The 72,089-nt window shown below is 36.8% G+C and overlaps 3 protein-coding genes and 1 long non-coding RNA gene across 10 annotated transcripts in view; 1 reads left to right on the forward strand and 3 right to left on the reverse strand.

Moving 5' to 3' along the window:
- Positions 1-2,863: 2,863 nt before the first annotated feature.
- Positions 2,864-36,042, reverse strand: LOC139137727 (zinc finger protein castor homolog 1-like). 7 transcript variants are annotated; one of them, XM_070705981.1, is made up of 11 exons: positions 35,927-36,042; positions 20,610-21,684; positions 19,003-19,149; positions 17,835-18,324; positions 16,775-16,862; positions 15,173-15,337; positions 12,554-12,844; positions 10,250-10,890; positions 8,864-8,986; positions 8,494-8,617; positions 2,864-7,780 (listed from the first exon to the last, which is right to left on the reverse strand). In XM_070705981.1, the coding sequence occupies exons 2-11, from the start codon at positions 21,640-21,642 to the stop codon at positions 5,843-5,845; spliced, it is 5,040 nt and encodes a 1,679-aa protein (XP_070562082.1). In that variant the 5' UTR covers positions 21,643-21,684; positions 35,927-36,042; the 3' UTR covers positions 2,864-5,842. The 7 variants fall into 7 exon arrangements, with proteins under 7 accessions (XP_070562082.1, XP_070562080.1, XP_070562085.1 ...); XM_070705979.1 differs by having other exon boundaries at positions 16,772-16,862; XM_070705984.1 differs by lacking the exon at positions 35,927-36,042 and adding an exon at positions 35,752-35,854 and having other exon boundaries at positions 16,772-16,862; positions 17,835-18,132.
- Positions 36,042-45,360, forward strand: LOC139137730 (leucine-rich repeat-containing protein 23-like). Its single transcript, XM_070705989.1, has 7 exons — positions 36,042-36,274; positions 38,966-39,078; positions 39,921-40,174; positions 40,855-40,985; positions 41,392-41,605; positions 43,342-43,496; positions 44,870-45,360. The coding sequence occupies exons 1-7, from the start codon at positions 36,137-36,139 to the stop codon at positions 44,909-44,911; spliced, it is 1,047 nt and encodes a 348-aa protein (XP_070562090.1). The 5' UTR covers positions 36,042-36,136; the 3' UTR covers positions 44,912-45,360.
- A 4,908-nt stretch (positions 45,361-50,268) lies between these two features.
- Positions 50,269-57,271, reverse strand: LOC139137732 (uncharacterized). The gene is made up of 4 exons (XR_011553444.1): positions 57,144-57,271; positions 56,210-56,244; positions 52,856-52,982; positions 50,269-52,395 (listed from the first exon to the last, which is right to left on the reverse strand). It is a non-coding gene; the product is annotated as an uncharacterized lncRNA (long non-coding RNA).
- A 2,118-nt stretch (positions 57,272-59,389) lies between these two features.
- Positions 59,390-72,089, reverse strand: part of LOC139137733 (type-1 angiotensin II receptor-associated protein-like) — a 14,904-nt gene continuing 2,204 nt past the window's right edge. Inside the window, exons 3-7 of the mRNA XM_070705992.1 lie at positions 72,085-72,089; positions 64,991-67,703; positions 64,389-64,423; positions 61,698-61,812; positions 59,390-60,589 (exon numbers count right to left, since the gene is read on the reverse strand). The exon at positions 72,085-72,089 is cut by the window's right edge and continues 122 nt beyond it. Coding sequence (XP_070562093.1) covers positions 67,461-67,703; positions 72,085-72,089 — 248 coding nt within the window. The 3' untranslated portion in view covers positions 59,390-60,589; positions 61,698-61,812; positions 64,389-64,423; positions 64,991-67,460. The remainder of the gene's footprint in view (positions 60,590-61,697; positions 61,813-64,388; positions 64,424-64,990; positions 67,704-72,084) is intronic.

The following is a 72,089-nucleotide window of genomic DNA, read 5'->3' on the forward strand; positions in this document are numbered from 1 at the left end:
AATCTCATGTCCAGCCAGATGACCAAACAGAGAAACAACAAACTGGCTATGCTCAGAGTTTATGGTTGGTTGCATGGCCATAACTAATATGACCATCAAAGTTCTTTAATGCTATCCTTTTGAGATCTGAGACAGCATCATGCTATCAGGGACTGTCGACCACTGTACAGTTTGGCTGACAGCATCAGGGACTGTCGACCACTGTACAGTTTGGCTGACAAAGCAGACATTGAGCAGTATTTGCATTGCAGTATATAAACAAGAATGCGTAGATACATATGTTGCATTGACAGGGTTTTTCTTTGAACTGCGGCTAGTTCTGCGAGGCATGGTATAAATTGCAATACATGTAATTTCTTCATGTTTGTTTGACATTTAAATTTTGAGTCTTGCAATATTACACATGGCCGTTGTATCTTTCTTTCTCAGACCAGTTGTGAAATTTCTCATATTTCACAAACAAATCAAATTTTGACAATGTCGTAAAACACTGTACTTACTGAGAACTATTACAAATATATGCATCAAAGAAACCATAACAGAAGTGCTACTGATATTTTACATGTAAATCACAAATGTACAAGCTATTTAACTTGGCCTGTCCTAACCCTACCAAGTCCCAACTTTTCAGAGGCAGGTTCCAAATGGACAATGCACAGAATGATGGGTCTGGGAAGTTTGTATGACTATACGTAGTGGTCTCACTTTGTTTAAGTATAAGGTAAATATGGTACATGGTGGGAGAGATCTATTGGTAAGTATGGTACATGGTGAGTGAGATCTACAGGTAAGTATGATACGTGGTGGGTGAGATCTATTGGTAAGTATGGTTCATGGTGGGGGAGATCTACAGGTAAGTATGGTACATGGTGGGTGAGATCCATTGGTAAGTATGGTACAAGGTTGGGTGAGATCTACAGGTAAGTATGATACATGGTGGGTGATATCTATCGGTAAGTATGGTACATGGTGGGTGAGATCTACAGGTAAGTATGGTATATGGTGAGTGAGATCTAGAGGTAAGTATGGTACATGGTGGGTGAGATCTAGAGGTAAGTATGGTATATGGTGAGTGAGATCTATTGGTAAGTATGGTACATGGTGGGCGGGATCTACAGGTAAATATGGTACATGGTGAGTGAGATCTACAGGTAAGTGTGATACATGGTGGGTGAGATCTATTGGTAAGTATGGTACATGGTGAGTGAGATCTGCAGGTAAGTATGGTATATGGTGAGTGAGATCTATTGGTAAGTATGGTACATGGTGGGGGAGATCTACAGGTAAGTATGGTACATGGTGGGTGAGATCCATTGGTAAGTATGGTACAAGGTGGGGGAGATCTACAGGTAAGTATGGTACATGGTGGGTGAGATCCATTGGTAAGTATGGTACAAGGTTGGGTGAGATCTACAGGTAAGTATGATACATGGTGGGTGATATCTATCGGTAAGTATGGTACATGGTGGGTGAGATCTACAGGTAAGTATGGTATATGGTGAGTGAGATCTACAGGTAAGTATGGTACATGGTGGGTGAGATCTAGAGGTAAGTATGGTATATGGTGAGTGAGATCTATTGGTAAGTATGGTACATGGTGGGCGGGATCTACAGGTAAGTATGGTACATGGTGAGTGAGATCTACAGGTAAGTGTGATACATGGTGGGTGAGATCTATTGGTAAGTATGGTACATGGTGAGTGAGATCTGCAGGTAAGTATGGTATATGGTGAGTGAGATCTATTGGTAAGTATGGTATATGGTGAGTGAGATCTACAGGTATGGTATATGGTGAGTGAGATCTATTGGTAAGTATGGTATATGGTGAGTGAGATCTATTGGTAAGTATGGTAAAAGGTTGGGTGAGATCTACAGGTAAGTATGGTACATGGTGAGTGAGGTCTACAGGTAAGTATGGTACATGGTGAGTGAGATCTACAGATAAGTATGATACATGGTGGGTGAGATCTATTGGTAAGTATGGTACAAGGTTGGGTGAGATCTACAGGTAAGTATGATACATGGTGGGTGAGATCTATTGGTAAGTATGGTATATGGTGGGTGAGATCTACAGGTAAGTATGGTATATGGTGAGTGAGATCTACAGGTAAGTATGGTACATGGTGAGTGAGATCTACAGGTAAGTATGGTATATGGTGAGTGAGATCTATTGGTAAGTATGGTACATGGTGGGCGGGATCTACAGGTAAGTATGGTATATGGTGAGTGAGATCTATTTGTAAGTATGGTACATGGCGGGCGAGATCTACAGGTAAGTATGGTACATGGTGAGTGAGATCTACAGGTAAGTATGGTATATGGTGAGTGAGATCTATTGGTAAGTATGGTACATGGTGGGTGAGATCTATTGGTAAGTATGGTACATGATGGATGAGATCTATTGGTAAGTATGGTACATGATGGATGAGATCTATTGGACACTGAAGGTGGGACAAAGGGAATGATGAAGATCAGTCTGGTACATGGTGCAGATTGAGTAGTGTCAGTCTGGTACATGGTAAGTGATTTTGATTGCATATCTTCAGTCTCATAGATGGTAAGTGATACAAATTTTGTATTGTCAGTGACCTACGTGGTAAATTATTCAAATTTACAAAAAAATGTACCAGGTGAGATATGGTCAGTTTGGTATATGGCAAGTAAATGTTGACTGAGTGTCACTGTTAATGTTTGGTACATGGTAAGTACTAGGCTGTACTATCACAATAGGTCCAGGAAATGGAGAGCGATATGGATCAGGTTTGATACTTTGTGAATACCAGGTCAACTGAAAACTGATGGTCACCCAAAACTCTACAATAACTCTCGTCTTGATGTAACATGACTTTGGACTTACACTACGTAAACATATAAACACACTTTATTAATAATGAAATGCGAAGTAATGCTATGTGTGTCAGTACACTGAACCATATAAATGGATATTAAAGTATGCTCAGCAAGATTCCAAGTTATACAATGTGTGTTTCGATTGAACATTTTGTCAACAGGAACTATTTGGGTGTGAAGTCACTAAACTCAGTGGTGATAAGACCATAGAAGTTTGAGAATGAGTGATTATTTCATTGATTACTGTATTGGAAACGCTGCAGATGTCAAATATGATCAACAATTTTTATGAAAACGAACACTACATGAATAGTTAATGTGTCTATGATATGGATAGGTAATGTTTGAAATCTAATCCCATACGACCTTAAATTCATTCTTGTCAATTTATTGGTAACACGATACAAATTCTTAAAACATGAGACAGTTTAATCAAAATATCAAAGCAATTATTCTGACCCTCATCCCCTGAATAAACAAAACCCGAAATATTTCATGTAATGTTGAAAACTGCATTCAATTGAAAATTACTGGAAGAGATGTCTGAATTAGTGGACAGTCCATCATACTGCATAGTTTTTAGAAAAACACTCTCAATCTGTACAAGTGATATCACAGAAATATAAAATGCTGTTGCTTCTAACCCTAAGTGTTGCATTTGATCTCATTTTGGATTATTTGTACTATCAGTCAACACAATGAAATCAACAAAAATACACTTGGCAAATAGACATGAATTCTGTACTGCAGTTGGAAAACAAAAAACTCAACATGCTAGTCCTGTTTTGATATTCCATTGGATGAATCATTGAGTACAACCATTTTGTATAATATGAAAACATTTGAGATAAATAAACTACCTATAAGCCTAAAAAATGAACCTCTTACAGACTTTATTTGGACAGAATCTTCTAAGTTTAGAAAGCTGTGAAAATTAACCAAATCATACAAATGCGCATTTCATGAATCTTAAAAAACAAATGTGCATGAGTCAATATAGCCCTTAAAATTTGCATCTGACATTGTTCATATATCATGGGCAACTTGAGGAATACTGCTCCTTTCAAAAAAATGCAAAAACTTCACCCTTCCCACCATCATGTTGGTTCAGCCTACTGGATTGCTGTGTACATGGTTGATCCAACACAGAGAATGAGAAGGGCAGGTTTGGGTTAGAGTTCAAATAAAGATGGTATGAACAATGTCGGCTATCCATTATGATATGGAAATGTCATGATTAGAGTGTCAACTGACAGTACTTCCAACTAATCTAGTTTCAATTTTCATCGATACATACTATAATATCTAATCTACGTATCATTGGGTCAAGAAGTCAATCAGAGAAAAACCAGCTTTTTTTTTGAGCACAAGAATTTGTGCATCACTCTTACGCTTAATGCAAAATATCAAACTATTCCCTTTTCAGTGAGAAATATTGAGAAATATCTCCAAATGAAAGTAAAGTGGTCACGAAAGACTCTTATCTGCAAATTATGGAACTTTCAAATTCTTTGATCTTGCTACATTCTGATGCTAACTTCTCAATATTCATTAGTTTTTCATTGTATGAATCGTATTTGTAGATTGCTATCTGGTATCTAGGAATTATTATTTTTTGGTAAATAAAGGATATCAATGCTTATTCAATGGTAAAAAACTGACTCTCCATACAACGTGTACAGTTTTAGATATTATTGGTTATTTCAGCTTCTGATCACTGGCAATGACAGACTGGCAGAGTTTCATCAATTGCCGTTTTGTCCCTCTTCAGTCACCATTTTATCAGTAGATTGCCAAAAGTTACAGATATAAGCATAGACACCACTGGTAATCCAGGTACAAATTATTTCTGCATTATCATCAAACGATAACTTTTAACCTCTGTTATCACAGTGCAGGCAATGATAACTCAAACTGGCTTTCTACACACTAGTATCCATGCGTCATTGCTCATCAAAGTACTTGAAGATAGATATTAGTAAATACAAATTCTTTTATATCTACAAATTAGTGTTGAATTCAACTGCATTTCATTGAAAGTTTCCACATTGTAAATCCTAAAATCAAAACACAGAAAATGCATAATGTAATAAAAAAACACTTCTCTTGCATAATTATTGTGATTCATCATTATCAAATCATACAAACAAACAACTAGATTAACATCAATTGGTAAAAAAATTCAAAGACACAGCAAAAGTCTCAGATTTTATGAAAAGATTGAGTTCTATCATCTCTCAATGTGAGAATTGGATAACTAGATAGGCATTATGAGGAAAGATGATACAATATCAGTGCAACTCCCTGGCTTGTCATCATTGTATCAATGTCAAGTAACAACTGTCAAGTTCACAGACAGATCTTGATTTCTGAATAAATGATTACAAAACATAGGACATGAGGTATTTCAGTGTTTGACCAATAGCTGATGATCTTCCATCATTCTGTGATAATGGATGATCTCCAATGATTTACACTGGTGATCTCCGATGACTTACACTAGTAATTCTGTAACATTATTGCTGTATGATCAAAAGGACATAACATAGTCTGTACATAGAGCAAATAGACACATCAGCATCAGGACAAGAATGACTCTTTTGCCCTTGTTTGACAAGACAGCAGGATGAGAGTTGAAGGACTGTATCAGAATTGCACTGGTAAGCTCATCTTTCCTCCAAGTTCTACCAGACATTTGTAAATAGAAATCAATTGTGGAAAGACTACAGTTTATCAAAAGAATTAAAACACAGCACCATTCAAGAAAACTACCTCTAATATTTTCCGATAGAAATAAAATATCTTGATTATTTATTTGCTTTTGCTGAGCTACCCGAATTATCTCCTATTTTTCATACACTTAGCTCGACTGAACAGAATTATTTAGAATGAAAGATCACACTATAATACAAAATTTAAATTGCATGCATATTTTTGATATTTGGATCACAAGAAAATTAGAAACTGTTCATGCTGGTCAACCTAATGTAATTTATGGTGTATGGTGATGTTTTCGACTGTGTGAATCCATCTGTGACATACCGACTACAGCATGGGTACATCCTGGATGAGTGCAATGCAGATGCGAGTATTTCTTATCATATTTGCAGTCGTTTACCTCACATGTTTCGGATGAGCTACAGTGCTTGAATCCTGCAGCAGCTAATGTCTCTAATTTGGCGTGATGTTTACGGTGTGCCGTCAGTTTGCTGCTATCAGTGCACACAAACGTACACTTCAAGCAATGGAAGTGAGTATTTCTCTGTGCATACTCACATGATTCTCTATCACAGTGGACAGAGCTTTTGTATCTTCGGAAATCATCTAAGACTAAGCTTTCAACTCTGTCATGGTGCTGTGCGTGCTTGTACATCTGTGTTCTCCCTGCAAATTTATACCCGCATTTTTCATGGATGCAATGATAGTGAGTTGAACTTAGAGAAAACTGACAACTACGATCACCGCAGTCTTCGTGTCGATCAAACCTCATGAACCTATCCTGAATAGACTTCTCATCAATATACCTATTTCTGTGTGATCTGCCTCTTTCTGGTGATACAAGTTTGGATTGCCTTGGTGTTGTTTGTGGAGACTTGGAGACAGCCTGTGTTGGAGTTTGCATCAAAACTACCTGTGCGGTGCCAGCTGACTGCACTGCCACTGGACTCACATACACCAAGGTACCTGCACCATTGTTGACATTAGCAGCTGTGGCTGGTGTGAGAACTACTGCATTACTAGGTAGTCCAGCGGCGACTATCTGATTGCCAGGTAATCCAGTGCTGACAATAGCATTACTAGGTAGTCCAGAGTTCACTATAGCATTACTAGCTAGTCCTGTGTTTACTATTGCATTACTAGGTAGTCCAGTGTTCACTACAGCAGTACTAGGGAGCCCAGTTGCTGCATTGACTACTGTAATTGTGTTACTGTTATTGGTATTAGAGTTCAATGATTTAGGAGTATTGGTTGTGGTTAGTTGGAGTGGGGTGCAATCATCATCGTCTAGAGGAGGAAGGGGAATAGTGAATGGTGGCAGTGGTTGTGAGGTAGCTGTAGAATGCAATGTAGTTGGAGTAGAAGTTAAAGGTAAAGCGGTTATAGCAGTCACTGAGGTAGATGAGACGTTACTAGGAGCAACAGCACTAGCTATATTCATCAAAGCTGGAGACAATTGATTGGCTGGTTTAGGTAGAATAGTTGGTGTTGTCTGTTTGGATCTTTGACTCTGTGGTGTGACAAAGGTGACAGACATTTTCATAGCCTCTTCTCCATTCATCTCCATGCTTGTACCCGGAGTGTCATCATCGGGGCCCACATCTCCAGGACCTATCTTCTCAACTTGGGTAGCACTGGCCAGACTAGCCATGGCTTGTGGTTGCTTCTCAAAATTCCTCCCATAGATTCGTCTCAGGTGCTTCCGTGCATGTGTCTCCATCTGGCTTTGCAGAGTGAAGGAGAATTTGCAACCTGGCCGAATGCAGTGGAAGTGTTTTTTGATCATGTTGTACTTACAACCAGCTCTTTTGCAATCAATCTTTCTGCTCAGTTGACGATAACCATCATAGGCTGCATTCTCATTCCATTTGTGTTCGTTCATCTTTGCTGCTGATGTGGTCATGTAGTGACAGTCTGTCTTGGTGCAGTGGAAGTGAGCTCGGTTTCTGAGATGACAATCTGTGATAGGACAGCGGTTGGCCTTGTACAGGACGTAACCATAATTCACCCCGTGTTTGTATCTGGCTGGAGGAGAGGAGTGGCTCTTGCTGCCACTGTAGACGTTCCTGGTTGCCAAGGTTACAGGTTTAGCTTCATCTTCATCAATGCGTGTCAGATGAGGTGAATTCTTGTGTTTCATCTGATGAATCTTCATGTAGTGAGAATTGAAAGTATTCACCATATGACCACAGTAATCAGTTGAATTTACACTCTGTATAATACAAATGTAGGGACCCATTGTGAGTATCAAATTAGATGAAACTTAAGACACACAGACACACTGAATGACACTACGTGACATGTTTATACACACTGAAAGATAATTGATACACACTTACACTACACGTAAACACACTCTGTGACTGCTGACATACACCGAAAGACACAGGAAACATTGAGAGACACTGACACACATTGATAGAACACTAAACACGGTGAAAGATGTTAAAATGCACTGAATGATTCTATGTGTCTTGCTCACATACACTGAAAGACACCGGCATACATTGAGAGACACTGACAAACATTGATACAAACTAAACACGCTGGATGACAATGAAACACTCTGAATGATTCTATGTGTCTTGCTGACATGCGCTGAAAGACACTGGCATACATTGAGAAACACTACACACATTGATTTGACGCTAAACATGCTGTAAGACATTGAAACACATTGAATGACTCTCGGTGTCATGCTGGCATACATTAAAGACTGCAAAACATTGAGAGACACTGGCACACATTGACATAAGATAAATACACACTGGAAGACATTGTAACAAACCAAATGACAGAGTAAGACATACAGATACCTAAATAGCAATGAAAAACACCTGAAAAACACAATGACAGCTGTAAGGGCATGACTAAAGCATTTGTTTATCAACTGTTTCACTGTTGGTAACACTGGTTTATACATACCCAGGCACAGTGGTAATGTTGCTGTGAACGGTTGACACAGCGTTGATAGTATTGATGACAATCCTGTCCATATTGGAAGTATCGAAATCCATATTCTGACGCCTCATCATTCAGTTGGTGGTATCTGAAAATGTATAACTAGACTGGTGAGTTGGTGAATATTTGCGGCTTGCAAATTATGAATTTTATGGATGTGAAACCAATGCACTGCTCCGTGAAGTGATTTTGTTTAATAAATTATGACAGTCTGCCGTCGTTGGTGTACTGCCCAATAAAACTTCAAGGCTCTGTGCTATTCTACTTGGATGTCTTAAAATGAAATTTGTGATGAAAAGGCAAGAGAAATACACTGATTGTACAGATGACTTACCTAGCATGTTTGTTGACACCATCCTTTGATTTAAACAACTCTTGACAATCCTTCACCTGGCAATGGTAGTGGTCTTTGTATAACATCACACATCGACTCTCACATGGATCATTGGCAGTAAATCTGAAATCAAATCAAATTTTTATGACATCATTACCAAAACACCACAAAGGATGCTAGAGGACATGGGCGTAGTGTATCACCGGACGTCAAAGCCCGTTGTTTCATGCCAATTTCCAAGTGATTCTTTGCTGTATTTTGTAAAAGCCTTTTTTTACACATCATACATTCGTGAATGGGGCATTGAATGGGCTAGGGGTGTATTGAACATTTAAATGCACGTTCAACAATTTTTCTGTGGTTCAGAGTCAAATATGGATTGCTATCTTGTATGCACTCCTGGATAACCTGTGAACTACATATATAGATCGTGAGACATTCTGACAGTCATCCAATGGGTCCTTGACCACTGTTCTACAGTGAACATGCTGATGCAGCCACAGAATGCACTGCATATAGAATCTAGTGGGAGATGCCTGTTACTGAATGTTACTGAACGGTTTTATTCATGCGTGTAAAATTCTATTACTCTCAATAATAGAAGTATAATAATGTCTGTTTTGATATGATTCAAAGATAGCAATCAATCAATCCTATCAATGCCTCAAAGGGGAAGTTCACCAAGGCTGATTTTGACATATATGCTAGCTTTGGGATCGCTTATTCCGGAAAAATCATTTTTGCCATTCATAACTTGCAACTTGCGCAATTTTTTACAAAAACAGCAAAAAATAGAGGCAGATGTTGCAGTTTAGGGTTTTATCAACTTAATGTGTTTTGAATCAAAGGGAAAAAATAATAAGCGACTGCATAAACATGTATATAACTTTCCTAGATTATATATGGAGATCACAAAAACCTTCCTTTTCCATGTCTTACATATTGATTCCTTATTATGTATTGTTCTTCATGGTTTCCAGAGTTCAAATACAACATTTAACATCCCATCAAACTCCACAATCTCATGACAGATTTCATGAGTTACATATATACCGGTAGTTTAGGTACAGATTTTGTGGCAAGAGAGTAAGTAAGAATTATTGTGGAAATCAACACCTGACTGCATTGTGATGAAAAGTTTGCCATGTCATATCTACATTGCTAAAGATTTTCGTGGTCTTACATATCATGTTCAACAGTCACTGTAATGAAGTTTCATCTAGTTTATGTCCATTTAGTCAACGCTGCTTATTTACAAGTATTTTATAACTTTGTTTTACAGAGCAAACAAATATTCAGTATTTCACAGGACAATCCTAGTTTTTGAATGGAGAAACTGTAAAGAAATGGTGCTGAAACAGGTCACATGAGGCACGTTATCCATACCTTTTGATGTACTTTTGCCAGTTTTCTTGTGTTTTGAACTTGAGAATTATGGGCGGTTTACCCGTTGAAGAGGAGGTGGTAGTTGGGACCACGGTGCACACTTGAACTGGTGGGCTAATTTCATCTGGTGCAGGCAGGTTGAGTGAATCACTCAGCCCCTCACTGTTGTCACTTTTCTCTGTACTGATAGCAGTGTTAATCTTAGCAAATGCTGCTGGTAAGTGGTCGTCATCTTCATTACCATTGGCATCATGGGAAGCACTGGAGGATTGTATGGTAGACTGCATAGATTCAGACATCTTCACTTCATTATCCTGGGAGTCCTCTAATTCAGCTGATTCCACTTTGATTTTTTTGTTTTGGTGGGAATCAATCTCATCTGGTTCCCCTTTGGATTTCTTGTTATGGTAATAATCAATCAAATCTGTCATCTCCTCTTCCACAGGATGGGCCAATAGGTCAGCTTTGTTGTGTTTTCTCTTCTTGGCTTGCTCAAACTGTATCAGCCTCTCACGACGTTCGTGTTTGCGTTTGTGTGACGACATTTGATTTGCTGCTGTAAATGTGAAGTCACAGCCTGGACGGATACAATGGAAATGGTTGGTGTTCTTGGAATATCGGCATCCTTCATACTTGCATATCTACACAGGGGAAAAACAAAAGCAATATTGTAACATCAAGCTAAAAGATTCTTTCCTTGTTTCTACATAATTCATTACCTGTCATTTGCCCTTTTACCCCTCCATATGATCTAATCCTACTATTTGCCTTGACAAATTTGGGTCTGTACACAGATCAGAGGGGTGAAAGGGTTACAAATGCTTTCAGAAACAAAGCCCATGACTTAAAATCCAATGTTGAATACAAATAGCCTTATGCCTTGCACTATATTAACAACTAGGGAAAATTATGGCACACGATTGCTAGATTTCTCCAGAATGCTTGATTAAACTTTATATCAACCTATTACCTCTACAATTAGTATTACAAAATAAACTATTTTAAGATTAAGCAGTTAAAAGTTTCAATAACTAACTACGAGTAAAGAGTTCTGGGTATCATATATACACTCAGAATTCTTGTAAAATTCAAGAAAAGATATCACTGTGGCTAATAATACAGTTTTCTCTGTGTTAATGTTTAATCTCCATAAATTCCCTATTCTCTGAAGGTTCAACTACCCTTGTTTATCAAGTTTTCAACCAGTTTTTTGCAACCATCTTTGCAAGAATAAAGAAAAATATTGCCAGCATATCATCATGGTTTGGAACAATCACATGATTTTCTATAGTTACTGTACAGTTAGACCTTGATAGAGGGCCATAGGCAGAAAGGGTTACACTACAGATAATGATGCTATCAATGATGTACTGAAATCACATTACACTATCATACTGCAGTAGACTGGCATGTATATGTTGCTTCCTGTACCCCGTACTGAGGTCCCAGGTAACATATATGTATCATCATGAGTTTACTTGTTTGTTTTAGCTGAATATTATCTCAGTATACCAGCAGAATTTAATTTAGAAATATTATCTCCATGTTGACATGAGTTTTACAAGGACATTTCTATTACATTTGATGACAATTAATGTTATGTTATATTCAAGGGATGTTACTGTTACAAGTTAAGAAAGTTTAAATTCTTACAATAAACCAATCCCTGAATAAAGAAACACAAATGGTCAAGGAAAACAATCAAACTTAGACAAATACATGTAAGGTCAGAGCAACCTCATGAAAACACTATATAAAAAATCAGTACCAGTGACTGATATGCAAATTTTACTTTTAAATCAGCATTGGATTCCATTTATGTATGCCAATATCAAAATACATGTACATAATAATATACAATAATCTATATCAATCATGACAAGCAAGTACCAACTTTTATTAACAGGTCACCTGGTGATTTTGTTTAATCGAAATTAATTCACTGTTTGGAATACAGTGAAATAATTGTTTAGTCCAATGTGTCCACAAGTTGAATATTTCATTTATTCTCAGCTTTATATCATTGGACAAAGATTTGTAATATTGATAAGTTTTCTCAAAATGTGTTAATAAGATGTGTAAATAATGCATGATTTTAGTCCAGTGAACATTACCACTGATAGTCATGTGTAAATAATGCATGATTTTAGTCTAATGAACATTACCACTGATAATCATCATAATCTGTTCATATTTGCAGAGTGAAAACACATTTTTCATCAACACATCTTGCATAAATGAAGAGACATTTTTTTAACAGCTATCATTTGATGGTGACATGCTACATGGATAGAGTTGACTTACCTCATGTTTAGAGAATTTCTTAAAGCCTTCACTGTTATACTGGTCATCTCTGACGTGATATACTTTATGTTTCTCAATATCACACTTATTCTTGAATGAGAAATCACAGCCAGCTCTCCTGCAATGAAAGTGTGTTGTCTTCTGACCATAGAAGCTACAGGTCAGAGTACCACAGTCCTCAGTGGCACGGAATCTCTGGAAGCCATCGCTGATTAAAGCTGCATTCTTTTTATGGAAATTCTCGTGTGTGATCACATCAGAAGTACTGGTATACACTTTATTGCATCCAACCTGACAACAAAGAAGCCATGCAAAATCAGTCTTTATATAATGAATGCATGAACACACTGAGTGTAAACTAGAGCAGTCCATTACGGATCACACTGGCACAAATTATTATATGGATAAGCTTATTTATATCATGGACATAGAGCCGAAATGTTTCACAACTGCTAACCTACAGACTAAAACAGAATTTCAGGTGGAAAGTTGAAGAGAGACAAGTCTGGCAAGTTGTCTATGCTTTAACCCTATCATAATCATGGTTTGACCTGAACTTACTGTTGTCAACGCTGATTGTGGATCTGTTTACAGGTAATTAGGGTGAACAGGTTAAAATGTTTTTCTTTTTTCTCGATTTAGCGTACAATGTAGCCAATAGTAGATTATGTCTATCCCTGAAACAGCTCTAAATAGACTACATCCATCATCCTTTACAGCTATGACCAATCATAGCTGTCCTTGAAGTGAATATGACTACTGATATTTGACCTTGAGATACGAATGGCCGAAGATATTTGGCCTTACACGAATGATCCAATGATCCATCACATTATATCTACAAAACATCAAAAGATAGCAGTTTTCTGCTGGTTGTACAAAGTTCTGTATGCTATGAACATACATCACTCAATGTTTAGTGGTGAACACGTATGTGATAGCATGCAACTGGATGACAAATCATATATGAATATATATGTAATTATTACATATACAATATGATTCGTCATCCAGTGTTCTCCCCAGGAAAATTTCATAGAGAATTGGCTAATTTGCATAAAATACACATAAAAAGTTTTGTATCACAATCCAGGTAAAAGCTGAGACAGCTGAGCCATATTTAGTGCTCATAGTGATTACATGAGCAATATCACATTTCATGTCATTTGGGGATTATTTGTTAAAAACATGTCAGTTTACAGCAGAGAAAACATTTAAAAGCAAGTGTAGAAGTGTGGCTTTTTGCCAATGTGTTCACGTTCAGCAAACACCTAAGCTGTTTGCACCATCTCCATTCTACTGCTAGATTTCTCTATAAATGAACGACAGTAGCCATCTGATTGTGAAGCACGCTTTGAAGAACAGTTGAAGTTCAGTGCACAGAGAAACGACACGTCGTTACAAAATAAAAATAAATCCGTTTGGAATTTATTCATATTCATCAACAAAAACAACCTCCATTATAGTACCCGTTCTAAAATTACACACACTGACGTCTCAGGGGTTGCTATGCAAGCCTGGATTATGACTCATGAGAGGAAATGTTCACAACATGTAGAGCCAAGATACTGAATGTTCATGAATAAAAACACTGATTTGAGCATTACATTTTCCAATTTGATGATACTGCCTATCTGGCAAGAAGTTGAAAATCTGACAATTTACAACAGACAAAATCTCACATCTAAGAGTCAGGTACACTTCAACTGAAGAATGCGTCTCGTTTGTACGTCCATGGTATGGTACTATGTTAGAGCACACAGAATGACGTGTGTGACGATGTGATTGAGACAAAATGAGTGACAATATTGACAAAACAAGCAAGATAGTGTTGAAAACCGTTTACTACATAGTGTTGAAAGTCATACTTAAAATAATGAGAAACTGTAAAATTCCTTTGCTCCCAACTTTATCACTTGCCTAGCCACTGGACATACGGTAGACCAGCAATGCTACACAAAAACGTTTTCAACGGTGGCTTTCCTATCCATGATCACGCAGCCATACTGTGGCTGAATTTAATGAGTAGCTGCATCGGTCAATTTTACAGGCTGTCAGCTGAAACATGAGCCTGCCGGGACAGCATTATCAGTACTTTGCACACGCAAACGTGAGTCTGGTAAATAAATGGCATCCGACATCATCTATTTTGCTTCAGCCGATCTCCCATTTACACTTTAGCAACAACATTATCTTGGTGTCAATCGCTAAAAGGCATGAATTTGGCATCTGATTCTCCTGCTTGGAAATTTACTTACTATATTACAATCTCAATGGAAAACAAAAGGCTATGAAACCTCCATACACACTCGATCCCCGGGATCAAGTTCCCTACCTTTAAAGTAGAGAAAGCTTTGACAGTGTGAACATTGACTGCACCTAGTGCAATGTTTTCTCAATTGTTTGTTTTAAAACAAAAGACACCGACTTAAGGATAAAGAAAATAAGGTGGACATGAAAAGCGTGAGTAATGGGCGGTTCACATATCAGATAGATTATTGGGCTGATTGATAGGATGTTGGTAAATATCACGATATATGGCCAAATACACTAACACCCTCTGGGAAGAACACTGATAATAAGAATTCCAATATGCTTTTCAAAGTTGTAGAAACTGACCTGCATACAATGGTAATGAGTATGTTTCTTATTCAATGTACACCCTGAGTAGTAGACATTACAATCATCAGCTGGACTGAATCTCATGAAACCATGCTGTAGTGAATTATCACGCCGTTTATGCCAATTGTAATGACGGATCACATCTTCCTTTCTTGTGAATCTCTAAAATCAAAGAAGACAGATTCAGTCAGATTTTCGCAAATCTTAATTGCCATTTCACAGCAGCATGCCATGCCATCTGACATGTTACAACTGGTTCACGAAATAGACACTGCCAATAAATACTGGGCAACAGACACTGCTGCCAGTACATACTGGGCAACAGACACTGCTGCCAGTACATACTAAGCAATAGATACTGTTGCCAGTACATACTGGGCAACAGACACTGTTGCCAGTACATACTGGACAACAGACACTGCTGCCAGTACATACTGGACAACAGACACTGTTGCCAGTACATACTGGGCAACAGACACTGCTGCCAGTACATACTGGGCAACAGACACTGCTGCCAGTACATACTGGGCAACAGACACTGCTGCCAGTACATACTGGGCAACAGACACTGCTGTTAGTACATACTGGGCAACAGACACTGCTGCCAGTACATACTGAGCAACAGACACTGTTGCCAGTACATACTAAGCAACAGACACTGCTGCCAGTACATACTGGGCAACAGACACTGCTGCCAGTACATACTGGGCAACAGACACTGCTGTTAGTACATACTGAGCAACAAATACTGCTGCCAGTACATACTGGACAACAGACACTGCTGCCAGTACATACTGGGCAACAGACACTGCTGTTAGTACATACTAAGCAACAGACACTGTTGCCAGTACATACTGAGCAACAAATACTGCTGCCAGTACATACTGGGCAACAGACACTGCTGTTAGTACATACTAAGCAACAGACACTGTTGCCAGTACATACTGAGCAACAAACACTGCTGCCAGTACATACTGGGTAATAGACACTGCTGCCAGTACACACTAAGCAATAGATACTGTTGCCACTCCCATACATAACGGATAATACTGCTGCCAGTTGATATTGGGCAACAGCCACTGCCATGCAAAAGCCACTGCTTCTAGTACAGACTGAAATTTAACATTAGGGAAATCATTAGTCGATCAATCCTTGATAAAAGTATTTTTATTTTTGACTTGTGTGAAGCTCACCACCTTCGTACTTCTACCAACAAGTTAAGAATCTCATTTGGCTCTGATGTATAACCCACAGTGACACAATATAAATATCAACAGTACTCTATACCCCACAATGACGCAATATAAATATCAATAGTAAACTATACCTCATAGTGACACAACATAAATATCAATGGTAAAGTATACCCCACAGTGACACAATACAAATATCAACAGTACAGTACAATATAAATATCAACAGTACTCTATACCCCACAATGAGGCAATATAAATATCAATGGTAAACTATACCCCACAGTGACTCAATATAAATATCAATAGTATTCTGTACCCCACAATGACACAATATAATCATCAACAGTACTCTATACCCCATGGTGACACTAAAAATATCAATAGCAAAAGAGCCTATTACCACATAATTGCACTCATCATCCAGGCAGTGATAATGTTCCTTGTATTGATAGACACAGTGCATATGACCACAGTGTACACTGGCTGAAAACCTACAGACAAAATAAAAACAATTCAATCAGTGGTTTTCACCTCATTGCTGTGGAAGGATATGTAAACACAAACACACATACACATATACATATACAGAAACAAACACATACATATGTTCATATGGTATATACAAACTAGCACAGTAATTAATACAGATATTCATTCAAACCTGCCATGCAATGATATAAGGAAATACAGTGCATATGCATACATAATCACACTAATGCTCTTGCAAGTTGCATACAAGCATACATACATACATAAACACACACGCATATTATACGCATATGCATGCATACATACACACATATACATACTAGATACACACACAATGACATACACAACTGCCATGAACTGCCATGGGATTCCCCTGATGCACAGATACAGCAAATACAAGATAACATAACACATTGCGGCCACATCTCACATTGATAAGGTTTTCATCATTACCAATAGACACTTGACATTAGTAAATGATTACCCAGTACTTCATCTGACATATTCTATTTGTCTCTTGACCTGTGATAACATGATCCATTTAGCCTGTGTCCCTACACTGACATGTCTCACATTAGTACTGAATACTAAAAAGTTCAATCAGACTTTGGTGGGAAAAAGTTCTGAATTCATGTTTTCATATGTCACACATCAAGAATCACTCAATAGTTGAAAGATATCTGTCTAATTCATAATTTGCGGTTGCAAATGTGTAAAGTTGAAGTAATGAAGGCAAGGCAGAATTACACAGCCAGTCAACTATGGTCAGTATGAGCGAAGAGACGGCAGAATCACATTGCCAGTCTACTATGATAAGTTGGTATATATCATAAAATGTATGACTTGACATCTGAAAGTGAAGATAGCCCTTGTAAAGTTGCATTCTCCGATGCTACTATCAGACCATTCTAAATGTCCCAGGTACAAATTGAGTTTACCAATTCCCAACACAAATAGCCATTTTAATGACTTACTTGGCGATATACTTTGTGTAAATATTCATTTCATTAGCCTGTAAGATTTGATTGACATCTGCCTTGTTACTGTTACTGCTACGGGAATTTGATGACGATGCCTTCTTTTCAGAGAAGCAAGCTTTGATGTAATCAGATGATGACATGTTAGCCTGTGATGCACCAGTGACCACTTTCCCAGCGGCATCATCACCATTCTCAACACTCTCCTTTCCTGATTCTAATTTGATGCGATCCTTGAGTCTGTCAATGTTAATCAGATCGTACTTGGATGGCCTGGAAGATCGTTTCATGGCACCTGCAGTGATGATACGACCAACGTCACTATTCTCTGTATTGTGTTTCTTTGCCTGCAGATTTCGATTTATTAGTTCTTTGACTGTGATGGCACCTGAATTGATAGATGCAGGACTCTGTTCTAGTTTCTTCATCAAATGATCATACTTTGAATTGCCCGTATTTGACAAAATATCACTACTTATACTTTCACCTGCAAGAGATGTAAGACGTAAGACAGGAGTTACAATTTTGCCTTATTCCGGCTATGTTCACTGGAGACAGTCTGCTGTGAATGTTAACCATTGTTGTAGAGTTCTTCAACAGATATACATACCTACATTTTAACAGTTAGTAAGCATTATACCTATGCCAGATGTCATCTCTGCATGTCCTGCCTTAGGCAAGTCAGTATTCAACTCTAGAACTACTGAACAGAAGCTGGACTATATGTACATGTATGTCTGAATACCATGACTTCAACACAGTGAATATAAACTTCTTCTATTATATCAACTGTTCTACCTAACAGACCTGACATTCTCTATCAACCAACTACTTCATCCTCAAACCAATGTATGTGCATAACCACAGTATGGATCCTTAGAAAATGGATCCTTACTTGACCTTGACCTGATATTACCTTTCAACTTGTCATGATATGGATCCCTAGAACACCAAGACTCTTTGACTTGATAGCCTTTCAACTTATTACCACAGCAGGGATTATAAAGTTTCAGAGAAACTTGCTCAAAACTTTGACCTAATTTAACCTTTGAACTCGCCACCAAAAAATGGCCCCATAGAAACTTTCAAAGACTGTATTTGACCTTTAAATTAGCCTGACCATTCAACTGAATCATGAAATGAAACGATTTCACTTTCAGCTCACCTGCTTCTAACTTCTTGATGTAATAATCATACTTGGAATAGCCAACAGGTTTGCCAGACGGATCAACGATGGAAATCATGGTGCTATTAGGCACAAGCGTCTTCCTCCCTGCAGCTACAAGATCCTTATCTAACTGTAAAATGCTTGCTGTTTGTGAAGAGAAAGTACAGAGGTCTTAGTTTTACTTTTTAATAAACTTTACGAGTAGTGAAAGTATAAGAGATTGCATACACTTCGTTCATTAGTACCAAGTATTATGTAAAGTGTTAAGCAAATATCTAATGTCTATATCACTGAATATTTTGATAATTTACGAGTGTTTATCTAAGTGCTGTATATTTGATATATGGTCACTTTGCGATTAAAAGTTGACAACATAAAAATTTCATTCTGATGACCTTGTTTAGAATGACCCCTTCACATAATTTGATGAAATCCTTGAGTACAATGAAGCCTAACCACACTTCAAAGCAAGACTTGCATGGTGTTTGTGTTATATGGCTATCATGATGAAGCTATGACATGGGAGCTATGACATCACAGTGTATGAATTCGGGAGCTATGACATCACAGTGCATGCATTGGGGCATTGTGACATCACAGTGTGTGAATTTGAGCTCTGTGACATCAAAGTGCAGTAACTAGCGTGCTGTGACATCACAGTGTGGGAATTGGGTGCTGCAACATCACAGTATAGGAATCGGGCCGCTGTGACATCACAGTGTATGAATTTGGTCACTGAGACATCACAGTGCAGGAACTGGGGTGCTGTGGCATCACAGTGTATGAATTTGGTCACTGAGACATCACAACGCAGGAATTGGGGTGCTGTGACATCACACTGTGGGAATGGGGCTGCTGTGACATCACAGTGTAGGAATTGGGGTGTTGTGACATCACATTGTGGGAATTGGGGTGCTGTGACATCACAGTGCAGGAATTTGGGTGCTGTGACATCACACTGTGGAAATTGAGGTGCTGTGACATCACACTGTGGAAATTGGGGTGCTGTGACATCACAGTGTAGGAATTGGGCCACAGTGCCATCACAGTGTAGGAATTGGGCCACTGTGATACCACAGTGCATGAATTAGGGAGCTGTGACATCTCAGTGTATGGATTGGGGAGCTGTGACATCACACCTAAATATTGTGGTACAGCTGAGCCACAGACTAGTAGAGTCCATCTTCAACCACCTAACATTTGAAAAATGTTGATTTGATATTCTTGAATATCAAATGTTTTTGCCAAATAAAGTTTAGTACCCTGTAAATTCTGTCGGTGTTTCCCAGTCATGTAAGTGGGTTCCCTTCGGAATATCAATGCAATCACCAACCATTTACTTGTCTATAGAGAACACTTATATTGGATATTATTACTAGTATTTCATTTTTCTGTCTCAATATCACAGTAAATTTGACAATTGTCTGCTGTTGGAACTTTATGCTTACGGAAGTGACTGGGTGATGGAAACCCACTTTATGAAAACAAACATGTAAGTTTTCAAACATCCCATTCTCTCCAGATCTTCTCATTCATTTCAATAGGGAATGAACATAGATAACTGCAAAGTAATACTACACAGGAAACTGAAATGATAAACTTACTGAAGCTGAACTTATCCAGAGGCAGTCTTTCTTCAATGTCCCTCACTTCAGATTCATATCCATATAGTCCCAGAAACTCTTTCACAGTATCTGCAGCATAGTCGCGTACTTCAGACGCATCATAGCACAGCCCAGGTTCAATATTTTCCTTTGTGGTTAAATCAGCAGATTCTGTGATTTGGTTTTGTGTTCTGTCCATGCTGAGGTCCTCAGCAATGGCTATGTCATCATCATCATCATCATCATCATATGCTTGTTCACTGTCTGCAGAATCATCCATCATAGCTTCACTGTCTTCTTGAGACCCATTACAGGTCATTTCAGCACTCTTATTCAAAGTCTCTTCCAGCAAATCATCATCGCACACACCACTCTCTGCATATTCTTGTATCATTTTGGGGTCATAAACTACGGGGTTATCCTGAGAATTGATGAAGTCTTTGGAAGCACTTGATGTTGGTGACATACAATCGGACTTGTCACTTTTATATGCACTCATAGACAAATCTAAAACGCTATCCTGTGTGAATAAACTGTTTTCTTGCTGATCAGTGTCTTCAGCACTTATCAGCTGACTACTCATCTCAGAATTCTCTTCTGCAAAACTCTGTTGGCTGTCCTCTGCCACATTACCATGGTAACCGTTGATGGAAGATATGGATTTGACACTGCTGCTGTCACTTCCTGAGCTTCTTGCATCGTTGCACTCACTACTTTCTGTTGATGTGTTATTTTCACTTTCTGATAGTTTCTCAGAAACCTCAGAATTAACCTTATCCAAACCATCTTCTGATGTTACCATGGCGACCTGTGGTGATGATGCAGTTGTAACCACAGAGTTATTTTCCTCTTGAAGATCTTTTTCTTGATTTGTTTTTCCTGAGACTGCAGACACTGCATCTCGGCAGGTTTTCAGTATTGCCTCTAACTCCGCTGCAGGTCCAGGAGATGAGTCTTCACTTCGACTTTTAAGTTTTTCACAGATTGCATCCAATCTGATTGATGTTCTCTTCTTGAATTCAGGACTTGCCATTCTGAACCAAACATACTATATGTCATGCATTTCTCATTTGTTCTGAAAGAAAAGAAAGTATCATATTTACATGAACAAAAATAATGATATCAAAGATCTGGGTGTGTTCACATAAAAGTATCTGATAGATTTCTGATTAAAATATTAACCCTTTTCCTGCCAGACAGTAATAACTGTATCACTTCCCTATCAGCCAAGTCAGTAAAAAGCGGTATTGAGCCAAAACATGACGTATTTTCACCCACTTGGTTTGGTATGTTATTGCATCTTTTGTCCAAAAAAAATCAACTTTACAGTATTATGTTCTCAACAGTCTTCAAATGTACACCATATGGAATATATTGTGTTTCATTAATTTTAACCATCTTGACCTGATGATGAAATATGGGCTTGACAGGAAAAGGGTTAATGACTTGGTGCGCGGAAGAGTGGTAAATGTAATCTCTGTACATACTAAGATTCAAGTAACACTGATGGCCATTTAAAGTTATCTATGTGTATCATAATTAAATCACAGTGTCTTACATAAACTGTTGAAAAGGAATTGAAAATATTAGTTTTTAGTCTGAGTTGAACTAACAAACAAGTTGAATGACCAAATAAGGATATTGAGTATACAAGTAGCATTTTGACAGCTTTGTAAAGCAGTTGAACACATCGACTGTGATGTTAAATTGGTCAGAAATAAATGTTTTGTCAGTCATAAAAATAGCCATATGTGCACATCCCTCAACAAAGTAACAAATATGCAATGAAGTACATCGCTAAGCATACGATGTAAATGTGTTTTTTAATGACAGACGTTGAAAAAATTTTGTAAAAAGCATCTGACTGTAATTTTAAAAATGCCTTCCCACAGAAAGTGAACATGACGAGAAATCACTGGACACTTAAATTAAGAATGATCTATGTGTGTATGGAAAGTCAATTCTATATCAGAACATCTGAGTGATGGTAGGTGGCAAGCTGTGCATGAGTTCATAAATCCAAATACAAAGAATGACAGGTTCATACAAAAATGTGCCATTTTGACAGAAAATAACCATCCCATTCACTCACCTAAAAACATTTGAAGAAAAGCCACCTATAGTATAATAAAATTGAAAAACCACACTTTTGTAATTCTATATGGTATGTGTTAATAAAATATAATTTGACTATAAAGTGGTGAAAACACATTGTATTTGCAATGAAACCTTGGATATGATTTGATAAATGTGCGAGCTACATACATGTAGCATCATAGCTGAGCTATCTATAGAATTGACTTCATCTTGCATGTACTATTAAGTATCTAACAAATGTATTTAAATTGGCATGATTTCCATTCAGATCAAAAGAAATGAGCATGTATGAGAAAATATGAAAAAATGACGATTTTCAGACATTATCCAGCATTCTAAATAGACATTGCTGTCTAATTCTGTCAGTTCAATTGACAACAAATCATTATTACAGCTGTGGATGTACAAACAGTCCTGGTTACATGGATTTCACTGCTAGCAATCACATTTTAACATAACTACATATTTACATGTATGTGTGTAAATATGAAAGCAAATTTATATTTTGTGGGCCATAGGTATGCAAAGTGACTTGGACAATTATGAATAATGACATTGTGAAATTGTAACCAAAAAAGTCAGGGTATTAAATTATCCCCAAAATTCAAATATATAAATTTCATCAAATTCAAATTTTCAAAAGTAAGAATTATTAGGTCATCCATATAAACATAACTGAATGCAGGTTTTTTCAATGACTTATGAGAAATCCCATGCATGCAAAATATGCAAATTTTATGGTACTTGGAACAAGTAAATTTGGTGTATCTCTAGAAACATAATAGCAAGTATCAAAGCTATTATTTCATCATCACAAAAAATCTTTGACATTAATTAATTTTAAACATAACTGTCAACCTTTTCCCAAATTATGCAAGCCATAAATGCAAGACTAACGTCAGTTCTATAATCATCTAAAAATTCAAAATACTAAAACTGGCAACATTCAATTTTTAAATTTAAGCGTTCACATAAGATTGATGCACAGACTGATGGAAACACAAACAGGCAGTGTGTACTGATGTTTGTCACTACTCAGGTTTCTGCTGATGATGGGGCAAAAAAATTATACGAGCACTCCTGCATGAAACACAGTATCCATGAAAGACGAACATTTCAAAAAATACTGTCAAGGACACTATGTGCTCACATTCGGTTTGAATTGGTCCATTCGAGAAAAATTTAAACCAGGAAAAACAAGAATGACAAAAGCAAATAAGGTCTCCAACTTAGGTACTTGAGGTCATCTTTAGGAACATGCATATCAACTTCTAAAGCAATGGGACAAGCAGATCCTAAATACATAGGCAAATGTCAACAACAAAAAACAGAGAAGGCTTGATAAAAAGAAAAGGTGGGAGTGGGCAAAAATTGCACAAGGGATCTGGTAAAAAAGTAATGCTACATCATCAATCTTCTAGACCCTACCCCCTCCCTGAATATAAAATGTTCCACCCCTTGGTATTACATAAGACCAAATGACAGGAAGTACATTTACAACCTTGAATATTTTTTAATTAATGCCATGAGTGTTATCATTCTAATGTAAGCAGCACTTAAGGTAGTAACAGATAGTGAAATGCCTTCCACTGTGGGCGGTGATTACAACATCTGGAATTATCCTGGATTCAAATTTCTCATCGGGTCTTGTACGTCTTACATAGAAAAGTTGCAAAAATTGGTCCAAAATGAAAAAAATCACCTTAGCTTTGTTTTCTGGATCAAATTTTCCTACAAAATGATACCAAACATGACAAAATTATGTTCACAGCCTTCAAAATTGTCTCACAACATATCCTGGGTTGGTGTAGGTCATTTAAGGTCACAAACTGAGAAAATTACCTTAAATATACAAATTTTGGGGTTTCCCATCACTTTGAGCAGAAAATTTATCTAATGGCATCTTTCGGGACTTTATACCAAATTACAAAGCTATCAAAGAAGGGACTTTATACTAAATTACAAAGCTATCAAACAAGTAATTTTGAGATAAAGTTTTCTTGACCAAAAATGACAATATTGTCTTAAAAATACAAATTTGTATATTTCAGGACAATTTCAACATATCTAACTATTCTCATCTCTGTACGTCTGTGTACCAAATATGAAAGCTGTCTGTCCAGGGGTTTTAAAAAGGAAATACTGTTTAAGATTTTTTGACCAAAAATGACAAAATTGCTCAAAAATAGTAACTTTCCTAATTTTGTCATAATTTCAACAAATTAGAAAAGTAACACCCTTGCAAAGAGACAACCAAAATTTGAGAGCGATTGGGCTGGCAGTTTCAGAGAAGAAGAATTTTTACTGAAAATGAGAAAAATCACCAAAAAATTCAGCAAAAATACAAAATTAAGGATATTATCACAATATTTATAGAACTGTATAAGGTTCACCTAAGGTACTTGCACACAAATTTTCAAAGCAATCAAAAGAGCGGTTCTTGAGTTATTAATGCTTAAGCATTTTCACATTTTGTAAGTTCATTTGCATAATTTTGGCAACGCAGACTTCATTTGAACAAAATCCCATCTATAGCCCAGGATGCATCCACACACTAAATACCAAGCTGAAACGTGCAGCGGTTTGCGTGTTTTTGATGTTGACGGACATACTGTACATACATACATACACACATACATACAGACGCCATCGACTTCAGCCTATACGATAAACTCACATTGGTATAACCAAATGTGAGCTAAAAACAAAGTAAAAGTTAACTAGAATGTCATTAACATATTCCTGATACAAAACTGTTGACCTTGTCAAAGTCTGTGAGATACGTCATATGAACTTACGGGAGATCGCAAACTCAAGGATACCTTTTGATATGTACATGTAGGGTATTATGGATTCCAACAGTGACCAACACCTAACAAAGCCTTCTGCGCTAATATACTATAATCTGTAATAAGTCAGCTGATCATTACACGAGAGCTATGGTACTTTTTAACTATTTGATTGACCAAACCAAACCAAACCAAACCAAAATAGACTCACCCGAGGGAAAGAAACCCAAATGAACTTACTTTACCCTAAGGCCCTCTTGCTACAAATTACTTCAACATCTGTACATCCTTCTGTGGATTTTTTTCAAATACAACAAAAATATCCTAAAAGACAACATACTGGTACTGTCACTCTCTGAACAAATTTGGATGAGATTAGCCTTAAGTAGGTATAAACAAAACAAAATGCAGTTTGAAGATTGTTTACAGCTTGTTTACTAATATGATTTTTTAAAGACGATACAGCCTCTTGATAACAATGCTTTTAAATAGCACACAGAATTGTTACTATATTCAGATAAAGTTATGTTTTTGGAACAAAACAGCATCCGGTAAATGATTTTGGAAAATATCACAAGACTCTTTACAGATACTAACCCTGTATTAACCCAGATAAAATTTCTTAATTTACTTTCCACTCAAGAACACAAAAGTGATAAACAGATCAGGAAGACAATGGAAAATCTGGTTGCAGCTGTATTTTATCATGTTTTAATAGCACCAGTACATATGATATTTATCTCAACAGCAAGAAGTCCACTTCCAAAAAGGAATTTTGACAATGCTAGGGATCTCTCTCATAAAATCAGGGGATGGTCACTTTTTTCACAAAATCATAGCATTGTTAAAGACGATTCAATGTCACCATGCTACAACTTCAGTGATTTATAATGACATAAAATCCTCACATTTGTACAACTTATGATCTAAATTAGAACACTATCTTACATCGACATGGCTGCTTCCAAACTATACATCTATGCATCAAATTACAATGAAAACACCAACTTTGGCATTTATCTTCCAGAAATTACATTTGGCAAAATATAAATAACGGATAAATCACAATCTTCAAGGCCAAATTGAGGCCACACTTTCTATACACACTACAAGTCACAAAAAATGCAGCAAAAATGCAAAATATCTGAGGCCTCATTTAGTAATTTGCTTTCTGCAAAACGGAACTTTTATGTTATTTGAATTTAATTTGTCATTAGCTTTAATACTTGATCTGCTTTTCTGGAAAGTGTAAAATAAGAAAGGTTAGATTGATTTGGGAAGGACATATTTGGTGTTCTGAAACATGACAATACATATAAAAGATAATATAATTATGAACTTTTCCAAGCTAAACCATTTAAGACTGGGGGTGGTTGATAGGAAACTTCTACAAACATTACCAACCCTCACTTTCAACTTTTGACAAAATGAGATTGTTTTTGACAAATTCTAATATTATTACTTTTCAAAAAGTGGATTTTGATTCTTGAAAAGGAAGAACTGGAAGTTTAAATCATGAAATCTCAAAAAAAATACAGAAATGCTATAATCATCCTTACAACAGCACTCTACTTAAGTTCTTATCATCAGTTACATGTATGCTGTGAGAATGTTGCATTTGGACACGTACACACAAGTTATTAACTGAGCTCTAAAACTTCGAAGCACAGTAACATGTAAAGAGTAACAACTTTCATAGTCACCTAATGTAATGCCTGCCCAGTTTTACTGATGATGGGACTCTCAAATATTTTTACCACATTTGTCTCAAAAACCCTTTGGTATAGGAAATAAAGGCTTATAATTGCAGGTCATTCTGTGAATTTCATGGCAATTTTATCTGATCTTGCAAATTCCTGTTCTTGGTGAAATTAGTAGCGATATGAATCATGGCTGGCATTTAAATACCACATTTCATTTGAAACTTCTAAATTCCCTTAACAAAATGTAATTACAAAACTTACATCAGTGACAGTACTTGTAACCTTGTACATTTGTGAAAATCTCCCATGAGTTTTTGTGTACAATCAGGATTACATGTACAAATTTCAGTTTCAAAGTTCAACTTCCAGTTTTTTAGCATTTTGGTACATCATTCATTTGTGTGAAGGTCTAAAACTTTGTGTACAATTTGTCCAGCATTTACAGTCTCAAAGGCCCATGAGTTGCAACTCTGTGAAATTTGTCTAACCCAGGGATCACTTTGGGGCGCGATAACGCAATATTTACGCTCAAAAATCAGAAAAATCGCATTCAGAAAAATCAATTGGGCAAAAAAGTCGCGCCGATAATTCAAATAGCGCGTACGTGATACCTTTACGCGATCTAAATTCATCGGTAATATTTGGCAGGTTTTCAGTACAGAACCACTCATTGTGTCGCCGTAGAGAGCGCTATAATTACGCTAGAAAAAAGCTGTTGCAGAGTTACCCGTTTCAACAGCGTTTGTGATTGGTTGCCAACAGGAAGTTATGCGTTCATTGACAAATCATTGGAGTCGATACAGCAAGTGTTCATTGATGATGTACAGTGTGTTGTCGTCGCTCAAAATGGCGCTTTCGAAGGAATATTCGTGTCCAGTACGAGTGGTAGTCCGAAGAAAAAATAAAAATGCACTATTCTGGATTACTGTACTTCCGTTACTCCCGCACTAGAAAGTATGGATTCGATCGCCTCCGATTACAACTACACTCAGTGTGACAGTTTTCGGACAGGGTAGTGAATTTCGCCCAAAGCCCTTTCATAAATGACGACCACAATGAAATCTTATTATAATACCTTTCGAAACTTTATTGTGTTTATCCTCAAACTGTTAACACCGACAGAAGTGGCCTTTAGGGGGTCAAAGTTGCCAAATTTTTGCCCCCATGTTGAGTGCGTGTAATCGGACTGCTATCGCAGTAATTGGACGTCGTATTTTGAATGTGATAAGGGGCTAAATATTGATATTTTGAAACTTCGAACCCCGATTTTCAATTTCAATGTGTTTAGAAAACTATATGGAAATATTTAGTGATAATTAGTTACGTTTAATCCATGGACGACGCAACTACTGTATATTTCAACGTGTATAGCGCTTAGATTGGACATGGGCTGTCCCTGTGTGTTGCATTCGACACCTCGTATCGTATGGCTAACTTCACCAAGTTTGTAGCCCGAAATAGCTTCTACCAAAAAAAAATCCAAAAGAGGACGGCAGCGTCACCTGACTTAATATGCTGTAGCATGACTTGTAAAACGCTATCAAAATGGAGCGAAGTGAGTATAACGAACAGCATGTCATTAAATGTCTGAAACTGAGGTCGTCCGAAAACTGTCTCACTGAGTGTATTGTTATGCAAATTAACCAATATGCAGAAAATCAGGGAAAGTTAGGTCTGGTTCCCACAGACTTTGAAAATCTCCCACTGTTTTTTTCTCATGTGCGATTTTATCTCCTGCCGTTCTTGAGCCAGGGTAATCCCTGCTAACCTCAAGGTACCTCCAATGTCCTCAGATGTCTGTTGCAATCTACAAATTGAACGATATAGTCATTAGCTATGCCTCAACAACATTTGCTTGTGGCAGAATAGGCAAGAAATTGAACAGATTTTTGTTAATTTTAAATTTTCCGCCATTTTCAAAATCTTGCCATATTATGTGAAAAAAAGGAGAATTTTTTGTCAAAGTGGAGTGAATTCTTTTCCCTTTCTTTCAGTTGGTTGCATCATGTTACAAGTATTTGTAAAACTTCAAATGTGTACATGCACCATTTACGCTGCTTATCATGTAGTTGTATGGAGGCAGCCATATTTGGGTGTGGCACCCATCTATTATTTGTCTTACTGAAACCTCCCCATGCAGTCCCACTCAGTGGATAATTACACTTGGGTAAACATCTCTGAGTAAGAACATTTCTATGTACTTATTTAATTTAAATATAAAATCATGAAAATAATGCCAAAAGTTGCAGCTCATGTGCCTTTAATACAGGAATGTCTAAAAAGTTTACAAGTTGCAACATAGCAGCATTTAATATGTAAATGACTGGCTATGTACAAGTACCCATAAGATATTACTGACACAACAAACTTTTATGATCTGTGACCATTATTGCATAATCTACAATCAATGGATTTTTCAAATAGAGCACCATACATGTATTCTCTAATTGCAGTATAAATCATAAATGAAACCCTGCGTCAAGATTGGACCTGCTTTGCTACAATATATCACCAACTTGCAAGCACCACAGAAACAGAAATCCCTTGGGTTGGGAATAAGCTTTGTGCATTGACTGGGTCTACCAAGAAACTGCAGAATGGTGAATGGTTTGGACACCAAAAACACTTACTGCATGATGGCTGTGACAATCAAAATGCCTGGTGAATGGTTTTGACACATTATAACACTTGGTGCATGATGGCTGTGACACTCAAAACACCTGATGCATGGTTTTGACACTAAAAACACATTTTGCATGGTGAAAACCTTCTGCACTCATGCCCCTTTTCCTGCCAAGTTCATATTACACCATCAGATCAAATTCGTTACAACTAGTAAAGCTTAATATGAATTTTAACAAAACATACATCCGCTCGTATTAACATACATACATAGGTACAGACATACCATATTAGCTCTCTTTGGTATATATACATATACCAAATGTGAGCTTAAAATTGAACATTTGAAGGCCCCTGAAATCATAGATACTATAAACATGATTTTTTAACGCTATTAGAACAGACCAAGCCAAATAGGTAGAAATACACATGGTTTTGGCTCAATACCGCTTTTCACTGAGTTGGCAGATGGGGAAGTGGTACTGTCCGGCAGGAAACGTGATACACATGACACCAAAAACACCTGTGTGCAGCTGTGACACCAAAAATTCCTGTCCATGGCTGTGACACCATAAACTCCTGTGTGGATGTGACACCAAAAACAGCTGTATGCATGTATGTGGATGTGACACCAAAAACACTTGTGTGTGGCTGTGTGACACCAAAAATACCGGTGCATGGTTGTGTCAGAGACATGCCTGGTGCCTGGTTTTGACACCTATCAGTGTGCTTGTTTTTCTGAATTCGTATTATTCACATTTGTGATAGCCAACAATAGTTCTTGTTAGTGATATCTGACACCAGTCACCATGCATGCTTGTGCCATCCAATATTATGCATGGTTATGACATCCCATGGCATCATTGCTTTGTTGTGGTAACCCATCATATCCTGTATAGTGTGATACCACATATTATATCATACCAGTATATTGGTGGTGCAAATACAGCGATCTGATTGGTTGAGACGCGAAAAGAACTGTGGTATATTGGCGATATACCACGGCTGACATACGTGCAAGCTCTCAGCCTGAGCAAAAACCTGTTTATGACGTTCCATGCCAGAATTTCAATATACTGTTATGATATATAATGGCAATAAATCACACCCAGCAATGGTATGCCACTCGATTATGACCATTTCACTTCATATATGCACTCACTATCGCTCGTGCATATATGTCGTGAACTGGTCAAAATCTTGTGGTATACCGTCGCTGGGTGTGCTTTATTGCTTAAATATTACTGATGGTTATAACGGCTGTGAAACCCTACAATTATACGAATGATCATGATATCCAACCTTAAACTTGAAATCTGATCATTTTACATTCCTGAAATTGTCAAGTTGAAAATAGTTCCGGTTCATTTTCTGTCAAATGATGACCACATCACATGTTATGTGGCCCCCAACATCATCAACAAGTTACCATTGAATCCAAGGGAGAGCATGACATTTGATATACCAGTCATGTAATAAAAGTACCGGTAGTAGTGGTCTCTCAAAATCATGACATCGTATACTAGTGTCTTAGCTGTTGATCTAAAGTGACAATTTGTTGTATTTTACCTCAAACAGCTCTAGTTTTAGAAACAAATAACTTTGGCTCATTTCCTTTTTAATAATCCTGTTAGCATATCTTGAAGGGGTATTCACTGAACTCATAGCTACATCAGTGAAATCATTATTTGAAAACCTAGGAAGCAATGACTAAAGCTATCACACCATACTTCTGATAGAATACATGGCATTAATGTCATTAACTAATATAAAAATTTACAGTAGCTTTAGTGACTTAAATGTACAATATGCTGACTTGTCAGAGCAAATCTATTCACCATCAATAAATTACCAATAGACCACCTCCTTGCTCCGGGACAAGTTTTCAAGGTATTACCACTGGTAAACACCATACATGAACTACTCTTTGTAACAGTGACCCCAAATCTGGATTTGGTAATGGCTGACTTTAAGAAACCAGTCTTAGTTTAAAATTTTTCACTTGAAACAAGAGTATATGAAGAAAAGACCAACAACTTTATTTTACATTATCTTTCCTCATTCTAAAATGGCAGGGGTTGAAAGACTGACACTCAAGAAAATGATTGAAAACATGATAAGCAAAATTAAAATGACTCTTATTCAAAATGTAAGAACTTAATTGCCAAACAAAAAAGTAGTTTTGTTAAATAGTATTAAAGAACATATTGTGAACATTTCGGTACTTTGACCCAGCCAGAGTGGAGTTAAATTCTTTGGAAATCTTGAAATGAGGAGAAAAAGAAGTGCATAAATTTACGTAAGTTTACACTTCTTTCTCGCAAAACTTAAGACTGCTTGATGAGCTAAAAGGTAAACCCAACCAATATTCTAATCTTGGGTTAAAACATTAGATAAAATTGACCGAATAATTGCAAAAAATGTGATGTTGAGCCAAATACACTGTGTTGGGTGCAGTGCCCCCTTAACACCCATACCATACCAATGTACCAATGTATATCATTGCAGTCTTTATTGATGATTCCTGCATGGCCTTGCCACTCATAGGTTCTGAGCTATCCATTCACATACTAAATATTACAAAATCAAAAGGGACAATCAGATCTTAAATATAATCACCGCTATCTTTGGATCGTGGGATGTAATACTTCTGCATTCTCATTTCCAACAGCTGTCCCTCTACTATACATTATTATATTATGCATAATTGCAACCACATACTCTGGAGCTTGTAATCTACTTAAGCCATCTTCTGATATGTGCACATTACATCATAATTTCAACAGCCACGTACATGCAGCACTATTTACCACTAAATATTTCAAAACTAGCAATGTGATAAATCAAATAAAGGTCAAAAAGATCCCGACCAAAATGATTTCCTGTATCTTTAAAAAAATTCAAAAATATCATAAACTATGCTATGTAGGTATAGACATATATATTGATATCAATCATATAAAACATTATTTCAAATTACACATTTTCAGCCCTGCTTTTATTAAATAGGTCACACATGTCCTCTACATGCACTGTAGACATCAAACAAAGTTTTGGGAAGGGTAAAATGTTCTTTTTTAATGGTTATAATATCAGTTTATTTGACACTAGCAAACATTTCTATTGAATTCAATGAAAGAAAATTTCGAACACAAATAAACAAAGGATGAAAAAAACTATTCATTCAATTACACAGCCCTTAGATCAATCTAACACACTTAATTCTAAACTTTGTGAACGGATTAATAAAACAAGTTTTATTCTGTTGTCATGACGTTTGCATTTTCTCCATAACAAATTCTCTGGTACTTTGTAGACGTATGAATCAGAAAATCAGATTAATTTGACATGACCAACCCTTGTAGAGCTTTTATGATAGCACATTAATTAAATATGAACATAAGAGATTGTGTGGCAGTTGAAATGAATTTTTCCATCTGAAATTTAGAACTGCACTTGTAGGCGCTATGATTTTTCTAAGTCGAATAAATTTGATAGTTTTGTCGAAAAATTAATGTTTATATTTAGTTGCATATTTTTATTGAAATTTCCTTATCTGGAAATGCATAAATTAACATGAAAAGAAACATAAATTTAAAACCGTTTTCTTACATTTGGAAAAACATGCATGAAGAATTAAAGGAACAAAAAGGCAATACCTGTTCAGTGATGTTCATTAACAAAAAAGCAAGTGAGTAATTTTTGAATTTCCATAAATATCTTTTTCAATGTTCATAAACATTAAAGCTTCATTACAGTACTTTTCTGACTGATTATACTGCAATTAGTCGATATTGAAAAGACAAATTTTTGTTCACACTGCATTTAAAATGTCTAGAATAATCGTATGCATTCTCTAAAGTCCATTAAATAAGATCTTTTCATTTTTCATAATAATTCACCACACACATTGTTACATATTTTAACCTTCAAATTTCTCACCAAACCAAGTTATTTACACTCAGATAATCACTGAGCAATGGTAAATTACATCGGACAAAGAAGAAAATAGAACACGTTAAAACAAGTCCACAGAAGATCTTAATATGGCTGTAAACCAGTCACTTTGATTTAAACTTCTACAGTTTAGTAAAAATTCAGTCAACACTTAAGTTTGAAATGCCATTAGTTTGAAGAGTTGTAAAAGAATAAAGCAAGTCGACATATTTATACAAAGGCATGGTTAAAGGTTATGGCAAGTAATCGTATCACATTCAAATCTGCTTTCTGTGGTTGCCATGGTGTTATACAAATCACAAAACAAGGCCAGTCTTACATGCCACTGAATGTCGACATGAAGAATATACCCAAAATTGTGCGATTAAAACATGCATTTTTATCAAACCTGAGAGGCTATGCATTAGATGAGGCAATATATTATGTCTGATACAATAGCAATTTTTGGTTTTAAGATATTCAAGTTACTGAGCAAAGGGTTCAACAAGTGCTAGTTAAACTCGCTATACAGGCAAATAAAAGGACACAAAAGTGATTCAAGAGACAACAGTACAATGACAGCAAAACGCACTAAATTTAGTCTCCTTGCCAATGTTTACCGACCGACCAACTGTAAACACCCTCAGTCCACAGACATTTATCAGCTCAAATAAAGTGCAAAGGTCACTAAAAATTATTAATTCAGATTTCACAAGCATACACAACATACATTGTAAAACAAAGATCAGTGAAGTCTTTCACATGGTAAAAATGTATATTATTGAAAAGACAACACTAAACTAATCAACTATTAAGTTCTAACTGACCAGAGAGTAAAGCTAATAAAAAAATTATGTGGCAATCACACAACATCAAGACTGTTTACTGTTTTTTGTCATTCTAAGTTAGAATGACATTTTAAGTATTTAGTTGCCATGGCATTCACATAGTTTCACAAAACAAGAGGTGATATTTCTAATAATGAATGGTTTAGTTTCCAAGTAGATAAAGAGCTTATTGTTCCTTTGTGTGTGTTCTTGCTATAGATCAATAAACTGTTGCTATAGTAACCAATAGACTTTGGCATAAAAACCAGCAAAACAGAGCAAAACAGAAATATGCACACATTATTGACATGCAAAGTAGAAGCGCTGGCACTTCACCAGCACCGTTCTTTCTCAACGTGACCTAGGTCGTTCAGACTTACGACACGGCACTTTTCTGCATTTTGGGACGTTTTACGTAATTTACATGGCCAGCGCTTCAAAACGGCGAATAATCCACTAAATACCAGTGCAAATGTCTGAGACGTCATTACGTGATTAATACAACATGTATGTTGTGATAAAAATAGCTTCGTAAAAATGCCAAGCTGGTTTCATTTTCAGCGACTTCGCGTAAAGAGATTTTGAATTTTGATCACATATTGAGATGAAACTTCGTGTTAAAGTTGCAATTATCATACTAAAATTGCAACTTGGTCATAGTTTAACCAATTAAGTTATAAGAATTGCTAGGGACAGTACGTATCAAAACACCACTGTGACAAATTTTATCGTCACCAACAGATGGCCCGTACCAGTACACTGATGACCTATGTAAATTCTCCTTAACTGTGTTTAGGTCAAAAAATAGCGATTTCTAGTCCCTCACTGATTACAAACTACACACCATGAAAAGCCACTTTCCTCTGACAAGTTAATACAACCACCCATTACGACTTTTAGCACATGCGACAGCAGAGCGAACGGTCCAAATTCCAAAACGCGGCATTTTAACAGGAAACCATGAGAACATTTTTTAACATGACTGTGCTGCTATAAAGTTGGGCGGTATTTAAATTTCGGAACCATACAACGGGTCCGAAGCCTCCAAGCCCTTCAAAACTCGAAATGACCACTTTAATCACGTCAGTCTGTATCACTTTCATGCCAAGTCATCAAAATCTTAAACTAATTTAGGACAAATTAGCCGTAAAGAAAGACGAAAACTTACCCACTTGGGCCGCATTTGAATTGGCTTTCAATGAAGACTCACGAGCTGCCGAAGGCGATCGATGTTGCTCGTGCCACGACCGATTCACACGCAACAACTAGTGCGTTACACGGATTATCTATTTTCGCTATATTTCCCAAAAATTGTTAACAGATAAATATTCTTTCGAACTTACCGTAAAAGTACAAGAATCTTCGTATCATTACACACTATACTCCAAAATACCCAAAAATTTGAATTTAACTAAATACAGTCGCGCACGAGGGTAATTTCTTTTACCCATATACCTTTGCGAGTTTCCTAGACGACAACCGCCATCTTTGATTACAACAAATGTCCATTTAGTGATCATTTCTGTCGGGTGAACACGTCAACTTAAGCCAAAATGTCAGATTATTCGGACCAAGAGTACGATGAAGAACAAGAGGGAGCAGAGGAGCCAGAGCAAGACCAGGAAGGTGAAGGCGAAGGTGGAGAAGGGGAAGGAGAGGAAGGTGAAGGCGAAGAGAAAGAGGAGGAAGAGGTAATGTTTACGTCAGCGTATATCTGTCCAGTGTCACAGAATGTATAGGATTGCATCCGTTCTGTGTACGGCACCACATCGCGACCCCCCCCCCCCCCCCCCCCGCTAAGTAAACACAGTATTATGTCGTTTGATTGCGTTTTTGTCATACTCGATCAAGAAGGTAACATCTCATATATCATGGGCTAATTATCCGTTTTCGTTACATTTTTATTCGGTTATTGAACAGGTATTTTACTTATTAACGCTGAGAACTGTAATATATATCAAAATAGGGGAAATATTAAAAAAAAGTTACATTATCATGGTGTTAGGATAACATAGAAAAGTTTAAAATGTGTTCCAACTGTAGTCCAATCAAAATATTTACAAACGAGACACTGACACGATAGTTACTTTTGTCAAAGGCTGTTATATTATTATTTTTTTAATTTGTTGGCATGTTTTAAACATTTGATTTGCATGTGTTGATTTTCATTCACGTACCATCAAAAGTAGCTGCAATACTGTAGCTCGAGGTTTTGCCTGAGTGTTTGGGTCGGACGGCAAACAAAGTCCCAGGTAAAACCTGGAGCTACAGTACTGCAGCTACATCAAAAGTAGCTCCAGAGAAATTAGTTGCATCATGGAGGTAGCGGTTTCCATGGTTGCATGTGACTGTTGTATACAGACAGTTCTTTGAAATAGTTTTAAAACAACAAATCAACTATGCAGTAAAAAATTAGGTCAACCAGTGAGAGATAAAATACTTGTTAAAAAGTAGAGGATAAAAACTGCAAGTGCAACAAGTTAAAACAAATACAGAAAAATACTGACCGACCAGCGGGAAATAAAACACTTGCAAAGCGCAGAGAATAAAAAACGCAGACGTTTCGGGTATGACCCTTCGTCAGTACTAAAACTCACTAGAAAAACGTGGAAACACAAAAGATAAAAACAGCTAATTAAATAAGAGAACGGTCAAATGCATTAAAATATGTGTTCATTCCGGCTGGTGCCAGAGTTCCAAGTTTAAAAATGGTGGCCTGTTCAAGTTTATGGTGGGTAGAGTCTGTGGTGGAGATGATAGCAGACACTGCCATGTCAGACCGACCGCGGTGGAGTGGTGTATACAAATGTTTCACCACCGGGTATGCAAGTTTGTTGTCGGTCACGGTGCGAAGATGTTCAGCAAAGCAATCGCCTTGGCGACGCTTTGTTTCGCCAATATATAACATGCTGCAGCGTCTACATTTGATGCAGTAAATGATATTAGCCGACGTGCATGTAAACACGCCGGAAACCTTGACTCTACCACGTGGGCCCTGAATGGAATTGGTAGTGAAAGTATGCGGACAGGTGTTACAAACTCGACAGCCACATGATGATTTTCCAGTTGTGCAATCGCGATTCGGTAAACTGGAACATACGAGACGGTCATGATTGATGTTGGAGTCACATCGAAATGCCATAATGGGGGGTGCTTTGAAAATATGCTGTGTGTTTTGGGAGTTAGTTAAAATTAAAAACTCCCCAAAGATGATTTTGCGAATTCTATGGTTAAAAGGATGGTATGTTAACACAAGAGGTATGCGATCACATTGAGAATGGGTGGTTGACATTAACGCATCCTCGTGTGTTAGTGGTTCAACGTGCTCTTTGGCTTTGTCCACTATAGAGCGGGGATAACCCCGAGCCGAGAACCAAGTGCTTATATAATAGTGTCTAACTGCTGCTTAAAATCTTTTTGGTCAGAGCAAATGCACCGAGCGCATAGGAACTGTGAAAATGGAATGGATTCCTTGCACCGATGGGGGTGAGATGAGCTGAATAGAACATACGCATGGGAGTCTGTGGATTTATAATGAATAGAGGTAGACAGCAAGTCCCATTGATATAAACTGATATGTCAAGAAATGCAACTCAATGTGTCTGAAACAGTGGAAGTAAATTCCAGTGCAGGGTGAAAATGTGAAACAAATTCAATAAAATTGTCCAATTCAGTGCGTGAACAAGATGCTGCACCAAAGCAGTCATCAATATATCGTTTAAAGAGCTCGGGAATGTGACCGGTATATGTGTGTATTATCTGTTGTTCGATATAACCAACAAATAAACAAGCGTAAGAAGGTCCCATACGTGTACCCATGGCAACACCGCGAACTTGTGTGTAAAATTCCCTATTAAAGGTGAAGCAATTTAAAGTAAGCACTAATTCAGCTAAGCGAATTAAAACGTTTGTGGGGGGATCTCGCTGGTTGACCTAATAATTTTTTACTGTAATATTTTTCACTTGCTCCAGTTTTAGCCCTCTTTTGAGGTCGTTTGTAAATCATGACTATGCAACTTTTCCTTTTAAACGATTGGCCTTAACTCACTGGACAAACAATATTTAACAATTACCATATAATTTGTTTTTTAAAAAGCACAATATTCATGATGCAAACCTGAAATTATAGTTCTCTCATATTCATACACACATATGGATGAAATGTACCACACAGCATTCCGATGATAGATTTAAATGTCTGTCTTGGATTGCCATGAAAATCCCCAAATTGTTTGTACCATGAGTACTATCCAAGAACTCTTCAAAAGCAGGTATACAGTATACGGTATACCATCAACAAGAATTGGGCAGACAATGGTAGATTTTCGTAATATACAATGTTATGTTTCATCTCATTGCATTTGTTTGCTTCCATACTACAGAAAGAACCAGAAAACCCCTTGACTGAAGAGATCATTGGTGAAAGTCTGTCACTGCTTTGTAAAACTGGAAATGGTCTGGCTCATGCATATGTCAAATTAGATATTCATGATAAGTAAGTTATGAACTTTTTATCACAAGAATCAAATCCCTTTGTTGTGAATTATTAAAAGAAATTCCTTCTGATTAATTACGCATGCTGATGGAAAGAGTATTTTTTGGCAAAATGGTGTATTTCTTCTATACTCAGTCTGCTAGTTGTTGAATACAATAAAAGTGGTTTTAAAATCTTGCTTCCTTTAAACCATTATGTTATGACCACTTGTTAAGTCAAAAGCACTCCTTTTGGCCAGGTCATTGACAACCAGTAGTTCTTTGCCTTAAGAAATCAGCATTATGCATATTGTTTAAATGTTTTAATCTTCATCTGCAGCAGACTGCACTGGGCAGACCATGAACTATGTCCTTACATGAAAAAAGATCAAAATCTAGAAATGCTTCAGTTCTGAATAATGGCAGTCATCATGCATGGCTTCACATGGGAAAGAGTTGGAAATTGTCAAAGCAAATATTTTTATCTGACTAACCTATTATTATAATTCAATAGAGGTGTTTGCAAATGCTGTTATGTTCTTTCATCAACATGCAAAAATAAATGCTTGTTTGCAAATGTAGATCACATATTTGGAAATTATGCATGCAAGAACAGTGAAAATAAAGGCAACTGTCAATCTTCTAATGAGAACTAGAAAAGAGCTTCTAACAACTCAGACAACAATCTCCAACAACAGCCATGTGTGTAACACTGACTAAATTTGTCAGAATTTCTAACAGAAGTGTCTGTTATCCCATGCTGGCAGCTATATTTAGTAACACTCCTGCAACTGTGAATAGCTGTGTTGTAGCTACTGAGAATAAAATACAACAATTTTTTTATTTAATTTTTTCCTCTTACAGAGAATTAACCGATATTAGTATGCTGAGCTCCTTCATTCATCTGAGATACGTTGACGTTTCACAGAACAAGATCCGTGATATTTCTCCTCTCAACTCTCTGACACATCTTCTAACCCTAAAATGTGATAGAAATTTGCTGACTTCAGCAAAACTTGATGAGTTGCCATACCTGCAAACAGCAAGCTTTGCAAGTAATCAAATCACATCCACAGAAGGTGTCAATCATCCTTTGTTGGAGTCACTTGTACTTTCATGTAAGTTGACAGCTTTCACTTTGTGTTGTTCCATAAACTCTGTTGTGAAGAGTAGATGTTTTGACTAAACTTCCTGATTAGTCCATTAAGATAAGAAATTTCTCATTAAAATGCCAAATTCTTGATAAATTGTAGTTTTTACATTACATTGAACTCAAGGAATTGGATAGTTTTATTTAATAATTCAATACAAATGTTGCCTATATATGTTACAATGTCAAGTTATAGTAATACAGTATTTATTAAGGTAGTATGCGTCTCAATGAAAGACTTAAACTTTCGCTCAAACTGTCCTCATGGAATATTTCAACCATTCTCTTTCAAAATCAAGAATAAAAATTGGGGGTCAGCGTGCAAATTTTTGTACAGGGGAAACCAAATACTCAAGATTTACGGATATTCGAAATTCAAAATGGCTACCACCCCTGTGTTAACTCTATGGAGAAAAATACAATTTTTGAGTTTTGAAAAACTAAGATGGTGAAAAATTTTCTTACACCAAAAGCTTTAAAACAAACCCTCACAAGTGGTAGATATAAAAAGAACTGTAGAAGATTGAGAGTCCGAATATATGTCCCCGAGGTGCATTCAACCTTGACTAGTATTTCAGTAACATACTCTTTATTATTTACTCTTTATTACTATACGTATTTTCTGAAGTTTGATTGTGCTTTTTTCAGTCAATGAAATAGTGATGGTGAGTGGCTTAGAACCGTCCAAGTTAGGGAGGCTTCACACACTTGAATTGAGAGGAAACAAATTAGAAACAACAGATGGAATTTATCTTCCCAACTTGAAAAATTTGTTTTTGGTAAGTATCTTAATGACAGACTAGCTTGGCTTGTTTTCACTCTCAGACTGCATATGGTTGTGAAATATTAGTAGAGCACTAAAGACAGCTATGGTACCTTGCAGTCATTTGAATAGTTTAAGGCTTACTTGGTAATAATAGGTCATATACAGTAGTAACTGCCGTCAAGCCATTGTAAATTAGGAACTGGTAGTAATATATCAGTGAGTTTTCCTGAAAATGCCTGTTGAAGTTTGTAAACAATGGAAAGGCAAAACTGAAGCCACAAACAAAGTTTTATCTTCAAGATTGTGCCTTCACATATAGCAACGTAAAACTCTAATATCCCAAGGTTTATTAATGGAAAACTCAGGTCAGTGATGTCAAAATTGTGAAATGTTACACTGCGTCTCTGCTTTTCTTTCAGGGGGCTAACACAATAAAAACCCTTCAGGGTCTCGAAAGACTGGAACACTTGACAACACTTCATCTCCGAGACAACCAAATTGAGAAATTAGATGGGTTTTCAGAAAACATGAAGAATCTTCAATATGTGAACTTACGTGGCAACAATATTACTGATGTCAAAGAAACGGCAAAGTTAAAGGTGTTACCAATGTTGAGAGCTTTAGTCATTAGTGGTGAGTGTGAATAACTTTTATCACAGTTGATACTTCCACAATAACTCTACTTTAACCTTTGAACCCTGAACCCCTTATGACCTGTGACATTTTACATAGATTCACTCCCACAGAATGCAAAATATTGAATTTATTGGCAAATAGTTCAGCTTGCTCTGGAAAAATTTTGCAGCTTTATTTGTGTTACTCATTGTGTGAATACATTGTATCTAATATATTTGTTTAGATTTTTGACATTTTAAAGGAAATTCTTAACGCATAGAACTTTCATGAAATACACAAAAATGAAAACATCTTACATGTTTTAAATACTCTACAATTCTAATTTATGTGCCAATATGCCATTATTTGTCTTTATTTTGTATATATTTTACAGAGTACATGATCAGATTCACTAGTCTGACCTCATGGGCTAGTAGCAGTAGCTTTTCTGTCTGGCCTAGCAATATTTTCATCTGCAACCCAGCAGAATAGTGAATTTGGGGAAATTGATGAGGACAAAGAGAACTTCTACATCATGTACTTCCACAAAATGCATTGTCATTGCTAGATAATCCAATGCATATAAGTGAAATACTTCCACAAAATGCATTGTCATTGCTAGATAATCCAATGCATATTAGTGAAATACTTCCACAAAATGCATTGTCATCGGTAGATAATCCAATGCATATTAGTGAAATACTTCCACAAAATGCATTGTCATTGCCAGATAATCCAATGCATATAAGTGAAATACTTCCACAAAATGCATTGTCATTGCTAGATAATCCAATGCATATTAGTGAAATATTTTCAACATGTAACACTTTCTGATGCTGATTAATTTGCTTGATTGAAAGTATAATTTAAACAGAATTTACTACTGTGTGGTGTTGTGGATTCTGACAGCAGGTGAACTTTTCATAGCTACCACCCTGGCTAGGACTTTCAGTGCTTCCAGCCTAGGAATGGGACTTTCTGTGCTACCATCCGAGAGAAGGGGCTTTCAGAACTACCAGCCTAGGAAGGGGGCTTTCCGAACTACCAGCCTAGGAAAGGGGCTTTCAGAACTACCAGCCTAGGAAAGGGGCTTTCAGAACTACCAGCCTAGGAAGGGGGCTTTCAGAACTACCAGCCTATATAGGAAGGGGGCTTTTGGAACTACAAGCCTAGGGCTGGGGGCTTTCAGAGCTACCAGCCTAGGAAGGGGGCTTTCGGAACTACCAGCCTAGGAAGGGGCTTTCGGAACTACCAGCCTAGGGCTGGGGACTTTCAGAGCTACAAGCCTAGGAAGGGGGCTTTTGGAACTACCAGCCTAGGAAGGGGGCTTTCTGAACTACCAGCCAATGGCCGGGGCATTCAGAGCTACCAGCCTAGGAAGGGGGCTTTCGGAACTACCAGCCTAGGAAGGGGGCTTTCTGAACTACCAGCCAATGGCCGGGGCTTTCAGAACTACCAGCCTAGGAAGGGGGCATTCAGAGCTACCAGCCTAGGAAGGGGGCTTTCGGAACCACAAGCCCATGGCCGGGGCTTTCAGAGCTACCAGCCCAGGGCCAGGGGGATCATGGATCTGAAAAGGAATCGTTCACCCTTATTTTACCATTGTATATTGGCACTAAAGCAATCACTATTTTTAAATGTCACTTTAATCTCTCTTTTAACATTGAATGACAGATCTCATTCTGTTGTACTATAGACAATTCTACAACTTCCTATACAATCATTTTTTCCTCTGTCATTTTATTTTTGTCCAGAAAATCCTTGCAGTGATGAGGATGACTATCGCATGGAAGTACTCATCCAACTTCGTCGTCTTGAAAGACTTGATAAAGATGAGTTCAATGATGATGAAAGACAAGAAGCTGAAGATATCTATGAACAAAGGAGACTTGAAGAAGCACAACAAGAGGTCAGTCTCAAATCAAATTATTTCAAAATTGTATCTGAGTCTTAGAGTGTTTGGTCATTTGTATGTGTACGGTTCCTATCAAAAAGTAAGTTTGCCATCTGCAGAGATCAGAACTGCACTCAAAGATCTTTTGGGACCCATATGAACAGTGTACACACTGTAACCAAGGTATAATTGCAAGTGATGATAGTTAAAATTTAAATATTTTATATTGTAGCAATATTAACATGATACACTTAGATCTCATTCATGAAATACATTATTTGCAAACAATAAAGTCATACAGCATTGTTCTGATAACATCTGCCCTTTAAATGGGAAACAACTCTTGTACAAACAATGTCACACCATTCTTGAAATATCTGTGAATATTTTTCCAAATATAGGGTGACCAATGGATCACATGACTGTTTAGAATACTGTGAAACATTCTCAAAATTTTTCCTTTTGTATTTTATGATTTAGTATGACAGTGACATGTCCTCTTTTTGAATTTGTTGATTTTCATTCATTTCTAATGGATTCTGCCTATAACAGTCTGTAAACATTATTGTACACCTCTTTCTGTAACCTATAGAGTGTCATGGTACAGTATGTTTCCATGTTAGAGGAGGTAGAGTCCAATAACATTGACCTTAAGCACAATAATTTTTTGTTTTATCGGACCTTGACCTCATAGCAACTTTATGTCAACATAGAGAAAAAAGGACAAGATTTGACAACTTTTTCCTGAGAATTTAAATCAAACAATTGTACATCACACAATAAATAATGGTCAGTTCAAAAGCTGTGAATTTTTGTGACATTATGCTGCTGAACTACAATTTCAAGCATGTGCACTGTGCTGCACTGGTTGAACTTTGTTCAGCTGATGCAGTGAATGTGTTTCCAATCTGCTGGTGACCGTGCAACACAGTATTTGACAGGGCATTCTCAAAATGCTGTAATTTCAAATTTTTTTGGTAAAATTGGACTGAAAAAGGTGTATGATAATATGATTATTCATACAGGAGGTTTATGTCCACGTATATTGTCACTTCAGTATTGTCCTCAATGCTACTGTATGATGTACTCGGACATTAATCTCAATGCTTTGTGAATAACCATATTTTACTCTACACAACTCAAAAGAAGTGTTGCTATTTGATGTGTGTATACTTGGCAGAGTGCATGAACTAATAGGCAGGAACACACTAAATACTTCCTTTTGTGTATTGTTTTCTCTGTACTGTGCTTGTTCACTGTCAATAGTCTGATTATTTAGTTACTCAGTTATTCATTTGTTCATTCATATTTTTATTCATTTATTCATGTTCTGATCTATCTGTGTAGTTATTTATTTATTGATTTATTTATTTATTGAATATTTTCAGGGAGCTGAAGAAGTCATCCACTCTGATGGAGAGGAGGCATAGGTCAAAGTTCATCAGAAACGCTTCAGATTATTGTCTATCATTGCAGTGTTTGTTGCCAAGGATACAGTCATTCCCATCATCTGCAATTGTAAACAAAAACAACCATGACGATATGAACAGTATACATTGAATAATTCCCCTCCCCCTAATATTTATGACAGGTGAATAAACTTTAATCCCATCTCGGCGTTATCCGATGAGGCAACAGCTTCCTGAAGTTCCTTTGACAAAACATGAATTCATGAATTTAGCTGATAGTATTTTTTATAATATACACATGTAAAAATTTCACTGTAAATATTAAACTACTATGAACCAGTCAGAAATACTTAAGCCATTGTAATGTTGATAAGTGGCTGTACTTCTATTACTCTCAGTCTATTGAGATTTTGTCTTGCAATTTTGTTTTTTTCCCTCATGTTTTGAATTAAATAAGAGATTTTATCTCACTTCTATTTGGTGACTTTAATTATTGTACTGAAACCACTCAATGTTTTAGACCGAAGGGCTCTCTGTCTCTCCCTCTCTGCACTACCTGATCCTGTACCTCTTTCATTGATGGATCTTGCAAATCACTAGTATAACCTCTGATATGATTTGTTCCTTACATGTCAGTCACAATAGTTCAACTTCAGCCATTTGCCCTTCCAAGATTACAGTTTGAATAATGACCTGAGTGAACCCAAGACAAAGGTGCTTTTTGCTGTCACTTGGTTTTAACATCTGTAATCTTTGCAGTGTTTTGTTGTCACTCAAATCTAGCAAACACAGGCCTGAGTGTCCACTGTTTGTAGCTTATGTGTGCTACACAGGGGGATAGTGGTTGTGCTGCCCTGCAATACAGGGACTGTGGTAAAGTCAGACAAACAAGTAGCCCGAATAGGTCCAAGCATGTAACTTACTGGCTTTGAATTGCATGCCTTGTGAACTATACCCAACTATCTATCACTCTGATTCTGCAGTACTTCTTTGGCCAATGGCCCAGGCTGTAAAAATTGTATCCCCTAAACCATGCACCAGCTTCTGTCCTGTTGAGTGTTTAGCATAATAAGGGCTGCATGGTCCTACACAGCCAGGAGGACAGAAGCCACCGGCGCACAGCCCAGAGGGTAACAATTATTGCAGCTGAGGCCAACATGCACAGTGTGTTGCCAAAATGATTCACCGGTAGAGTTGACTCTTTACAGCCCTCTCTGTCTCAGAGCCCTGTAAAGATTAAGAACCTCAGATTCCAGAGCTTTGAATTTTGTTTGATCTTACATCTTGCACCAAAAATTGCCTGCATAATAAAGTAAACTGATTCAAATAGGTGAAAATGTTGCTAAAATAATTTGCACGGCAAATGTGACATACATACATACACTGCAAGTCCACAGCACAGGCCTACATACCTGACGCTCTGCAGGCTGTGGTAAGAAAATTGCTATGTCAAATTTCTAAGCAATCAGACAGGCAATTTCAGAGTAGATTTTTGACCAAAAAAAAGAAAGCAAAAAATTACCGGAAAATACATATATGCAAAGGTCACCACAATTTGAATTAAATCAACTAAGTTTACCCCTTGGAACATGCATAACAAGTTTTAAAGAAATCAGACAAGTGATTTCAGAAACGATGATTTATTTGACCAAAAATGAGAAAAATTGCCCAAATTACAAATTCCATCACAATTTGAAAAATCTGACTAACTTCACCTGAAAAAATCATGCATACAAAGTTTCAAAGCAATGTGATGAGCAGTTTCAGAGAAGAAGACTTTTTTGACAAAGTTGGAATAACTGCCCGAAAATACAAATATGAAAATTTCACTACAATATGAAGACACTCAACTAAGATTACCCCCTGGAACATACATGCAGGCGATAAAAGTCTGACTGCAAACTATGTCACTATGTCTGAAATAATTAACGCACCATGTTTTTAAGGGCCCATTTGTCGAGTTATGAACGTGGAATTGGACTCAGAGTTCAGATTAAAATGTCTGTACAATTTTTCTAATAAATATCATACAAAACATTTTATGTTTTCATCAAATGTGTTTATTTTATCAAAGGTGTGTAGTTCTCAAAAGTTAAACTTTTGAGGGTTGAAACCTTGGCAGTTTCAGCCAGAATCCGAGATTCCGAATCTTCAGAGGCTCTGAGCTCAAAGGGCTCTGAGAAGTCAACTCAGCCACAAGTTACGTCATTCATATAAACCAACATGATGATCAAAATTCAAACTACTGCCTGAAGTTAGACCCTATAATTAATCCTACGGAAAACATGAAAAAATGATGCACCTGTGTTATGTAATCTGAACTCCCCCTTGATGTTTGACCAGGTGATAACCTTGTGACTTTTAAGACAAAACTTAAGACCCATCTTTAAAAAGAGGCATACAATGTCTGGGTTTCGTTTTTGAAATTTTGACTATGTGTATCAATATATGAATATATTTTTATGGGTATTTTCCTGTGATTTTTTAATGCTGTAAAAGAACCAATGAACTTGTAAGGAGATTGGCACTCAATCTATAAATACTTGTATTATTATTATTGTTATTATTATTATTTATTTGTTGTGATCTGATATAGTTGATCAACCATACTCCCTAAAACATGCTGGAATACTCATATATATAATTTATATTCCACCTTTTGTTTTACCTTTGTCGCATGAGGAGTGGGGATGAGGATGTAACCCCGTTTTCAAACTTTTGAATTGGGGTCACCCTGTTTTTGAAATTTGTAATAAGGGTTTAGCCACTTTTTGACGCCGGCAAAAATATCCACCACTCCCTTCCCTCTAGGGCAAAGAAACTGACCAGTCCCTTGCAGAAAGATGTTAATTTCCAAACAGAAGCTGCATTCCAAATTACTATACCCAGAATTTTAAACCTTGTGTCACAAAAACTTTCAATCACTTCCGTACTACATACATAAACTGAGGCTGCATTTGGAGAAAGACTATCGATTTTACCGACAAGCTGCCATGTTGAAAAAGCTGTACAAGTAAAATAGATTTTTGTTTTTTGAAATACTAATCTTTTCACCATTGAAAATACTGTCAAAACACTTTTGTGAACATTGTGTATACAGGATTCAGGTATTGAACCTGATGTGAACAAAACATGCTCTGGTGTTCAGAGAGAGGAAACCACTTTTTAGTCTCTGCCTTGTTGCACTCACGTGTTGTAAAAGACATCCTTAAACCAACATTGAACAAGCAACCTATTGGCCGATACAGATACAGATCTGCTGTGTTATATACTGACTATTTCTGAGAAATATATTGATGAAGAAGGTGGAAATCTTTGATAGCTAGCTTATTGCACTATGGCCTGACCAATAATTTTAAAAATAGCTGCAAAAATATACATTTGAAGATTTCATGATAATTTGAATATACCATTATTAAGATCATTCTTAGAAACTTGTCTACCAAATATCAAAGCTAGCAGACAAGTTGTGTTTGAGTAACAAAGCTTTTGACCAAAAATGGTAAAAATCGCCCCAAAATACAAAATTGCAGATTTAATTATAATTTCAATACATCACATTAAGATAATTACTGGGAACCTGTATACCAAATTTCAAAGCTATTTGACAAGCGGTTTTTGAGAGAAAAAAAAATTGACCAAAAATGTAAAAATTGGCCTAAAAATACACAATTGCAGATTTCACCATATTTTGAATGTATCACATCGAACATGTCTACCAAATATCAAAGCTATTAGACAAATAGATTTTGAGAAATTTTTTGACCCCAAATGGCAAAAAATGTCCCCAAAATACAAAATTGTAATTTATCACAATTTGAATATATCATATTTTGATCATCCCTATGAACCTGCATACCAAATATCAAAGCTATCAGACAAGCAGTTTTGGTGAAATAAATTTTTGACCAAATGACAAGAATTGCCTTACAAATACAAACTTGCATATTTCTTCACAATTTTTAAGAAATCTTAAATAGGTCAACCCTGGGGACCTGTATACCAAATATTAAAGGTTTCTGAACAGCCATTATGGAAATTTTTACCGATAGCAAAATTAACTTCAAAAATACAAATTTCCATATTTCATCACAATTTGAATAAATCTGATTAGGGTCATCCCTTGGGGCTTGTAATCCAAATATGAGAGGAATCAGACAGGCTATTTTGAAGAAGAAGCTTGAATGTAAAAAGTTGACAAATGCTGAACACCGGACGACACTACACGTCCACCTATTAGTTATAAGCTTGTGTCGCTGACAAAGCTAAAAAGTGGTGCGTGTGTTTGAATGATGGTAAAGGATTGAAATATCTATGTTTCAGAATACACACCTGCACCAAATATCTTAGTTCAACTTTAAAGTTGAGCCAAAGTGCTCTTGTAAATGTTGTAATGGCAGAGAGAGACTATGTTGCTTCATGAATCTATCGGCTACAACTCCAAATTCACACAGTTGTAATATAGATCCCGAAAAATAGTCTATAGTTACAGCCGTAGTATTATACAGTAATGAGCAATTACAATACTGCCGCAGCAGTCTCTTTGAACAGTATTTAAAGTCAGTATCAAATTTTCATCAACAATATTTATAATCATAAATTTATCAGTAAGAGGTTCTATGCGTAGCTTTGGCATAAATACCGATCAGCATTCAGGATTCCAGTGCAGTTGTGTACTTTCATGAACATACAATAACAAAAGAAATCTTACATTTTTAACAACACTATTCATATCATAAATTTATTAATTTTGTAAAACTTTCATGACTAAAAATGTTTTATGACCCCGTGTGAAACGTGCACATAACCATAAATGTGTGTCTATTTTGAAATGTTGTCTTATTTCCCGGACTGTTTCTTTCAATTTTTATCAACAGCTATGGCCTCCAAAAGTCGAGATCTCCTTGCTCTCTATGGTAATACAATGTCTTCCTCATGAACCTTACAGAGTGGCAGTCTACACTAGTTGTTCATTACTTATTACATCAACGTTCATCAAAAAGCAAGACTTTTGTATCCTAGCGGATAGTCTTTCTATGGGAATTTTTCACCTCCTTTTATTCATAAAATCTGACACCTGAATGGATTAAACTTTAAGGTCTCTAGCGATGGTGTTTTTGGCTAAATCCTTGACCACAGTCTTGGCATTCATATTGTCTCATATTTGAGTGATAATTCTTTTTCTTGAGACTACCCTTGAGTTTGAATATCTAATTACCGTGCACACTCTTCGCGTTCATACAGCCTGACACCCGAATGACTCACACTATCTTTATGGACCTTTTGTGTAAATATTTTTCCCTCAGGTTTTGCATTCAGTGATCTGACATTCAACTATTGTTATGAAACAAAAAAGGCATGTAGTCAGTGATTTTCTTGTAAAACAAATTTATTAAAACTAATAAATAAAACTAGGAGATTAAGTTCTAAATTAAAAAGAAGTTAAACACTGTAAAGATGATAGTACTCAACTATTATAGATAATTGTACTAACGGATCCGGGACGATACAGGAAACTCCTCTGAAACTATCTCCGAGTGATTCAGTCAATTTTACAGAATCTCCATTGTGTCCCATATCTGAGGGAATTAAGTTACACATTTTGTATTGGAAGGCTCATAATCCCTCTTGGACGGACATTTCATTTGAAATACATTTGATGAATCTTGCTCAATGACAATTAACATCGTCAACTTGAAAACAAGAAGATTGACTAAAAAACAGTGTTTAACATGTCGTAAAAGTTTTTGAGCATTCGGTAAGGAATACCGTGGCTAATTTCTGACAGCTACCAGAATAAAAAATACGCGATGTATATGCACACTAGACAAAACTCATTAGATTTGACATCGATCCTAACTACCCCTTCCCAAAAACGACAGTTTGGATGTTTGAAAACCCCAGGACGAAATTGTGATTTGAAATTTCCCAAAACACGCTTCATTGGTTGCAAAGCACACTGGAACCACGAAAGAGTTGTTGAACAACAAAGCTTTCAAAACGAAATCTTAACAGTGAGTATCACGCTTACACATTGTTTCCCCACGTAACCATAGTAAACACTGCGAGAGTTTGTCTATCACAGCTAAACAGCTAAAGTCCTCCCCTAACCGAAATAAGTTTAGTTTCCATCATCCTGTTTTAGTTATTCGTGACTCATAACGCAAGTTGACATCTCATCATGTGATGTTATTATACTTTTCGTTCACGTATCTCACAAAGTCAAGCATTAGCGTATATATTCAATGAAAGATAAATTGTCTTGGTTACAAATCGCTCTCACCAGCCTGTAAAGTTGTTCGCAGTGAAAAATAGGAGCCCAAACATGAGCTTGGGCCCCTAATTATACAACATCTAAGTTGAGATGCCATGTGTTCAAATAGATAACAACGTCATTTTAGTCAGAACCAATTGTAATGCTCCATGTCAACCCGTTTGACATTTGCTCAGAGGGAGGAAGTCATACTTTAGTGGTACACCCGTTTATAGATAATATTCGCTTGAATAATAAAGTTTATTGGACAAGATATCGAGTAGATCACTCCCGCAAAAAAAAAAAACCATACACTCAGCTTTCGCCGCGCCATTCCACCATCGTATTTTCACAGCACAGAAAAAAATGAAATGTACGTCTCTTTTATCCCATATTGGCACATAAACATTGAAAAGTCCATATACCTGCCATTGCTCTTTAGTCTCGTACTAATGCGATATTAACAAATGTCTTGTCAGTTATGACATTAGAGAAGCGAATTTAAAATAATTATGATTCAAAGCTTTTCATATATCGTAAATTTCCCTGTTGTATTTTTTGTTTGTTTTAAACACTTCATGAATCATGAAATATTAATAATGAAGTAATATTGATAAATAAAGGTGTTCTCATATTATCTACCACAACCGTAACTTTTGATAACATTTTCATTTTTTGTTCTGGAGAATAAGTATATGTTCTCTTTCTAACCTCTTCCGTAAAAATGTAAAATATTATGTTAGCCTAGCTTACTTCCAGAGCACTGTGTGTAGTTTGCCATGTTATTGTGGACAAATTTTTTGTCAAGACTCACATTTACTCGTCAAGATAACATTGAGACGTAAACAGGCATAGTTAAAAGTTAAACTCTAAAGCATCTTGACATTATTTCCGTAGTCGAACAAAACGCTGTATTCTACAAAAAGAACAAACTTATAGCAGATAATTACATTAAAAATTATAATGAAATTGTACTGTACGCTTAACGAACACTCAGAAAATTTCAAGCTGTCGGGGGCTGCACTTGAACAGATGCAATAATGTTGATGTTCCCACCACGGGCTTTGAACTCTACCACAGCAAACACAAACGTTGGGATTTTCAGAAGGCAGTTGACGAGCGCCACCACGAAGCTCCAGATGAACTCTGTACAAACGTGCAGAAATGTAACACAGGTGAAACCGTGTCTGCTTGTGTATATACCGATGAAGACAAGATCCATAACGAATCCAACTAGCAGAGCCAGTAAAAACTGTGTAGAGAAAAACAAAAAAGCACGTTAAAAGAAACGGAATAGATAGACATGACTAAAATTGTAAGCTATCGTCATTGAGAATCGCTGAGTATACATCTGAGCATGACTGTAAGTAGCTGAAATTATATTGAAATAATAAGACAATTGGTCTACTTCAAATAGCCGATAAACTTTAACTGTTTAATGTCAACAGATCCATTTTTGTGAGACTTAGGCAATGATTATCAGAAACGTTTGCAAGTTCAGCGATTCCAAATACAGCGTAATAGTAAGTCAGTGATCGAAACTACATAGCTCTGCAATATTCAAAAGCAATTTGGACTGCAAAAAGACAGTGCTTATTAAACCAAAACGTTATCACAAATCGAATGTTAAAAATAGCAGACCGACCAAAAGTCGAAATTTATTGACGATGAATTGTGTACAATACATACAAGACTCAAAAACTATTCCTTACCATTAAACAGTTTTCCTTGATGTTTTTCTGTCCAATCATCCAACATCCAAGACAGATTATGGAATAATTCATGAAAGCATATGAAGGAGTTATCCATGATGTGAGTGGTCCATACGCTTGGAAACCACTGGGGGGGGGGGAGAGAGAGAGAGAGAGAGAGAGAGAGAGAGAGAGAGAGAGAGAGAGAGAGAGAGAGAGAGAGAGAGAGAGAGAGAGAGAGAGAGAGAGAGTCAGAAGGCATATTCGTCACCAATACTGCTGTTTCTCATATATATATATATATATATATATATATATATATATATATATATATATATATATATATATATATATATATATATATAATTTTATGTATATATAACATGTGTGTGTGTGTTATCCAAGTCATCAAGTCATTTTAATCCATCGCTATGGTTTAGTGACTGATCGTAAATTTTGCCAATGAAGTTGAATGTGCCATGTGCAGTGTATATCGCACGTTTCGTAGTTGTACTGAGGAAAAACTATGGCCAAGGGATGGATCGTCAGTCATAAATTGACAAACACATGCATTGCTCATGTTAATTATCAGTCACGGATCTGCCGACATCGACAGGCTTTGTAAATTAAACTTATTCCCTCTTTGATTATTTTTTTCTTCAAACTTGATAAACAAACAGACAAACAAATAAACAAATAAATGAAGAAATAAATAAATAAATAAACTAACATACATACTGTGCCCTTGTTATGGTGTCATAAAAATGAGTTGTGTAAAACAGTCGGACCATGTTTTCGTCGAATTGCAATTGAACATTTTGTAGATTATTTTTTATTACTAGAGGTAGTGATTAGATGCTGATATACTTCTCACATAGCACTACTTTACAAGTATTTTTTGCGGGGGTGTCAAAATATATACTCGTCATTATAAAATTAATTTTATATACATTTATTTACGTTTAGGCCCTATGACATTGCTTTTTTATTTCAAATGGTAACGCTTAATTACAATGTTATGTTTACGCACAAAGTAGGAATCGTTTCATTGAATGCAAAGGAATTAGTTAAATTATAGTTTCGGTGTCGTTGGTGAATATATGGCTGGTCGCAAGCTTCAATATTTCTCATAAACACAGTTGCGAATGCAGACCTAAAACTGGCCAGTGAACGGACAGTGGGGGCGCTACACAGCAGCGGCATTTGGACGTGAGGAGACGAACTCAACAACAGAGACAGATGGGGCCATCAACAGGTCATACACACATGCTTCGGCGAGTGCAATTATTCATGAGACGCGCTAGAGAGACTTTCAGGTGTTTGAGGACTCTCTTGAATGAAAAGGGCAGCTGCAGTATTTGTTATACGGGCCAGCAAAAGCTGACCTTGCTTCAATGACTTCAATAGGAAACAGCATCTAGGCGTCATAGAGCTCCAGAAACGACATTCTATTTACACCAGTACTGTGTCAAAATATTTACCCGTTTCCATCGAAACGACATCCATGACCCTTGTTAAATGACGTGGCGAGTCTAGTGATTGCGTTTAGGTCAGTGAACCGTTCTTTAAGCCTGTGAAACGAACATCACTCTTTGAAATTACATTTTTCACTATTTTTAAGATCAGCACTTCACTTTTAAATATCACATTCAAAGTTTGTAATACAAGCATATATTATTTTCCTTTGAACAATGCTAACGATAAGAAGTGTTATCGACCGTATTTTTTTTACAAAATGCCCTTAAAATATTCTACCAAGCAGTGATTGATTGCTTATTGCCTGGACAACAATGCATAACGGTTTGACGGCTAGATTTCCTATTAAACCTTTTGAAATGAACAAAAAGACATGCTCATTGCATTCACACAGGCAAATTGATTCTTCATTTCGCCATTCACTGATACCTCAGATGAACTCTTTGCTTGGATTAAATTTCGTAAAGTTAAGGGGTACATGCCATGTAACGTTGGCATAATTTGAGCGAAGTTAATTATTATTCAAATTTGCAATTAATATTCATCAATAGTCCGCTATGGTATTGCGTGGCTGCCGGATGTCATTGCAATAATGACACAATGGAGTTTATAACCTTCAGCGTAATCAAAAGGCAATATTTAATGAGCATGCTACAGTATTTGATGAAATATCGACCTTTATCTTGATTTAAGGAACAGTAACTGTAACTTTTGAAAACATTTTAATCAATTTTTTCATAAGACAAGAAAAATTTTTTGCCCCTCTCCCTAAAGTAAATTGAAATACCTGTTATCAACGTCGCCAACACAATGTTTTATGTAAAACATATCATGTGTTGTCAACTAGGGAATTGCAGGCTGGACTAATATTCAGTTGTCAAACGGCAGCAGCAGCAGTAGCAGCAACAACAATAACAACAACAACAACAACAACAACGACAACAACGACGACGACAACAACAACAACAACAACAGCAACAACAATAATAAGGCGGTATTCAATTCGACAGGTTGTTCACTATAGCATTTGAACATTACTTTCGGAAGAAGAACAAAAAAATGACATTTTGCTGACAGAACGAAAATGTTTGATAAAGAATCAACATGTCCATTCACTGTGGTACTTCGAGAAGGACGCTAATCGTATTTAGCGCTGTGGACTGTTAACATTCCCATTTTGCCGGAGGAGGCAGTAACTTTGCAGTGTTTAAGGGCCCGTAGCTTTAACTGTTGATGATTTTTTATTTTTATTTTTTTGTTTTGTTTTTAATGTCAACACAGCTTATCGTTCTATTCCCAAAAGCAAGTTGCGATACACCGTATTCAGCTTGTGCCTGTAAATGTGTAGACTGCATTATATGTATTGTTGACGAGTGAATTTTCGTCTGGACAAGAATTCAAAAGCAAAGAATAGCTGCAGTGCATTTTACTCATATAGATGTTTGATGGTGTTTCAACATGCTTGAGGGAGTAGAACTTGAACTTTAAATTGATATGCTGAAACAAAATTGTGAAAATCATCAAAAGTTATAGCTTCTGGTCATTTAATAAAGTGTCCGTGTGAATAGAGGAATAAGATAATATGCGTATTGTATCAACTTCGTTGAGAATTAAAAAAAGAAAATTGATTATGAAGATGACTACGATTGTAATAGTAACGATGATGATGATGATGATGATGATGATGATGATGATGATGATAGTAACGGTGATGATGATGATGATGATGATGATGATGATGATGATGATATGATGATGATAGTAACGATGATGATGATGATGATGATGATGATGATGATGATGATGATGATTTCTAGAAAGCTCCAGTCCACAGCATCCCTCTTCAAAGGATCCATAGATATACTGTGTCAGATGAGTGATAGCTAACCAAATTCTTACCATGCAGTCAGGAAAATATGGCCAAAGATGAACGGCTGTAGAAAATAAACAAAGATGGAAAAAAACTTCAGAAATGAATTTTTGTTCCACAGGGATCTTTACAGTCGAGAGGCAAGTGTGAACATAATTTCGTATGGTATTCTTGTAATTTGTGGTGAAATTCTGATCAAAGTTTTGAAACTTATATAGAAGACATAGGGACAAACGATATTTCATAATATTACCAGACGAAGCAATCTCTGTGAAAGACTCCTACTAAATACGACGAGCAGACGATAACAGTAACGTGACTTTTCAAGCGTTTGGTGATTTTTTTGAGGTCAATCAATCAGCTGTTTTCCAAGGCTTAGACACCACCCGACTGGAACGATACAATCCTTCAAATAATTCCTATAGGGCCTAAACAGCCCATGGTCTCTTAGTTGTATATATAAAATGCTTGGAGCGCTATATAATATTCATTTGCTCAAAGTGTATCAATTGGTATACCATTTTCGATAATGACTGATATTATCATCGGAATATATTCGTATAGAATCGTGAGTGTTTGCCATACGGCCAAATGGACGAATAACATATAACAGCGGAGTGCTACAGCTTCTGTTTATCTGCATAAATTATTATACGATTCCAGGAACGACGAAACAACATCATGACGTTCGCCATTTTGAACAGTGCAAGAATTTCGCCGTTTACGTGCTAAATGTTATACTATCAGGTGGATAAATATCGTAGAATGGATCCTTTTATCTTTAAACTTGACTGGTTGATGATCATTATGACTAAAACATTCTGCATTTTCTGGGATACCAATCACGTGCTGATCTATCAAATTCATGGAACACACGAGGAGAAAGAATGCTGATGTCAGTGCAGAGATGAACTCAATATCAGATTTCCATACAACCATGACAATCTTAAGGAACTCGCTTACCCAAAGTGGAATCTGTGTTAAAACACCCGGCATCCTGGCGCACCACTAGCGTTTTCTACCAAAGTTCATAACCGCTACGACACAGAAAGCATGAACCGCTGTTTCTATGGCGACATTGTTACTAAGGCAACAGTATAAAGGCACCAATCGTGGCAAGCGTTTCATTGTTAGTTTCACCTCACTCTATTGTTAATAGTTATTGTTTCGACGAGCAGGTTACTACACACAGCTACCGTCTACATACTAAACTAGTTAGACTAAGTGTGAATCACATCGTAAATTAATTAATACTGAAATGAAATAATACTTCGGGTTTTGTACATATAGAAGAGTTTATATAACAATCAATTATTATGTTAATTTATTTTGCGTGTCAAGGAGAGCTATTTGGACGTTCGTCCTAGACATATTAAGTTAACTGTCTTACCTTAAACACTGTAGGCCTACTTCAGTATCTATTTCACTGTTGCAATATGTATGAATATATGAATCTTGGGTTACAAATGGAATTTTGCAAGTTGACGGCTGCGCTCTCTTTTTATCTCTCCATATTTCCCATTAGTTTCAGTTATTTACCGTAGTTTACACTTAATTGCAATCTCTCTCTCTCTCTCTCTCTCTCTCTCTCTCTCTCTCTCTCTCTCTCTCTCTCTCTCTCTCTCTCTCTCAACCTTCGATGTATATTTCACTTTCATTCCAACAAAATTTTCATCAGAGTTCAAAAGTAACATCCATTATTAAGTCGACCTTTTTAGTTACCCCCCCCCCCCCCGTCTGTCTCCAAATCACGTAACATTTTGATTATAAGTTTTAAACACATTTATGGGAGCACAGGCAGGGAAAATCTCTAAACAACAGAAATGAAGATCAGGATCCAGCTAAAAAGAAATGACAACAAAGCATCACAATGAAAAAACTGTGTAACAAATCCATTCAAGGTCATATTTCTCAATAGTTCCATTCTTTAGAGCAATACGTTGATCAACGTCACTTAGAATTCTCACCATGTTCATTTAATAACAGAATTTAATCTCTGTTGGGCTTTTCAGATTATTATTATGCTACACATATGTATGATTTTTGCCACGATTAAATAGCTGTTCCAAAAGCATATTCTTCTTATTAAGATCGTAACCAAATATAGTGAACATGGCAGTAACTTGTATCGATTTAAAATAATCAAATACATATATGGTCGATTCATTCCACGATATTCTAGGGAGTGGACAAAAAAAACCCATGAAATAAAGAGTCAGCACTTTCCAAGCAGACCATCTTACCAAGTTTCTTGAAGATTTTGTTTGTACATAAATTTTTCTATGAAGAAAATTGAATTGGTAAAATGTGTTCGTTGTAAATCTCTTTCCAAACTCTGATATCAAAATCACAAACGATTTGCCCAAAAATTCATAGTATTTTCAGGCAATGAAACACAATCCGTTATAATTGACTGATAGAGATTTTCAGAGATAAGACAAAAGCTAAGATTATATTTCTTATTTTTAAGCAAAGACTGCGTTTTCAATACCAAAGTATAAAAATAATAACATTCTATTTGATCTGATTGCACATTAAGTTGAGTCTATGAAACTGTTTTATGACGCTGCTATAATTTTACTTTTCGATGAAGATTTCTCTTTGTTTTTTTAATTAAACTAAAAAACATAAAGAGACATGCTTGTGATGATAAAAAGCGTCCTTTGAAGGGTTCCTTTATTATGACCCATGGAGGGTCTACAAAGTCCAGATTAGTGAGATCTAAAATCGGAAAACTGCAAGTTGGGAATATTTATCCAGAAAGTCCAATCTCTATCAAAAAACCTTGTTTCAATGTACAAAATTATTCATATCTAGGAAATAAATATGATTTTCCGTCTGTTTTATATTTTTGTCGTGTGATCACCTTGTCCTGGCGAGTCTACAAATAAATGATAGGTTCCCGGCATGCTTTGTTAAGTAGTCCAAGGTAGGACATGGCGTTTGTTTTGACGCTCAGATTGTCCTGTTGTATTTATATGTAGCTGTAAAATAAAGCTTATCCAAGGAAATGAAACATCGGAAAATATAAATGAAAAGTATCTTTGACTTTGTTTTCACTGTCAAATCATGAACGGTAGATCCTTTTCTTAATCTTCGCTAATTCCTGGACTTAACTGCTAACTTATATCTGTCCTGTCTCCAAATATCAACATTTTCAAGACAATAATAACCTTGTTTTAGTGAAAAAAATTACTCAAGGAAATAAAGATGATCCCATTTGTATTTTATTCTTGACAAAATATTTGATATTTTACAACAAAGTTAAAGATACATATATTTGAGAGAGCTTGTCGGTAACATTTGTAAGAGCAACGTAACATCTTCTGATGGCAAAGCGCTATGTAATTTTTTTGTTATATCCTATCCCATCCTAAACCATCCTATCCCATCCTATCCCGTCCTACGCTATGTTATACAATGCTATGCTACTCAGTCATGTCCTATCCTATTCTAATATTGGAATGTGATGAACAGGAAATATCAATGGAATGTTTTTGCATGGTGATTCTCTTTACATGGATGTTAAATACAGAAATTTATCAGATAGTATCACGTTACTGCGGCTAGAATGTATAAAAATATTACAGTTACTGTAGCTTTTACATGACGTACAAAATAATATCAAATGCACGCTAGTAAATTTTTATCCTTTTTTGGGTCATTAACGTTCTTTTTAATGTGGGTGGGTGGGGGGGTCATTCATGTCGAAGGAAGCCCACCATATGTCATAATAACTGATTACATGCTCATCTACAATAACAGAATGATTTGTCGCAAGTCAAAAATTCAAACTGACTGCCGGCCATTGAGAGTCTACAGCGGAAGAGTGGGAGAAGAAGAGCATTGTGTTTACAGAATTCTGAAAAGATTTTCGAACTGTGGCCGCTTTCCCTCTAAATTACAGCAGTCATTAAAACCAGTCTATAATTTACTTGAATTTATTTGAAGTACGGTAAACTGATCTGTTTAAGATATTCGAATTGCATTATGGATGTGCAAATCCTCAAAGATGTGCAGAAGTCTGCATATTTCTAACCCTATCGAAGTGTCTAATTAAGATCGCATTTGAAGCGTTGTTGGTATTCCATCGTGATTATCAACACACTTTTACCTCTTGATGGACGGAGGTAAACACTGAACGTTAGTAATTCGAGTGTTTACCCAACTGAGACAGAGGCTTTTACATTTGGAACTTTGCCGCCACGATTCTTGTACTCACAAATAGCGAAGATCAGAGTGACGATCTTGAAAAGACAATTGACGATAGCGACGAAGTAACTCCAGAAGTATTCTTTACAGTTGTGAACTCCTCCTGCTGCTGCAACATGATCACATGTGAACCCTTTTTCGTAAATAGCGATGAAGACGATATCGAAGATGAAGCCGAGGATCAAAGAGATAATCAGCTGCAAGAGACATTGTGAAAATCTTAGTTATATCAACCGGCATACAGACGTTTCCTTGTCAAATATTATGTAATGCACAATCCGAGTACGGTAAACCCGAACTCAATATACTGCATATTAACTCCGAATATCCGTACTTAGACATGAATCATTATTAACGATGTACTTTGCAGAAATGCAGTTGTATTAGATATATCAAATTCAAGCTGAATGAAATCGAAGCATTTAAAGAATTGTACAGATATAAAGACCACAACTTAAATATTTATCACTGCACGTAATCCTTCGTCTCGCCTGGGACTGGTACACCATGTCTCGCTGAACAATAAATAGAATGGTACTGAGAGGTTAGGGAAAGTAGAACCAATAGTTGTTAAAGTCGGGCCTTGTAGATACACACGAGTGGGTTAAATTTGCACGAGTGTTCGTGAGTTGATTATGGGTTTATATACCAGTATGGCATATTCATATGTCATATTCAATCTGACGCATGATCGACAAGGTCCTCGTCAAACAAGGTCCATGTATTGTGATGGATGCATCAAGCAAAGATCCCGGTATCGCTATTTTTGTTGGCGTGGTTTGGAAATAGGCGTAATTTGCATTATTTATTTAAGCATTTTCTTTAAATTCTGCACCAAAATTAATGAAATAGAGTATAAAAATTTGATTTTACAAAACGATTGGTATTGCGACCAGACATAATATATAGTATAAGATGTTTATCTTAATCTAGACGACCTGCTCGTTCCTTTGCCGAAACTCTTGGCCATGTGATTTTCCGTTTGTCCCGTTCTAGATTATCCTGACCAGTCGAAGTACCATTCCACATTAGTTTATGATATTCTACATCTTGACTTGCTTCCATTTCATTTCTTCTGATAGGAGCGTTTTTATTTTGTTTTGTTTTTGGTCAAATCTATCCTTCATTCCTCTACTGTGTACGCCAACGGTATGGGTGGAACTACTAACCAGCGAGGGGAGAAGATTAAATTCCAGTACAAGTGAAACTTCTCTGATCCTTGAATATGCTTAAAGAATATTCGATGCAGGAAAACAAAGCCGCCGTACAAACTTGGTGTCATGTGGTACTAAATTTCCAACTTACCATGATGCAATTTTCTTTGATATTATTTTGTCCAACGGTCCAACATCCAAGTGCAACGATACAGAAATTCATCCAGGCATACGAATGGGTTACCCATGTAGCAGCCTCAAATCCACTGAAATATCAAAGCGTGACCATACGTATTTTTGGTGAGTGATTAAAGGGACAAAGTCACTTTTTTACCATTCTGTGATATCCAGAAATCATGAAATACTAGCATAAAGTCACTCTGTGTACAAAATGACGACGATATATAGCTACAAAAGTGTTAAAAATTACCCCTTTGCTGAATGCCAACAGTTTGTAGATTTTTCCTACTCCGATTTGCTTTGCTATCACAAATAAACATTGCCACAATCTTAGGGAAAGCTGTTATCCTTACCTATGCGGAAGGCACCGCCAATTAGAATGTCATAAGAAAAGCATACTTTATGTGAAAGTGTTGTTCAGCCATGCATGGTAACACTTGTGGACGCAATTTAATTTTTTGAATGTTTAATCTTGTATGGCTTCAGGTAGATTTGAGGTTGTGCACAGTTGACCAATATTTCTGCATGTTTCGAGAAGTCAAACAGCAAAAATTACTTTTTATATCAAACAAAATTCATGAAAACACTAAAAGAAACGAGCGACTTTGTCCCTTTAATAAGCTTTTCCTCGTCTTATCATATTCTTGGTACAATTGCGTGAAAGGATAAGTTTCTAACACAATCCCTTCAACAATGCTTCATAAGATAATGAAAACAGTCGACACGATCGAACTCTTGTTTGCTATGAGATGTGATGAAAGTTATTTTTCAATTGTCTCAGTTTTTCGCCCGAAAGTCCGAAAACAACAAGGGAGAAACGGAATCAACGAGAGAGAGAGAGAGAGAGAGAGAGAGAGAGAGAGAGAGAGAGAGACAAAGAACTACAAGGTCATAGCAACAAACTGACAGTGAATCGCTGCACTCCGGTGACTGCTTTCCAAACTAGAGACTACTCCAATTGAGTTTTTTCAATTCTCTTTCAAAAGCAATATCTTTATTACATCTAGTTTTATAATGAATTAATACTCGGCTGATTCATTCTTAACATGCAATATATCGCCTGTGTCTGTAGATATGTGCAAACTAAAATGTGAAAATCGTGGAAAAGACAATGGGGACGGTATCATTTCATATTTACAGGTTTTGACCTGTGATTCAAGTATTGTTGTTGAGCTCTGGATGTACCGAAAACCCTTTGCATGCATTTATGCAAACACGACCGAAACTTTTGGAGTAAAAATATTGTATAATAACTGAACAACCTCTATATCGGATTTCGGTAAATCAAGCAAGCTCTATCGCTAACAACAACTAAAACAAGTTTTGCCATCGCAAAGGGTTTCAGGTTTTGAAAACACGGGAAACTTGTATTTATTGTTTGTAGCTGACACCTTTTATACTAATTTCAATGTTCGATGACCTCCCTTTCAATTCTTCAGCTGACTACGCCCGATTTTCCTTTCAATATCATCGACCGTAAAGCTATGAAACGCCAACTTCAGTCAAATAGCACTGAGTATGCCAAAGTTTACGATTCGAATTTGGTCTCTAGATTTACCACATCAAAATATGAACCAGGGAAACTGAACGTACAGTAAATCGGAACGATATCATTCCATGGCTAATGATGTTTCTGTTTAAGGATCAACTATTATCCCAGGAGAGGTGGTCACGGAATTGACTATTCGATCTTTTGAAGGGTGGTAAAATAGGAGGAAAATGTGCAGAGCAAATATTGCTTAAATCTATGCCAATACTTTTAACCGTACAGTGTGGAATTCTGCGAAAAATGCAGCAAATGCCGTGAAAGTCAAAATAAAACTGTCAAATCTTGTACGCATTAAAATTGCATGTCTAAATTCTGAAAAGTCCAGAACAAATATTTAATGATGCATCGCTAAGGAAGAATCGCAATTTATTGCACAGTTTAATAGTAATGTGTGAAAATAAATAAAAACCGTAATATCGTTGAATCCAATTAAGAAGTGGACAGTGCTGGTATGTTTTTTGTACTTTACCAGTAGATATTTAAGTGGTATTTTAGTGGTACTTTCTGAAGCAAGATATATAGTTAGTGTTGTACATAAAAAAAATTAGGTCAGCATATTTAATAACAAACTCCGCACATACAGGCTGAGACGTAACACATGGGTTTCCAACGATATTTTATGAAATGCAAACTAAACAACGCACGACAGAAAAAATAATGGTCAACTGAGAAGATGATTACCTTTCCCATAAATAGACCCCGTTAACGTTCTTGTGTTGAATGTTTTGTGTGTTCAACAAATGATGGAGCCTTCCTTTGTCTCACCGATTCGTAATACAACAAGTTGGAGAGTGATTTATCATATAACAGAGAAATTTAGCTTACAGAGACAATAACAGCAACTTTAAGTCTTGATCCAGTGACCAAGAATGCTTAATTTTTGTATGCAATATCTTCTTGTGTATATATTATTATAGTCCAGACTAAATTTAAAGGCCAACAATAACTTTCTGTGTTATGCACATGTAGGCTGAGTTGACCAAGCCAGGACACTCTGACATAATTATGGATGAAGTCCAAGAAACTACGTCTTACTAACAGAACAAAATTCTGCAAAATAATTTCAAAGTTACTGTTCATGAAATTTTAAAATTAAAATGAAATTATACTTACGCCACAGATAGCCAGATATGAGTCAGAATAAATGGCTGTAAGGAATTATACAGAAGACCGAGATAGTTTAGTATGTTTGAAGAGACTTAATCAAAGGATTTCCGACGCATCACATTTGATTTGAATGAATCATTTGTTCAGGACGGTGAGAGACACTTTCTGTGAAGTGACCAGTGTGTGTCATAAATGAGTTAGCTTTGTAATGATGTGCTGTGTATCTTTAAGTTTTCACCCCAGCACAAGAACATTGATCTCGTAATGTTCTCGCTTATAAAATGATCGTTACTGAACATTTTTAGACGCAGTGGAACATTTCAGTGCTATTTTCAACACTGGTAACATTTATCCTGTTCATAAGCTTGTAAATATCTGATATATGATATGATATATGATTTGAAGGCGTCCTCCAAAGTTTTTAATTAACCAATCAAGTTCAGCAATATTTCTAGCAGGAAAATCATTACCTATTGGATTGCTGGCAGTGGCTCTGTTGCTTAAAGACGAAATCACATTCAATGCGACCATTACAAATCGAAAAATATCGAGATGACTTTTCGGATGCTATCATCCGCATTCACTAATCAAAACACAAACTGTCTTACCCAGAGAGGTACGTTACAACCCATCTTCAACAGCGTTTACTCAAATATACGTTCAAGAACTGGTAAACGAATTAAGCTATCGAATCGGTTGTAACTTACGTCGTCGCTAGAATGTGAGAACTTAGTCGTGTGAGGAACAACACTGTTATATATGAAAAAATTGTTGGTATAGCAACTAGTGTCAAAACAAAGCACACCCAGCTCAGTTATATCTACCGTCTTTTCATCGCTACAATGAGTTCGGTAGAGTAGAAATCGTAAACAGAGAAAGGCACCGTATAAAGGTGATCACCCCAGTGTGTCAAATTGTCTATTATCAAAGATGAAAGCTTGAAACGATTGGTTCACACCTAAGGTGTCGTCATGACTTTAAATTTAAAATCTCCGTCTAATTGACATTCCTTGCCCCGATTTTACCTGGCATATGACGAATTGATACCAAACTATAAAATGGTGTAGTACACAAACTAAGTATGAAGACTCAATTAAATGTTTGTACAACTCTGTAATGCTGTACTTCTGCCTTGTTTTTGTGTTATGTTAACAGACGCGACTAGTACTTTTTATTGACTGTCCAGAATGAAAGTGCAGCACAATAGTCTGTGCATGCGTGACTAGAATAAAATTCCACGTGTTTTTAAGGAGTCAGTTACAAAAGGTGACCCAAAGCTGTAGACCATAGAAGTTGTGGATGTCATTCAAATTTTAAAAAATTGCTGTAGGGAACCCAGTGCCATGTTTGTGACACAGCAAATCATGTCACTGCACTTGTATTGATGTCACCTTGTCTAAATTTACCGCACGTACAGACATCGCTCCATCTTGGATGTTCATTTTATATGAAGGCCTACTGCGTTCAAGAAAAAATTCAAAAGCCGCCAATGTCATCAGCTAGTTTCAATCAAAAAGTTGCTTAAAGCTCCATAAGTTGTAAATCTTGGTTCACCTCGCAGTATTTTTGAAGTTCTGTTTATAAAATGCAACTTCTCTATCTAAACCTGTCAACACACTACGTAGGCCTCTATGTGTCTATCATCGTCCGCTCGCACGGCTCGTTAGCCAGACAGGAGTCTTCCACTAACTAAATTGCGGGAAGCATCCAGCTGCCCGAACAGCAGGCCTTGGCAAGCGAAGATGTGTGTCTATAATGTCGAATAGTCCTTTCGACAACTGACTTTGAGTCCAGATAAATTCTTTTGTACAGTGTACACTGTGCATTACTACACATTTGAGGGCGAAGAAAAATGACACTGTGCTGGTGTCCTTCGACAACAACAATAAAAATATCGTCAAAAAGTTACAGCTATTTAATAAATTTCACAATAATATTTCAACCACGTGATAGAAATAACGAGAAACTGACAGTTTACCGAAGCTTTGATAAAATTATGATGTATAGATATGAAAAGTGTTTCTGAAAGCTTGCAATCAAATTAACTTCGTGACTGTGTTTTCAATGGATAGTGACAATTTATTCGATACATGCCAGATTCTGTCTTGTAAAACCTAAGTTTATTTATCAAAAGGACTGACTGTGTTTGAACAAACTATAATGAAAGCAATTCCATAAGATTATCAACTCAAAACCAAAGAAGGGTTGTAGTGTCTCTAGTGATGGTCCTTGATTGTATTTACAATGGAAACTGGACGGAACAAACTTTTGGGTATTTTTGTGAGGTATGACTTGAGTGCTAATCACAAAGTTTCCTGTCATTTCATTTCAAACAAACAAATACACACTTTTTTTTAATTCACAAAATTAATTTGACATTATAAAAAGTTGCATAAACGAAATTATATTACATATGGCAATTATACAATAGGTGTCTTTCTGATCTGTTAAAAGATGAGCAAAGGCAGAACAATGGCGCGCATAATTTATCTGTCATTCATATTTCAATAAATGGTCATAAATATAGCAATTTTTCTGATATTTTTCTTGCAACGAGCGCAACAAACGTTTTAAAAGATGCGTTTCTCAGGAATAGGGCGAAGTATGTTATGTACAATGAAAGTTCCGTTGCAAATACTGTCTGCTCATGCGTAGTGACATTGGAGTCTTGGCGTATCGTTCGCAGGTCAAGGTTCAGTAGTTGTTGTTCACGGTAATCAGTGCTGTTTTACTCAAATTTTTATGTAAGCAAGTCATCAATCCCAGACAAGTTATTTTCCTTCGAGAAGCATAATGTATAAATCGGTTGTTGTTTTCTATATAGTGCGAGTGGGTCACTTCAGTGTTGTCATGGCAACTGCCATACAGCCAGACCTGTTCCATGCACAAATTGTCGTCCGCTTCAGATGAATGGGGTTGTGCAGATATAATCACAAAAACTGGAGTGTAGGCCGTGCATGCGTAGTAATGGCCTTGACACAAAACCCTTGTTGTTGCAACGCAGTGGTAGAAGTGAGAATATATACAAAGTGTTTTTCGCATTGGAAATTGTTTCAGCTAGAATTGTAGATATCGATTTTATCCGACTGATACTGAAGCTTTGACGTTGGGGACGCTGCCGCCGCGATTCTTGTACTCACAAATGGCGAATATCAGAGTTACTATCTTGAAAATACAGTTGATGATTGCCATGAAGTAACTGAACAGATATTCACTACAAGCTCCTCTACCGTTGTTGCCACTGTTGCAGGTAAATCCACCCTCGTATAGAGCCAAGAAGACGATGTCAAAGATGAAGCCGAGGATGAGTGAAATGATCAGCTGAAAACGAAAAATAGGACATGAAATGTTTTAAGGTTAAACATTAATTGATCGCTAAAAAGATTTTGTAAGAGCTGAAGAAAACTAAATCTTGCTCAAATTAAAAAAAATTAAGTGAAATATTGTTAATTATCATACATGCTATGCCTGTATTGCTATTCTTCTATTGTTCAGACGGTACTGATATGAGCCCATATTTTAACTAGTGAAGATACGAATTATATTTTCACTGTAACCGAACTACATACAGCGACGCGGACGCGTGACCTTCGCTGTATCATGGCTGTATGCATGACCTTCGTTGGTATATGTACATATAAAACAGCTGAGCGAATATAGACAAATGACAATCCGAAACGTCATTATGATTATGGTCAAAATTCTGTTGTTTGCAGTCACTTCATGGGCATTGCCCTTAGGCACAAGGACAGTGTACCAAAAACATACAAACAAACGTATTGAAAATTTGTATAATTTGCCGACACCTGTCAATTCACGGCCGGTCCCGTGGCGGTGCACGGTGCAGTGTTTTCGTGTCGTCTATGCTGCTGAATATTTACACCATGGAAGTATCATTACACGTTAAGATATCGGTTGACAGAGCATCATGATAGAATCGGTTTACGACAAGTTTCCTGTTGATCTGGGCGGTGAATTACATCGTTTACAGTCGTAAATGAGCCACGAAAATCCAACCGCACTGAAAATACTCGCGACAGACAAGGTTGAAGGTGCACATGATATAAATTTCCGATTTGTACCTGTCAGTTCACAGGTCATGATCGTGTCTGGTGGCACCGATGCTGTGCGGGTTTCAGATACAATGTGCCATCTAGGGAAAGTCAAACTTTCGCTTCGGTTGTTAAAGGAAGTTTAGTTCTATTTAGGCAAGCCAGGAAGGAAAATATACGAGCAGACGACGGAAATACCTTTGAAATGTACTTTTATTCGTACAGCAACAAAATCACGAACGAGTTACGACACTACAGCTTACAGTGTACTCACTTCATGTTTTCACTAATCCGCTTACTGAGATGGTAAATTTGGCATATTTGACGTCTGGGAACATGTATAATTCTTCGAGATAAACTGACTGGTACGGGTTTTATATCCACTGTATGTGCATTCATAGATGTCGCAGAGCTGCTTGCTCTGTGCTCTCAGCTGTTCATACTCGATAAGAGTTTGAGCGTGGCGCGACTATTTTGACCCGATTTTGGCGGCCTCATAACTTTCACGCAGGGATGAGGTTATGTATTAAAACACGAAAACACACCCATTTTGTGGACTCCCGCCTATGTTTTACATCCACCGTCATTTTAAACTAAAAATAAATCTTCTTCAAATTATGAAAACCTGTGTCGACATCGTAATATTTAAATTGTTTGCTGTAAAAGTGCTCCATAAACCCTCCTTTGCAGTGGAATGGCCCAATAGCGGAATAATATCAAGAAGTGATACGGTTGTCATCACTCCTTAGCAACCAACTTTTTATAAGTAAAGCCTGGAGGAAGCAAGGTCGATTTCAAGTTGGTTTCGTTGCTAATTTCGGAGCGTCTGTAGGAAAACAGTCATAACCAAAGTATGCATGTATGATAAAGGGGTTATTACACGAAGTTTGGGCGATACCGCGTCGTATTCGAGTGATGTGTCCGTATTTTGACGAGTTGCGCAGCAACGAGTCAAAATACGGACACATCACGAGAATACGACGCGGTATCGCCCAAACTTCGTGTAATAACCCCTAAGTATTCATAGAATACTTTTATCGTGTTCGCGAAAAGTTTAATACTTCATGATTTTATTATATATCTCGAGAAAAAATGTGAATTCCATTGTTACCTGTATGCGTTACTTGTTACCCTGGTTACCTGTAACTCTTTGTTTGAGAAATTTTGCATCAGTCCACTGGTATGTCTATGTTTAGAGTCACATTGTAAAATTTCCGGATTTGCTTGCCTATCTGAAATGATCTGAGACGCATCTTTTACTATTATTACCCCTGTCATTGACAGGTATTCCAGATAGACCATAGTTTGCGGTAGTGAAGTTTTTACCTAAAATCTGCCATTTACCTAAAGTTTATATATCAATGGGACAACATTTTCTTAGTAGTGGACTTGGACTTGGTTCAAGTCGGTGAATAGCGTTGATCGTGATTTCGGGTTTGTTACTAAATATAGCTGCATGCGCGCGACTTTCGGACAAATATGCTGAAATTCGGACAAATTTTATCGTTGTATGCGCGGCTGCTGTTGCAGCTTGTAGTCTCAGTCATCAATTCATACGAATAAGTGTGACGCTAAATAGCCTTTCTAACACTCGCAGGTTTTATTTTCGTCGTTTATGCAGAAAATACGGACAAATGTTTATTTATGCATATTAATGAGAGAGAACAGTGACGTCATTTGCGATCAGCGCTATTTTTAAAAGCTTCTCTTGAGTCTCTTCTATTTCATATAAACCTGATTCAAATTTAGCAGCCCACGTATTCCTCTAGGTTTCAAAACATGCTACAATTCTGCGACCGCACAGTCCACTATAGACTTGGTTCAAGTCTGTGATTTTTCAATGTGTGAGTGGGGTGAACGAAATGATTTGTGTTCTGTTTTCATGTGAAAACCTGTGAGTGGAGTGACAGCGATAACTCACCACTACGCAATGTACGCAAACTCAACGGTGACACGTCCGATCGCTATGAAAACCTGACCTAGGCTGCCAAATGCTAGACAGGGCAAGTGATTGGGTTCCTCTAGCCATGCACCAATATGGAACCATTTTAATTATAATATGCTTAGCTGGAATCCGGAAATCTGATTGGCTGGAGCCGGGGTTTATATATTCCACAAGAAGACCTGCGCGCCGCGTAACATTTTTGAGCTCGCGCAAATTTCGAACACCAACTTTAGAGCTCAACGCGCCAAAATGTTGAGCAAGTCTATGGCTTCAGATTGATTTTGATTGTTAAATTTTTATAACCAATTTATAACCAATTAAAGGTTATAAACGGCAAGCGAGAGTATTTGGTTGCGGATATAAGACCTCTGGGGTGAAAATTGGCATATTTGGCGGGAAATTAATCACCGAGCGAAGCGAGGTGATTATTTCACCCAAATATGCTAATTTTCACCCCCGAGGTCTTACATCCGCAACCAAATACCCGAGCGCACCGTTTATAACCTCATTATAATATGCTAAAGTTAAAAACAAGTGGGCAGTTTCGTTATTTAGGGACGAGAGTTCAGGAGCGCTCAGCCTCATACAAACTCTAAAAAAGAACGTTTCAGAACGCGCGCGCGTGCACAGTTGAATTCATAAAATACGGTTACGCAACGCGTCGATATCGCGATTAGACATCGAACTTGAAGAATTTTACTTTAAAAAAAAACGCTCAAAAAACTTTAAAGACTCATGTTGTTGTTACATAGCCTCCGCTCCTTACAGAAACTCTTCATTTGTTGGTTCGTCAAGCTGCACTAGACTAAAATTTAACAAACAAAATCAATCTGAAGCTATAGACTTGTTCAACATTTTGGCGCGTTGAGCTCTAAAGTTGGCGTTCGAAATTTGCGCGAGCTCAAAACTGTTACGCGGCGCGCAGGTCTTCTTGTGGAGAATATAAACCCCGGCTCCAGCCAATCAGATTGCCGGATTCCAGCTAAGCATATTATAATGGACATACAAATACTTTCATTGCAGGCAAGCTAGGGCACGGTAGAGGGTGAACTGTGTCCTGGCTAGAGGAACCCAATCACTTGCTCTGAACTAGAGTATGACGTGTTATTATCTCCAGAGAAAATATCCCTCAATATTTTAATACTTTGGCCTGTTCTACACCTCATGGCTTTACTCAGTATCGTAACGATTGTTGTTCTCGATTGTTACGGAGAATAGTTCGATGTCTCCTTGTCCAACATAGGAAGATCAGCTGTATTTTCGAGTCGTGCATTGCCGTAAACTTTATTAGCACACTTGTCTTATCCTAATCACAGCAAGAACCTTTGTTAGCTACATGTAGGCTACATGTCGACAACACATGAAAGCTGGTTTGAAAATATACTTTTCAACTAAATTCGTTTTACTCAAACAATGAACATGGTACATGGAGATATATGTTCAAATAAACAACAGTATTCTTGCTTTCCTTCGGTTTCGCATCTGGTCTCTATTTCACAGTTGTCCTTGGCAATCAATTTTGTATGATATGTGAATGATACTAGCATTTCGTTTACGTCATTGGTTTACAAACAGGACAACTCTCGTCCACTGCAAATATTCCGATCTGTTCATATTCACTTCCTTTTTTTCGGATAAATCGTAAAGTAAAGTAGTAAAATGTAACATTAGTGTTTTGAATGAATCTATCGGAATGATAACTCACCATAA

This window comes from Ptychodera flava, chromosome 7, assembly GCF_041260155.1.
Source record: "Ptychodera flava strain L36383 chromosome 7, AS_Pfla_20210202, whole genome shotgun sequence".
Lineage (NCBI taxonomy): Eukaryota > Metazoa > Hemichordata > Enteropneusta > Ptychoderidae > Ptychodera > Ptychodera flava.

Excerpts from the sequence above, each read along its gene's own strand:
- LOC139137727 (XM_070705979.1), bottom strand. The coding sequence starts at position 21,642 with ATGGCAAGTCCTGAATTCAAGAAGAGAACATCAATCAGATTGGATGCA. Across the intron at positions 10,891-12,553 it reads AGAAATTCTCTAAACATGAG|ATATGCAAGTATGAAGGATG; the intron begins GTAAGTCAACTC and ends TCCCCTGTGTAG. Across the intron at positions 8,987-10,249 it reads TGGCAAAAGTACATCAAAAG|ATTTACTGCCAATGATCCAT; the intron begins GTATGGATAACG and ends ATTTGATTTCAG.
- LOC139137730 (XM_070705989.1), top strand. The coding sequence starts at position 36,137 with ATGTCAGATTATTCGGACCAAGAGTACGATGAAGAACAAGAGGGAGCA. Across the intron at positions 39,079-39,920 it reads AAATTAGATATTCATGATAA|AGAATTAACCGATATTAGTA; the intron begins GTAAGTTATGAA and ends TTCCTCTTACAG. Across the intron at positions 43,497-44,869 it reads TTGAAGAAGCACAACAAGAG|GGAGCTGAAGAAGTCATCCA; the intron begins GTCAGTCTCAAA and ends GAATATTTTCAG.